The sequence below is a fragment of the Acomys minous genome (assembly GCF_964271855.1).
Source record: "Acomys minous genome assembly, chromosome: 11".
NCBI lineage: Eukaryota > Metazoa > Chordata > Mammalia > Rodentia > Muridae > Acomys > Acomys minous.
In genome coordinates this window covers 49,868,059-49,940,147 of record NC_140492.1, presented here as the reverse complement: position 1 = coordinate 49,940,147, position 72,089 = coordinate 49,868,059, and the positions used below count along the sequence as shown (strand labels likewise).

At 40.6% G+C, this 72,089-nt stretch overlaps 2 long non-coding RNA genes and 1 pseudogene across 5 annotated transcripts; 1 reads left to right on the top strand and 2 right to left on the bottom strand.

Moving 5' to 3' along the window:
* Positions 1-11,197: 11,197 nt before the first annotated feature.
* On the bottom strand, positions 11,198-13,736 carry LOC311608815 (low molecular weight phosphotyrosine protein phosphatase-like; annotated as a pseudogene). The gene is made up of 2 exons: positions 13,732-13,736; positions 11,198-11,753 (listed from the first exon to the last, which is right to left on the bottom strand). The product of its transcript is annotated as a low molecular weight phosphotyrosine protein phosphatase-like (transcript).
* Positions 13,737-41,273: 27,537 nt separating this feature from the next.
* Positions 41,274-71,624, bottom strand: LOC311608559. 3 transcript variants are annotated; one of them, XR_014783009.1, is made up of 7 exons: positions 70,505-71,624; positions 68,744-68,886; positions 68,271-68,372; positions 65,412-66,157; positions 61,753-62,631; positions 49,902-49,988; positions 41,274-41,552 (listed from the first exon to the last, which is right to left on the bottom strand). It is a non-coding gene; the product is annotated as an uncharacterized lncRNA (long non-coding RNA). The 3 variants fall into 3 exon arrangements; XR_014783011.1 differs by lacking the exon at positions 70,505-71,624 and having other exon boundaries at positions 65,412-65,467; positions 66,071-66,157; positions 68,744-70,493; XR_014783010.1 differs by lacking the exon at positions 70,505-71,624 and having other exon boundaries at positions 68,744-70,493.
* Positions 41,479-49,259, top strand: LOC311608561. Its single transcript, XR_014783014.1, has 3 exons — positions 41,479-41,543; positions 46,060-46,268; positions 49,167-49,259. It is a non-coding gene; the product is annotated as an uncharacterized lncRNA (long non-coding RNA).
* Positions 71,625-72,089: the final 465 nt, after the last annotated feature.

The window sequence follows — 72,089 nt, the reverse complement described above, 5'->3', positions numbered from 1 at the left end:
GAGAGGGGGATGGAAGGTCAGGAGCTCTAGAGAGAGACCTCCAAGGCCAGCAGGTGTGGATGGGGGGAGGGGGTGGCCTGCACAAACTGATGCACCAACCAAAGACAGTACATGCAGAGTACTTTGACCCTGTTCAGATGTAGCTGATGGACAGCTCATGTTCCGTGTGTGTAGGGAGGAGGGAGAGAGGAGACTGCCTCTGACATGAACTCTGGTGCCTGTGAGTTGATCAATTCCCTTTAGCGGGGCAGCCTTGGGAGCACACAGAGGAAGGGCATGCAAGCTACCGTGATGAGACCTGATGGACTGTGATCAAATGATGGAGGAGGAGCCCTCCCACAGTCAGAGGTCTAGGGAAGGGGAATAGGGCAGAAAAGGGTGGAAAGGTGGGAACTGGAAGATCAAGGGGATAACAATCAAGATGTAGTGTAAATAAATTATAATTTTAAAAAAGATTACAAAAACGCGAGGTAAACTGAGAGGAATGGTCAATTCTACTTGCATGTGCTATGCTTCAAATATAGGAAGAAATTTTCATACACAGCGCTTAGTTTACTTTTCTGTTGTGATAAACACCATGACCAAAAGCAACTTGTGGTAGAAAGTCTCTATTTGGCTTATAGGTTACGGTCCACCATCAGGGAAGACAGGGGAGGAAGTCAAGCAGGAATCTGAAGGCATGCACTGAAGCACAGACCGTGAAGGGATGCTTCGTACACACTCCTTACACACATGCTCCTCTGCTCATACTTCAATCAGCGTTCTCATGCAACCCAGGACCACGTCCCCATAGGTGGCACTGCCCACATCAGGCTGGGCCCTCCCACATCAATCATCAAGACAATGCCTGACAGACAGGACCACAGGTCAATATGATGTAGGCAATTCCTCAATCAAGATCCCCTTTTCCCAGGATATAATTATTTAATATTATTTATGCTGTAGTCAGTATCATAAGTGCAATAAAATTATTTTAAACATATAGACTGTATGAAAGCTTTGTAAATATTTTTATGAGGGACTTGGTCATCTGCAGATTTGGATATCTGCAGGGGCTCCCAGAGCCAATTTGCTGTGGATACTTAGTGATGACTATACAGAACATCAACTCACTCCCATCCATTTCTGTCAGTGGCTTTAACTGCTAGCATCTATTGTACTCTACCAGACTCTTGGTTTATTTTACTTTCTTCTTCTTCTTTTTTTAATGTGATATTTTAATTAATTTTTTAAGTAATGTATTCAGATTACATCTCAATTGTTATCCCCTTATTTGTATCTTCCTGTTATCCCTCCCTCTCTCCTCCAGCCTATTCCCCTCTCCTAGGTCTGTGATAGAAGGGGACCTCCTGCCCCACTATAAGATCACAACCTATCAGGTCTTTTCCTGGTAGCCTACTTACTCTTCCTCTGAGTGTCACCAGGTCTCCCCACCAAGGGGAAGTAGTCAAATAGGGGGCACCAGAGTTCATGTCTGAGTCAGTCCCTGCTCTCCACACAACTGTGGAGAATACACTGTCCATTGGCTAGATCTGGATAGGGGTTGCTATTAGCAAGAGTAATAGCAAAATGAAAAGCACGTTACATCAATCTTTTGCTTTAAATAATTCAATGCATTCAAAGTATACCTAAAATTAATTAAAAGAGCCACTCCCCGGTACTGTCTTACTACAAGATGCTTCTCCCTGAACTTTTTTCATAGTACTCTGTATTGTGTACTTGTTCAGTTACAACTGTCAGCCATGTCCCCTCATCATAACTCAAGTTTTCCCCTTCACCTGGAACATCTGTCCTATGAAAACTCTTAAGACCACTCACAAAACTCTTCACCATTCAATTGCGGCCTAAGTATTTCTTCTGAGTGTCTACCCAACCATCTCATTCAACAGCAGGTCTCCTATGTTTTTAGTTTGTCTTCTTATTTGGTTCATGCATGGCAAAAATTACAGTGTATTCACTTTTATCCATTTCTCTTTTACTATATCTGTTTTCTCTACTATATTGTCATCTTTGCACCTTCCTTATGTTTTGTTGAATTGCCAACCCTTCATGGCATGCTTAGAAAAGAGTAAATGCTCACTAGGTATTCGTTAAAGCAATGAATTATTGTAACAAGATGCAGAGATAGTTATCTGTAGTTCAACTTGTAGAAGCCTATCCCTGTTGTTTATGATACAGATAAAAGAGGAGGACTTGCTAAAAGGAAAATGAATCTACCAGTAGCTCAAGAGATAAGAGAGGACTGCCAGGGAAGAAAGGAGGAAATCAAGTGTGCCACACATGTTCTGTTGGATCCAAAATACCCAGCACAAGGCTAAGCTTCAAAGACACTTCCAACAACTGCCTTGATCTATGGGATGCATGTTAAGCAATAAGTAGACTAGGTTCAACTTAACTGAATGGTCCAAAGAAACTGAGAAAGGCGGGGATTTTATAATTAGAAACCTCAAAGCATCTCAATAGGAACATTTGCTTTCTAATATAGTATGCCTAATGTATTGATTTCTACTATTACTACCCTAAGAAAATATATATCCCATGAGCTCAGAAAATCTTTTGTGTGCATTGGCAAACCACTAAGTCCAAGAAATAGTCTCAAAAAAATCATGGAGGTAAGTATGAGGTTTTTTAAAAAAACCTCTCCTTGGGGATGAGAAGGTAGTTCAATTATTAGAGCTCTTTCCTAGATACACCAAACCCTGAAGTCACCCCCCAGCATCAGATCAAGAAAATCATGGTGGCTTGGTTATGATCCTAGCTCTATTGAGGTAGAAACAGGTGAGTCTGAAGTTCAAGGTCATTCCCTCCTACATATCAAATTCAAGGTCAGCCCAGATATGCAAGACCCTGCCTCAGTCTGCACAGATGTACACACACACACACACACACACACACACACACACACACACGTTGTTTTTTTAGAATGCTTAGTTCTTGAATGAAGCCAGACAGTAAGAGCTTGAATGCATTATCAAATCAGCACATTGGTCTCCCAATGAATTAGTTGGACCTTATGTGTTCTAAGGCAGGTGTTCAATCATTCTCCTAAATTTACTATGTGATCTAGAGATAGGTTTAAATGTCAGCAGGCAATATTTATTGTTTAATCTGCTCAATGGAAGCCAATCCCTTAAATCTTTTCATGCAACTATTGTAGCAAGGACTAGAGGGCCTGGTTTTGTCTTTATCATCATAGCCCACATCCCTTTCTGTTCACGGAAGCTCTTGTAGAGAAAATTTGCTGGATAAGGAATTCATTGAAGGTCAAAGGAGCCTGACATCATCTGCAGATCCAGGGTTCATGCCTTGAAAGAAACTCAGATACTTTTCCAAACTAACAGCGCTGTTTTTGAAGGTTCTCTAACATTCTTTATTTTTCCCCAAGCAGGCATTTTTATTAACTAAATTCAATATAGAAATATGATTATTATTTCTTTATATTTCTGATGGTTGTCTTCTTTTCTTTGGATTCTGGCATATTTTCAACTGTCTTTTTTTTATTAGCTCTAAAATCAGGCACAGGTTTGAATTATCTCTCATTTATATATTTCTTAATGTTGTAGAAATTGCTACAGTATAGTTGGACTGAGGTGGCTTGGGGTAGTGAGGTGAAGGGAGGGAGTGTGAGATGGATTGCAGGAGGCTGAGAACATCAGAGAATTAGGCCTACTCAGAGGGTGTGTGAGAAATGTACAGACTATGTTAGAGGGGGGAAAGATAGTATGTGTCTGCACATGAAAGCTGGAAATTTCAAGAGTAAGAACTCACACATCTGATTTAAACACACACACACACACACACACACACACACACACACACACACACACACACTAGACATATATCTTTTAATGGATGCTGAGAAACTATCATTACATGTGGCATCAGAGCCAAAAGAATTGTTATATCCGGACATCAATTCATCATGTCTGCAGAGAGGAGGAGGCATATGTTCCGAGTACTCTCCGTTGATTGGTCAGCTCCTGTTTCCATAGCAATCCATGTATAACTCAGTCATTTTTCCGTCTCTCTCTCCCCTCCTGTGTTACCTCCACTGCATAGAGAAGAACATAAGGTTTATAAACAGACATATTAGGAGGATGTAAAGTGGTACTGCAGCCATTACTGCTGTGACTGATGGTTTCAATTGTATCAGAGTTCCTGGCCGTGTAACACTTGGCAAGACAGCAAAGGAACCTTGTATTTTGTTCTGTCACTGGGGAAAATGTCATTTAATTAAATAGATAGGGATTTTTTTTGTACATACTATAAACGTTTAGGGAAATAGCGTGTTTCTTAACCTGGAAATAACTAATCCACTAAGATTTCTTTACGTTTCTGGTTTTGTACATACACTTGGACTTTCCTGTAGAATGAGCTTATAACCTAAGGTGTGGCTCATATCTGGCTAGTTCTTTTATTTAATTCTGTCCTGTGACTGTGAAAAACAATAATGACTATTTCCTAATAAATTTAATGAGGAAGTTTGTTTATTGCCAACCTGTTTTGCCAGATTGTTTTTTCACTGTTTCACTGAACAGTGCCACACCCTCCTGTGCCTCATCATAGTGAAGGGTGTGGCTGGGAAGTCATGGCTGTCAGCCTTCCATTCGCTGTTCTGTTAAAACAGCAGTAGGTTTATCTTTGGGGTATTTACTCCTTCCCCACTCTGCTGCTACTACGAACAATGCCTTTCTTACCTCCAGAGGTGGGAATCAGGGCCTTACATTCCCCTGGTGATTGGATCAATAGTAAGTGGCTATGACCAGCCTAGTCTCCAGAGCCAAAAGCATAGTTCTGATGGTTTCCCCTGAGTGACCATGAGTACTAGGATTTCTTGTTTGTATTTTATAAATTATATATAATAAGCACTTATTAAACTCTTTTCGGTATCTACACACTTACAGCTTTTTGCATACTTCAAAGATAGAGTGTCTTAGACGTGTACTGACAAGGGGGAATTTTGGAGGATGAGGAAAATGTCAAGCATCTCAGAAACGTTCTTAATATCATCATTTTTGTAAATTTGACTGGAAGCTGAGTCTGAAAAATCATAACTTACTCACCATAGTACAGTATTAGCAGATATTTTAAGTCCCAGGAGACACGAATGCGAATCTTATTTCAATTCTTTCATTTCTACTGCAGCACATTTTTTTTCCATTATATAGCGCAGAGTGGACACACAGATCTAAATTTGCATCTGGTTTCCATAGTAACTGCATTCCAGCTTTAACGTTAGGCACTACCTGTTGTTCTGTGGACCAACCTTCAAGCAACACCGTGGAATACAAGGAGGCAAAGGCTTCGTACACCTTTCTCAAATAGCAATACCCTGAGGGATTATTTCTCAAGTACAGTTAGCTACACACTTATGGACCTAAAATGTTCAAGACTCTACCATCTGCCACCTTACTCTATCAGCAAACATAGCAGCTGGAGTTCCCCACCCTCCCCAAAAATGCAATCCTTACTTCCACATACTCCGTCAGGAGGAAACTCACAACCAGTCATAATGGCATATTGTGAGACACACACAGAACTTGTAGAGCTATTGCATATATCTCCTCTGATACTTGATGATTGTGAAAACTACAACACAGTTAAACTCCTCTCACACAGGATTTCTGGCGCTCTACATTTTGCACAGGAACACACTCATGAAATCTCACTTCCAAATATATCAAGCTATTTTAGAAATAGTGTGAACCCTTTTTTTTTTTTTCCTCATTCAGTTTTAGCTTTTCCTACTTGCAAGCAAATTAGCTGTTAGGGAAGACTTAGGGGGTATTCCTTAATTAAAATCATTTCTCATCACTCTGATTTAAAGACTCTAATCTGTAACCGGGAGAGTATCCCTCCTGAAAGACTTCATTTGCAAAGGGCAGGGCATTTTCTGAAGCTTATGCATCCCTTGGATAGATGTGATTTTAAAAAGCTTGAGGTTAAAAAAAAAAAGGCTCAAATTCATCTGAAAAGTAAGTGTAAGTATTTGTTCAAAATGGTGTACAGCATATATCACAAAGGAGTGTGGCTCCCAATCTGAAACCATCACTAGAAAGGGGACTGTTTCAACAGGCACACAGAGCATCCTTCTCCTTGTTTTTCAAAGCTTACTTTTCTCACCAGGCTTTTAACCCAGCCTTTTGGCAACTTGGTATCTAACTCGGGAAATCCGAACAACAGAGCAGACTCTACCCATTCGCCTGAGGTGCACTGGTTTGTCCACCAGCTTCAGAGCAGACGTTCTTAAGTAATCTCGCTCCCTCAGGGCTTGTCCTTCCATCTCTTAGTCATTCTGAGGCTATGGGGAAAGAGTTTTGATGACAATGATGCCTAGTTGGAACCTCAGCTGTACACACATTAGCCAAGTGAATTTTCTGAGACCCTGGCCTCTTTGCAGAGGGAGATACACTCAGTTACATGAAAAAGTGAGACGGGGACACTGGAAAACACATATTTCTAAGGAGGACCTTGGTGAACACAGATACGTTTAAACTTATTTTTTACCCATCTCCTTTTGCACCGTTTCCAGGATCCGCAGTACAGATTAAAGAAGTTACCTGCTGATACGGCCCACATAGAGGACTCTTTTTTTTTTTTTTAACAGCCAATCAAGCACTGCCTGGCCTTCATTCTTTGCAATTAGAGTGACCTGGAGGCTTTGGGGCATTAAAACACATTTCCTGCTCATTTTATGACATCATGAAACAGAACTCTGCCTCCAGATGCCTGAAAAGAAGCAACTGAAGCTAAATTATAAGAGGTGGAAATTTCAAAGTCATAGCTTCATGCTCAGCACACAGTGACCACTCAGGGAATGAGATCCATTACCAAATAGTATTTCTGGAATAAATAGCTAAATGGGGTAGGGAAGGGGACCACTGGGTTGAACAGTATTAGATGGACTGCTAATGATGATGACCATGAACATGAAACCAATTTCTGGTTAATAAGACTGTGCGGAGATACAATTTCAGATGAAACATGAAGGGTAGCATGTCTCACCTTCCCCAAGATGGATACGGAGGTTCAATTAAGAAGGCACATAGACCGCAATGCAGACACTCCACTCTCAGCGGAAGTCACCACACAGTGACGCCCCAGACTTTCACCTTGGACTTTAGAAATTTTACTCTGGAACATAACAATCTCCCACGTGAAAAGAGTGACATCATCTGAACTTTTCCTGATAGCTGCCCAGACTCTGTCAACTCTACCCTTAAGATATGGAGGAAAATAGAACAAAAGAAAGATCTTATATTGTAGGTCTGAAAGCTATAGAAAAGAGTCACTTGTAGCACCCCAAATTGAGTCTGAATGCTAGTGATGGTTAAAATGCTTTGCTTAGAATGATAATATTTGTTAGGAACAACATAATGTCATTTAACTCTGGAACCCCTGTTGTCTTTGCTTTAGGCCATATCTCACGAGGCTGATCCTGGCCTTGAATTCCAGATTCTCCTGCACCCATTCATTCTTTCCATCCACCGACCTCCACCCTCCTGCTAGTTTTATCCCCTCCTGGGATTACATGACCAGACCATCTTGCTCGCCTTTAGTTCAAGTAACCTTAGCCTGGGGTACGTGGAATAAATTTAAGAGAATTATCTGTGAGCCTCCTGAAATTACATGCCAAAGCGTGCACGCACACATGTGTGTGTGTCTATGTCTGCATGTGTGTCTGTGTATGAATACACATGTGCACAGAGAGATATGGAAAGATGGACATGGGAATCACAGAGTTGACTTTTTTTTTTTCCTTAGCTGGGAATGCCGGCCAAGCTGATGCCATCTGACTCAAGAACAACCAAACAATTATGGGAATGGAAGCTCCACACTGTTAGCATATGTTCCTCGATACACACAGAAGTCCTGATTATGAAGCACAGCAAGAGAATGCCCCTTGTGGAGATGCCTCGGTGGGTCAAGCTCTTGCCACATGCATGTGAGGACCTGAGCTTTCCATTTCTGAAACAGTTTGTATGTTGGATACGTATCTAGACCCGCAGAGGATGTCTGCATCTGTGTGGTGAATTCTTGCTAGTCTGTAGCATTGCAACATGCACAGAATTATGGGTGGAGAACCTGTGGCTGCTGCTAGCTTCTCGTTTGAGCCAAGGTTGTTAAACAATCCAGCTAGAAGAATGAAGCAACATACAGAGAGGGAAAGTGAAGTACTAACTCATTGGGAGTTTTTTTTTTAAGATTTATTTATTTACTTATTTATTATGTATACAGTGCTCTACCTGCATGTACACCTGCAGGCCAGAAGAGGGCATCATATCTCATTATACATGGTTGTGAGCCACCATGTGGTTGCTGGGAATTGAACTCAGGACCTCGGGAGCGACAGTCAGTGCCCTTAACCCCTGAGCTATCTCTCCAGCCCCACATTGGGAGTTTTATCCCAGAACAATGGGCAGAATTCGGTCTAGGAAACGGTTCTACCCATTCCAGGTTCAACACTTTTCCTCATAAACTTTAGTAGAAGTTCAGGACTTTAGGGAGTATGAGTGGTTTTTAGATAAGCTAATGTCAACACTGAGAGGGCCAAGTCATTCCATTAATATGTGTATCTAGTTTTTCTTAACTTTGATTCTCCCAAGATCATGAGAGAAGCAGGGTAGTGTGATAACCATGGGATGGAGACAAGGTACCAATGGCCCTCAGAATCCCAGATGGATAAGTATATGGATTCAGTTGGAGACCTTACTCCATCAGTAAGTGAGTATATTTTGTTATCAGTAACATGCTTTCATAGGAACCATCGCACATAATGGAGTAGACTGTAGCATCCTCTACAACTTAGTTTTGGCTGTAGCAAGAAATGGCCTTGGCAACCAAAACCGTTCTTGCAGATTTGTGTCTCCATCTCCATAAGCTTTTTCATCTTCATCTCTAATGACATTGACCCGTGGGGCTGCTTTTAAGTCTGCCCCAGGGGAAGCCACTCATCGTAGTGACAGAACCATTGCACTAAAGCAGCAGTGGTGGCTCCTTCTGATCTCTGCTCTTCAATCTCAGCACTCGGTCTTTGTTCCCTCAGTATCTGTTATACTGGCTTTGCTAGCACCACTTTTTTTCTGCTTGGATTCATCTTCTTTGCTTCCATTGGTTACCTGTCTTACTTTATCGGTCAAGTGAGGATCTAAATAGCATGACTAAATCACAAAAGTTGGTGAAGAACTTCATTAACCCAGAAAGTAAGAGGATTTGTAGGATATAAGAGCATGAGATGTGCCATTCTCAAGTCAAACAAGTAGCCCATTTTTGTGGAGTGTTCATAACTTACAGAGTAACAGATTTTTATAGAAACAGATGGCAGTCCTCCATATAATCAAATTCTAATGAGCAAAGTATTCTGAGCACTGTCAATTTTCTCCCAGCAATGCCTTCTCATCAATAATGGTACATAATGTTTACTGAATACCTACTCTATGTCTGTGATTGAGTCATACTCTTTGCATATATTTTCTCATTGAGCTATCATAATTAAATATCATAAGCATCTCAGCCTTGCAGGGTAGAAATAACACCTCCCATTGTGACATAGCATTGACCTGAACATGCAGATGATGGAGAGATGTTTAACAGCACTGATATAAAAGGAGGAAGGCTTAGCTATAAGGCACTTTAGCACAAATTGAGTAAAACAAGTTACATATGGCAAATGATAGCAACAGAAAGAGAAGCAAATGGCTCATGGATTGAATTGTGATGATGTTTCATCTAAAGAGTAAGTAGTAACTCACCAAAAAGTAAGCCACATACATATAGCTTTAGTGTGATAGTAGAACACTAAGTATTTACTGATTAAAACACAAGGAATATGTGAGACTTGAATAATGAAGCAGAAGATCATCTGCCACACAATAAATGAAGGCATGAAGGGAGGAGAGCTGGAATGTTCCTGAGGAAGTTAGATTCTTATAAAGATGGCACATTTCCCAAGTGAATCTAGAAATGCAATGTCACATTAAACCAAATGCCAACATCGTTATTTAAACATACACTAGAAGGTTATTTCTCAAGCTTCTCAAGTCAAATATGTGATATTGTATTATTACATAATACAATCACAATAATATGGCAAAATGTAATGGTAACATTAGTCTTATAGATATATTTAAATAATAATATATGTATATACATAGATAAAACTGTTGATGCTGATAACATTTTCTTCTCTAACCAAGGGAAGAGCTAAATAGCTGAATTACTGGGTGTCAAGTCTGGGATAGTGTCTTTTCACATACACCATTTTGTGTCTCTTAAATTTTGAACCAGGTAGCTATAAATAACTCAAAAATATTTAATCTTGGAATAAAATGAGCCAGAATAAAGGGCACTCTTCATAATTGGTTTGGGGACTGAGTTGGCAATTCTTTAATAGCCCCATTAAATATTGCCCATGGAAGCAGGGCCTGGCACAGCTATCAGGTAGAGCTAAGACCTTACCCTCCATAGCAGCTCGAACATCATTTTGTTAAAGCATTTATCACATGGCATTATAGTCATTTATCAATAGTTTGGTCTCCCTAACTATGATAATGAGAGGGCCTCAATGGGGCAGAGACAAATATTCATAGATTCATTTATTCATTCATTCACTAAATGCTAGACATGGTGTTTATTCAACCATGCATCGTTTGTGCCTGGCCTTCAACTGGCACATCAAAACTCAATGTACCAATTTCAAATGGACTCATGAATGAATGAATAAGGTATGCCCAGTGATTCATCATAGGGTTCAAGATGACAGCCTCTTAAAATCAGTATTGTCAATGTTCCTGACTTCCAGAAATGCTAACTTTTCTCATGTGAATACTGAAACTGTAGTCAGGTTGAATATATATTCAAGAAAGAAAAACACCTCTTGTTCTGCCCGCAGAAAAATTAAACATATTTATTCAGACACAAAGGAGATGTTAAAATTCTTTCAAATACTATTTTGTTACTCTGCTTCCTGGTAAATTTGCATATTTAGAAATGTCATAATTGTATCCAATAGAATAGACAGACATATGCAGTTAATATTCATTGTGAAAATGTTTTGTCATTCTAGGTATCATATCACTTGGGATATAAGGGGTTTTTTCTTACTCAAATATTTTTATTCTTCTGAACATATACTTAATTTTCACCTACAGTTATTTTAAAGATATACAGTAGAGTCAGCTGAAAAGACAAGAGGGACATGGGGCTAAGGACTGTCACCACCCTTGGGCATGGCACTGGTGTTGAGCTGGACCAACTACTAAGTCTTCTCCAGGAAGGCCCTGCAGCACCTAAGGCATTGCCAGTACACCACCTCGAAGTCAGAGTCATTGCCATAATAGAGACCTTTAATAATGAGCTGTTTCTGTGGACCATAGTTCCCAAGTAGTTCAATTTTTAACCTTGCAGTTTTAAACTTGATTACTTTTTCTATTCAACTCTCTCATTGCTTTCATCCATGTGTAGTATATAATCGAATGTGGCAAAGTCTTCTTTTGTAACCTGCCGTGTACCGTGATTCATGGGGAGGCCATGTTTTCGCATGCAGCTCTGCCCTCAACAGTCAGGGGGTTTCTCACTTCACAGGTGCATGTAGCTGCACTGTCTATCCTCCAGTTATCTGAAACATCTTCATCAGCTACCAATTTTCTGAAAACTGCTTCTGCAATGGGTAACCGGCAAATTTTACCAAGACACATGACAGCATGGACTTGGACCCGATCTCTGCTATCTTACGGTGCAGCAAGACGTGAGATCTTGATAGGGAAAAATAAATAAAATCAACGTGAGGAGTGATTGTCATCCAACTTGTCAGTGGTACAACCAGATCCAAGACAAATGAGTCCTTGTTCTGAGTCCATTGTGTCATCTATTTCCTCTCTCAAATGGAAACCCATAATTTTGTTGAAGTAAAGAAGTCATAGATAAGCGTTGATCAACTCTGACCCAAAGAACTTATTAAAGTAGATTAATAGAAGTATTGAGTGGGCCCTAGATGACACCCAAAAGTGGTAATGTTTAATTTCTTCAAAAACCATGACTGTAGGAGGTTTTGCAAAAAATAGAAAACAAAAACAAACAAACAAACATAACTATCTGGGAACTATGGGAAAGATGTATTAAAACCCAGAATTTCTAAATGAGTCAAGGGATCTGAAGGCCCCATTGGCACCCAACAGCTTTACCCCTAGTATCCTTTTCCATTTTAATCAATTTACACTTCTCTACCCACTTCACTCTCTTGTGAGTGCTTCCCCAAAGGACCGATATCCCTATACGCTTGTTTTAGCCCCAAAGCATAGGCCATTGCTTGGTCCAAAATACTCAATAAGTGTGCACACCGAAGGCTGCAATGATGGCTCTTGGTGTGATACGGCATGGGGAGGTCTTTCTTATTTTCAGCCCCCAGCAGCAGGTGCAACCAACACTTGCAATAAGAAATCTTGATTTTAGGCACACTTCTGGGAAATAGGGGTGGGGAGATTAGGGCATGTTTTATTCTGAAATTCTATGATTTTTGTATAAGCATGAATACTGTTGGGAAAGAGAATTGGGAAGGTGACAGATCAAAAAGTAATAAATATAACACAGAACAATCACTGTGCATTAAATTATGGATTAAATGCTCCATAACTATGCTAAAAAGAATCTGAGGAAGTTTCAGGGAATGCCAACTCCAATAAGTGACATTTTGTGAAGTATGTGGTACACGTCTGTAATCTGGGTATGAAAGCAGAAAGCTCACAAGGTCAAGGTCAGCCTGAGCTACATAGAAAAACCCATGTCAAAAAAATAATACGAAGAAGAAATCACTTCTGAATTCAGCTGGCAGACATGAAAGAACAGCAAACACAAGAAGAGAGGAGGCCTTCTCTGGTTTTTCTTTACCAGCCTAATGGCAGATCCTTCAGTAGGAACTCACCTCCATGGGCTCCTTGCCTTGGAATCTAGTCACAGAAGAGACTGGAGGTCAGCATCAGCAGGGGTCGCCACAGCCCATCCTTCATCTTCAGTTATGTCTCAATCAAAAGTAACAGCTCCAGAAAGGCATAGGCAGAATTGTACCAAAACCCTAATATTTTCAATAGCAAGACCTATTTTGTAGGATTCCACTTGAAAAGGTTTGTGCTACGCCATCCAAATTTGGCATCTGTGAACTATTGTGAATAAGCTCTTAACAAGGCTGTTTGGAATTTTCAGTGACTCCCCATGGAAGCTCCTTGCCCCCAAGTTGCCTACATCTCCCTCACTTCCACCTTTATAAAGAAGGGGTAGATGCTTCTACATCTCACTAGATTTGCAGATATTCACTTGTACTTCATGTGATGTTCCCACCCGTAAAAAATAACCATATTTCCTCTCTTATCCTTCTATTTATAGACTCTATAATCAAACCATGAAGGCAGAGGGAAATTTTTCATTCCCCTACAGGTCTCTATATTTTTTTTAGCCTCATCTTCATAAAAATCCTTTATACAGTATAAAAAACTATTACTATTTCCGTTTCCTGAATAGACTGAAGAGGTCTACAACTTAGACAACTTCAGAGAATTTGTCTGACTAAGGAGTTTTGGGCTTTTAAATCTGTGGTAGTCTAAATAAAAATGGTACCTATAAGCTCATATATTTGAATGCTTGGTTAGCAGTAGGTGGACATGTTTGGAAAGATTAAGATGTGTGGCTTATTGGAGGAGGTACATCACTACAGATGGGATTTAAGTTTCAAAAACTTACACCATCTCTGCTTGTGGATCAGATGCAAGCTCTCAGCTCTTGTGCCAGTGCCATGCCTGCCTGCCTGCTGCCATGCTCTCTGATATGAAGGTCATAAATGTACCCTTTGAAACTGTAAGCCCCCAGTAAACTCTTTGTTTTATAAGCTCTCTTACTCATGCTATATCTTAACACAGCAATAGAAAAGTAACTAAGACACAATCATAACCTTTTTTTTTTTTTTTAACTTTTTTTTTGAGACAGGATTTCATTCTGTAGCCCTGGCTTTCTGGAACTTGCTCTGCAGACCAAACTAGCCTTGAACTTAACTTATCTGAGGTGCTGGAATCAAAGATGTGCACCACCCCACCCAACATAACCTGATTTGAACTTTATATAACCACAGTGATAGAGGAATAGCAGTGCTCAACCTCAGCCTGAAAAGTAAGAGACAGCCTGGAGATACATGTACTAAAGATAAATTAATACTCTGGTTGATATTTTTAATCGGAAAATCTAGTTTGTGTAAGGATATAATATCTTCCCCATCTCTTTTCCCAGGACTTTGAAGAGGCCTAAATAATTAGTTATTGAGTCCTTTGTGCTAGACTCACTTCATTCTGACATATGGGTGGCTCCGGGTTTTAAAGTCAGCTCCAGATTTGCAGCCAGAACAGATGAGTTCAATATTATTCTTTTCATTAATGTAAAATTTTCATTTAAAATTATCAAATATTTTAACCTAACACAGCTTTCCTGCAATTAACCTTGAATAGACTTTGAATCATCACGGCGTTTATGGATTCTTTTGTTCCATCAGTCAACGGCTACCAGGAGGTCTGTCTATATGTTATAAAGAACAAAAAGAACGTCATGGTCCCTGCCTTCCATAAGCTTACATTGTCCAGTGGCTTGGATGCAAGTCTGCAATCAATATATACACACTGAATGACCAGGGAGATCCTCTTGGCTCTCAAATATGGAGCTATGTGTAGCCAGAGCTTACACTTGAATATATTAATATGCTATCATATAATTCTTTATATAGCTTTTAAGGCTATAGCTGCTGTGGAGGAAGGCCACAGCAGGCTTCTGACTTCCATTGACTTTACTGATAGCTATAAGCTTCCCTGCTGAGATCATTTTCCCTACTATTGTAGTGCATCCAGTTTTTAGAATCTCAGAGAGAAAACAGTTTAACATTGTTACCTGCATTTTCTTTGAGTCCGAGACTCACTCTATTTTCTAGAGATCTCTTGGGCCCTGACTTGCCATAGAAATATTTTACATCCCTTCTAGCCTTATATCAATTTTAATTGCAATGAAACTGGCTTCTTTGTAGTTACTATGAAGGTTTAATTATAATAATTACTATAAAAATAAATTAGAAAAAGATTTATATTGAGAGATAAATCATGAAGGATATTAAAATGCACAACTATAAAAATGCACAAAAAGATAGGTTGGGAGGGAACAAAGGGGAAGAAAGGAAGAGAAGATTGAAAAGAGGATAGAGACACCTAGAGAAAGAGAGTTAAAAAATAAACTAAACAAGCTCTACAGTACAGAAGAACGGAATTTTATGAATGTATCAAAAGTGACAACTCCTGAAAAGCATAGGTATCATTTCACCTGAATCCTAATGTTTTCAATAGCAAATGCTATTTCATGTGATTCTACTTAAAAAGATTGGGAGTGTTCAGTTCAAAGTTTCTGTCTATAAACTAATGTGAGTAAACTTGTAAGGCAATTGCATAGAATTTCCCATGGTTCCTTTACTCTCGTGAAGAGACAATTGTGTAGCAAATTATAGCCTTTATATGTGATCCAGGCCTCAAATCCTTTTTACTCCTCCCTGCATGGATGAGTACAACATAAACACACTGTAGAAATCTACCGGCCTGCCCCAGGATGCATCATGTTCTAGCTGCTTCCAACCCATGTGCACCCACCCTGTCCCCACTGCCTGAGAATCCTTCTTTTCCTTACTTCATAGAGCACTGGCTCAGGCTAGCTGAGCCATTTCTTCTTTACGATGACTATGCTCCTTCCCCTCCATTTATTTGACATGTCTATTTATTGTGTATTTATGTCCAGCAGACAACATCTAATCATAATCTTTTCTTTCTTTTTTGGAGGGGGCATGTGTTGAGACAGGGTCTTTCTGTGTAGCCCTGGCTATCCTGGACTCACTTTGTAGACCAGTCTGGCCTTAATCTCACAGAGATTTGCCTGCCTCTGCCTCCCACTTGGCATATATAGATGTTCAGTTATTAAGTAAGGAAAGAAGATAGGCTGTCCATCTGAAATTGAGTTACCACATTAGTTAGGGACTCATTGGTTGCCAGGATGAGAAACTAACCCATCTTAGATTAAGCAAGAGCATAGGAAGGGTATTGACCTATAGAGGTAGAAACAAGTAAGAACAGAAGGGAATTAGAACCTTGGAAGGCCTGGGATAAAGAACTAAAAAGACTTGAGTTTTGTGCAGAGTGATAAATATGGATCTATTTGCATTCTCCTCTGTGTAGAGATCCAGTTAGACCAGCACTATTTGTTAAAGATGCTTTCTTTATTCTATTTTATGGTTTTGGCTTTGTTGTAAAAACTAAGTGTCCATAGGTGTGTAGGTTTATTGCTGGGTCTTCCATTAAATTTCATTAATCTACCAGTATATTTCTATGCCAGTATCATGCAGTTTTTGTTACTACTGCTCTGTAATACAGCTTGAAATCAGAGATGGAGATACTTCCAGAAGATGTTTTATTGTACAGATTGTCTTAGCTATTCGGAGTTTTTTGTGTTTCTTTTAGGGTCAGTAAAGAATTGTGTAGGTATTTTGATGGGAATTGCATTGAATCTGTAGATTGCTTTTGGTAAGATGGCCACTTTTACTATGTTAATCCTATTGACCCATAAGCATGGGGGATCTTTCCCTCTTCTGATATCTTCTTCAATTTGTTTCTTCAGAGACTTGAAGATCTTGTCACACAAGTCTTTCACTTGCTTGGTTAGAGCTACACCAAGATACTTTATAGTATTTGTGGCTATTGTGAAAGGTAGTGTTCCCCTAATTTTTCTCAGCCTATTTATTGTTTGTATACAGGAGGCTACTGATTTTTTTTTTAGTTAATTTTGTACACAGCCACTTTGCCGAAGGTGTTTACCAGCTGTAAGAATTCTCTGGTAGAACATTTGGGGTCACTTATGTATACTATCTTGTCATCCCTGAATAATGATACTTTGATTTATTCATTTCCAATATTTATCCCCTTGATTTCCTTTAGTTGTCTTATTGCTCTAGCTAGGACGTCAAGTACTACATTAGAGATACAAAGAGAGTGGGCAGCCTTATCTTAACTAACCTAGACCCATGGGGGCTCACAGAAACTGAAGCACCAACCAAAGAACGTGCATGAACTGTATCTAGGCCCCCTACACATATGTAGCTGATTGGCAGCTTGGTCTTCATGTAGGCCCCCTAGAAAGTAGAATGGGAACTGTCTCTGACACGGACTCTGTTGCCTGATTCTGGATCATGTTCCCCTGGCTGGGATGCCTTGTCTGGCCTCAGTAGAAGAGGATGTACTTAGTCCTGATGTGACTTGATATGCTGGAATGCATTGGTGTGCAGGGGTGGGGGTGAAGAGTTGGGGTGTCTTCTCTTTTCTGAGGGAAAGAAGAGATAAGGAGGAAAGGGAGAAAAAGATGGGAGGTGGTACTGGGAGGAGAGGAAATAGGAAGCTGTGATCAAGATGTAAAGCGATTAAATAAATAAATTTTAAAAAGAACTAAAAAGACATCAGGATATGGTCATTCTCTCTCATTTCTGCCCCTTTTCCAACTCACCTGCTGTGTCCTTGCTTATCACTGCAGAATAGATCCAGCCATCTCACTATCAGGTCACTGGTGGTCAGGAAAGTCCACTCTGTGTGTTGACATAGATGTGAGAATTCTCAAAAAAGAGAGAGCATTTCTAGGGTGGACTAGACACCAAAATGGGTCTCACTACAGACTCCCAGACCTGCTAATGAATGCAAGGAACAGCACTAGCTGCAGAGCTTTGCTCGATAAGCTTAGATTTTTAAGAACTCCCTTGACTGGTTATCTGAAAATAGCAACAAAAGATGCATTTTCTTTTCCATCATTTTTTTTTTAATCTACACTAGGCCTGTCCTCAGCATCTACTCTCTAGTTCTGGATATTATGAGAAGCAGTATATCTTGGAACAAAACTTTGTAATTAATCTTGTGAAAATCTTCACTTTATATCTAGTGATGCGGTCTTCATTTCCCCTTATGTCCCATATTGGAAAAGACCTAACTAAGTGGATTCTTATAGTCTATTCAAAGACCAGGCAGAAAGTGATTTTCTGGAGTACAGAGCTTGAGCTGGAGTAACAGAATATGAAAATCCTAGGGACATCTCAGAAAGCTAAGTTAAGCACCTTCAGTACAGTTTCCAAAACTGAGAAGTGTTGAAAATTGCTGATTGGGGGAAAAGAGTCTAATTGGATCTACAGTCCAAATAACTATGGCGGTTGTACAGAGACTGAACTATATTGGAAGGCGGGGAGCCAGAAGGCTATTGTGTTTGGGTAACAGATGAGTTTTATCAGCCCAGTACTATCCCGTAGCAGAGGAAATAGAAATAAGAATAATTGGAGTCTATAAACTTTGTTAATAAAGGCTCATTTAAGAATTTATGGAGATTGCTTGGCGTGCTAGCACATGCCTGTAATCTCAGCATTGGGGGAGGTAGAAGAAGGAGAATCCAGAATTTGAATCTAGCCTTGCCCATAAGACCCTATTTCATAAAACATAAACAAAAATTTACTTAAGTTATGGTCATTGTCGCAGTAGACTATTAGGCAGCAAGCAAAACTCCTACAGCTCTTTCATGACTCTAGGATAAAAAAGGACATTAAAAAAAAACATAGAAGGGAACAAATAGAGTATTGAGGTATGTTAGATACAGAAGTAGAGGAGTTTAAAGTTAACATGTAGGTTTCAAGTCTGATAACTAAAAAGAAGTTTCATCGTAAGCAAAGGCTAAAGAAACTGGAAGCCAGAAGACAAAAATCCCAGTTTTAAGCTCCTTACTTCTGATATTCTCATAGGACAGATAGTTATGTGGACATAGAACACACATCCATCTTTTTGTGAGTCTATTACATTCAAAAAATTGATATATTTTAAGTCGCTGTGCAATCACTCAATCCTACAAGAATGCATTTTCTCCATCTAATAGGTGAAACCTCTGGAACTGGGATGAAGGAAACCATGCAAGGTCTTCTTGTTGACTAAACAGCACAGAAATATTTGAATCTAGGTCAGCTAACCTGCAAACCCGTGCCCCTCCCTTTCCCCACAATGCCTCTCTGCAGGCAATCAGGAGGTCAGGCTAGAGTTTAAACTGCCATTCTCAGTGGCAGACAGTTTGGGCTTGAATTGTTCTGTAACTGTTCATATGTTTGTCTTGTCCCCACGTGGGGGTTATAAATTCTTTCAGGGTGAAGACAGCATTATAAATTTTTCTTACCTCCTACTATAGTACCTCATACAACTCTGGACACAGAAGAGCCCTCACCAAATGCTTAGATTGATCAATGACCCAGTCCCTGGCGACAGCTGCATGGCATCTTCATGTTGAGATTGTAATCCTCATGAATCATTTATTTAGAAGCCTCTCTTTGTTTGGGTAGAGTGGCAGCTACAGTACAGGGGAAGACGGAGTGCGTGGAAACAGGAGTAAAATAGTCACATTCATTTGCCTAACTTACATTTTCCAGTCTCTGCTCCTTTATCCTTTCCTAAGTTCTACAAAGTCCTTAGAAGGACCGATGAGGAACAGTGTCTGTCGTGCGCCACAAAGGCCAGAGGTATCCCCCATACTCTGTTGTCATTGCTACTACCACAGATATTCATTCTCATGAAATTCATTATGTAATCCAGCCATGATAGAGCTGCACTCGGACACTTGCCCAAGTCAGTCTGCAGATCTCATGCCTCTCCAGAAGCATCTGCTGACAACTACTACTGCCCAAGGTCAGACTTTGGAGACATGAATAGAAGAGGTCAACAGAAGCACATGAGAGTTATGGATGCCTGACAGTTTTTCAAGGACAAAGTCAAGTCAAAACTGTCACCTGGACCAGTCCCCCACCCCAGCCATTTTCTAAAGAACATGATACCAACACGAATTACAGCTCCCATTTAATGCCATTATCTACTATTTCTGAAGCTGGTTAAGTATGTTAAAAATCCAGAGTTAGTTAAAAACCAAAGGAATTTGCTCAGGAAATCAGTTCTCTGTGTCACCCTAATGTCTCTCCAATGAAGTATAGAGGCACTTGACAGAGGGAGGATCGAGGCAGTGTGTAAAGCTGAGAGACAAGACTGCTCTAAAGCTCCACATTATGCTAGTACCCCTGAGGTAATCTTTATATTCTATTGGGACTAAGACTGTATCCAAAGCCAGGATGTATGACTCAGTAGTCAAGAGCACTGATTACGCTTCTGGAAGACCCAAGTTCAAGTTCTAGCGCTCATGGAACATCCGTGGAGCATCCAGGCAGCTCACAGCCATCTGAAACTCCAGTTCCAAAGGGGATCTGATGCCTCTGCCCTTTGAGAGCACCTGCACTCACTCATGTTCACATACTCCACCCACTCACATACTCACACTTAAAATAACAAAAATAAATCTTACAAAGGCTGTCTCTGAATCATTTGCTCTTATGTTCTCCATAACTTAAACATACTGCACGATCAAAGTTCATGTAAAATGGACAATTCCAGCTCATTCTTCTTTAGAGATAGCATAAGGTATATCCAAGCTATTGATATGGGAAATAAAGAGAAATGAGTTTCATCCAAGTATAGTATACTATTCATCTTTCATATCATCTGATCCAATCATATTATAAATATCAAACTGCCTCTCTTATGAGCAAAGGCATATATGCTCTGGAGAACCATTAGGAATTTAGGGAGAGAGAGTCTGCTTCTCAGTGTCTTTTCTGTTCCATCACTTGTGGAGACATGACTAGCTGCAGAGTTGCTAATAAAAGCAGGTGATGGGCCTGCACCTCCATGACTGAGGGAACTAGAGGCAGATGATTTTCCTAGTCCTTTATGTGGTCATTAACTGAAGCAGAACCCTGAGCTGTCATAGGGGACTATAAAGGCACAGAGGATATGAGAACGTGCTGAAGTGGTAGAGCCAAGCTCAATCCCTGAGACATGTCACTGTAGAGGCATCTCAGGGCAAACAGGGTTTGGTTCAAAGGTACTTCTGAATGGAACATGTGTCACCATAGCAGAGAACAGTGAGTAAGAGGTCACCCAAGAGATACAGTTAAGGTCATTATAATTGGAATTACCAGTCTTCTTCTTACATAACAAACTAAAGAAAGTAGGAAAACAGAGATCAGCTGCAATTCTTTTCTTCCCGCAAAATGACTACTGGATGTGGAATAAGTTGGTGAGACAAGGGGAATGAAGGTCATATTTAGGAAAGTTTCTCTGTAAAACTCATTCATATTCCAATGTTTTTTAATGAGTAGAAAGGATCAGAGTCTATCCTCCCTTGAAGCAGTGATTTCTATTTCTGGACTAGGGAGTTGTTGTTGTTGTTGTTTGTTGTTTTGTGGTGGTCTTGTTCCTTGGCCTGGGCCCATAGATGACCTGAAGTTTTTAGACTCTTGGCCCTAGTGCTCAGTCTGAAGTAGGATATGCCATTTGAGGGTGCTGCTGCTGCTGTTGCTCTTTTGAGATAGGGTCTCATGAAGCCTGAATGACTTCATACACTGCATAGCTGAGGCTGATTGTGCACCCCCAATTCTCTTTCTTAGGTTCTTTTTAGAAGTAGTAGTCTATATCATCCCCCATCCATATTCTGAATCTGCCTAGAGGATGGCAGATACACAACACCGAAGACTGCTTGGCTCCACATCACTAGACGGAAAAAAGCCATTTGCTAGGAAATGATATCAAGTTTGGATTGTTAGGTGAGCAGTGAATAAACTTTGTATGGAAACCCTCTGCTGTTTGATATATTTCTTACAGAATAGTACCTGACCTCAGCACTGTGACTCAAAATATACCTTGTAGATATATGCCATAGATGACTGACTGATGTTCAATTAAAGGAGAAGTTTCCTCAGTGAAAAAGGTCCAGCCCCTCTGGCTGCATTTAACATACATCTGCCTAAGGTCATACATGCTGCAACATAGAGTAACCGCCACCAAGAGACACTTTCTAATATCACACCAAGAGGAATTGGAAGACTCACAGGCTGCTGGCAGTAAGTACAATGAGGATAATGCTAGAAGTAATACGTAAGGAGGAGGGGCAGAGATCAATTAAGAGTGAGACAGGAAATCAAATTTCTAAGTCTACTCAAGAATCAGGTCCAAGAGACTGAATGAGAGACAACCAGGGAGAATAGCAGCATAATCATGCTATAGCTGCCTGTTCTTCTTTCTGCCTCCATCTCTTTGATCATGTGGTGAGCATAGGGAAAAAAAGATGTTCCATCATAAAATCTCACTGCCAGCTGTCTACCAACTTTTGTACCCATTAGTACAAATTACGGAGGGTATCAAGTTCCTCTAAATACCTAAAATGATCCATTTCTGCCTGTAAAGCCAAAAAGGAATTTCCCTTAGGCTTTCAGAGCACAAAGTAAAAAGACTCCAGGAACTGGTTAAGTGATAACAAAATGATTATATCATCATCCAAGGGGTGTTATAAACAGTTGGAAATGAATAAATGATTTTCAGATTCTAACTAGCGCCAATAGAGTCAATGATTTGTATGAGATAATGTATTAATGGCTATTTAAATGAGCTGTGTTTTTTAATTTGATCACAAATATATATCATAAAACACAATAGTAGTGTGGTTGTTCTGGGTTGATCAGAAAACATCTAATCAGCCATTTAGATATATGAAACATACTTAGTTAATGTTAGGCCAAGTATTTGTTAAACTTAAGACTTTTGTTAAAGACTTTTCTTAGCAAAGGACATTTTGCTGCTCTAACTGGATGTCTGCATGTAGACAATTGCAAATAGATCCTTTTCTATCATCCTGTGCAAAACTCAAGTTCAACCCACTGGATCAATAATCTCAACATAAAACCAGATACACTGAAACTGATGGAAGAGAAGGTGGACATTTCACTTTAAAAAAAGTTAGGAGGCTAGAGAGATGCTTAGCAGTTAAGAACACTTCTGGCTCTGAATTTAGGGGACCAGATACCTGTCAATATAGGCTTTCTACAAAGATTGGTAGGAAAGCCAAGAAGTCTAAATAAAGTGTAGACTATAGGAAAGGAGAAGAGGTGGGAGCATTAAAATTATTCAGTCTCTCTCTCTCTCTCTCTCTCTCTCTCTCTCTCTCTCTCTCTGTGTGTGTGTGTGTGTGTATGTGTGTGTGTGTGTGTGTATGTGTGTGTGTGTGTGTGTGCGTGTATGTGTGTGTGTGTGTTCCTTCAACAAGAAACAAGTAGAACCACAAGAAGGTATACTCCCTACTGTGGAGTTCAATAAGGGCCACTCTGATGAGAACAAACAGAAATGTATTCACAATATGCTGCAAGGCAAGAGATCCAGCTGCCACCACTTGTGTTTGGCAGGGATTCTAAGGAAAGTGGAGGAAATAAAACTATTGCTTAAAAAAAGGAAGGTTTTGGGTAGTTCTGATTGGAGGCTGAGCACATGGACAGATAGATGCTTTCTAACTGGAGCTAGGACATCATTTGTGGTTGGTGTGAGGAGTCTTTATGCCTTTCCTTCATTGACCATCAGTTGAAAGAAGTGGGGATGGGCACAAGAAGAACAATTTAAAGAGAGAGACAGTCATTAATGGAGTCCTGAATGTTCTTGGCCCATTGCTGCAGAGGATGTCTTTATATCCTAAGATGGTGGCTGTGGGGATTGTAGGTCAGAATTCTACTGTCATGTGTGGTCTGACCATTCGTATGTGACATCTCATTCTCCCAGGACCCAGTTTTAGGACATCAGGTTCATTTTCCTATTCACCAATCACTATTTTCCTTTTCTCTATCATCCTACTCATTTCCACCAAGCCTTTAAGTTCAGTTCCCCAGGGATGAATCTGTCCTGTGTCTTCCTGACCATGGGAACACAACCCTAATATCAAGGGCATCTTTTATCCTATAGTGCTGCCATTACATTAGCTTGGACAAGGCTTGCTTCAAATGGCTGTTTTCTCTGAACTATCGTTTCATTTATAATTTGGGGGCACATCATTAAACACTTAATTATAAAATGTTTTAACTGATTTTCATTAATTTGTGCATGTTAAGCTTATCTTCCCAAGTTGAAGTTGAAGGCAGTATCACAGCTTATGCTCGCTCTTGAGTTTCCCAAAAGCTTGCAGTGCTGGCTCAGTCTATATAGTAAATGCTTTGTGGCTAGCTATCAATTAAATAGGTTTTGTGCATATTACTGAGGTGTTGATCTAAATATAATTCATCATTTTCCCCATCGGCATTCCAGGTGTTGACTTCAGCACTTATCTCTCTAAATTCCTTGGATAAGGCAATTTCATATGCTAAAGTTCCAGAGTCACAGAGATTTTCTCTCACCTTAGTAAAAATGTTAAAAGAGGAAAGACCTGCAGCAGTTTGTTTCTAACTCGCAGACCCTGTGTAACAATGGACCTTCTGAATAATCCATGAGAAAGATATTGGGAAAGTGTTAGGGTCCTACGGGTCAGAAGAAAACAAGAGACTAGCGGCTTCATGAACATACTGGGAGCAGTCAGCACTGTGGTGGCAAACATGGGAATTCAAGTTAGGAACTATAGATGAGGATGGACACTTCTCTACTGAGGATTCTCCATTTACTTCTAAGAAGTGGCTCATAGCTCATCTAAGAAGTGATCAATTTTCAGGAAGTTTCATAATTAGTTGTTATACCACTGGTAACAACAAATGAGCCATATTGAGAATACTTAGACCAGACAAATTAGCCAACCATACAAATCAGGGCTTCCCTGGTCTCAGCATAGTAGAGGCAGAAAAGGGGACCCACCATCTTCCTTCCTGGAACATCATCAAAGAAAAGACCTAAAGCAAAAGGATCCTGGGTCTTCCACACACAGACAAAATCTCATCAAACCATGGAGGAAGTGAGGTCCAGAAACAACCGGTGATTTGCCCAAGATCACAAAACTGCCCTGATGACAGAGAGAGGCTGAGGAAAATACCCATGCTTCTGACACTCCTGCATTGCTTCCTGGAAATGGAGTCAGCTTCTTCACAATGGCATCACCTCCTTTCTTCCCTTCACAGCAGCAAAAGCTCCTGCTGGTAAGGCCAGATCACACTTTTGTGTCAGAGCCCAGCTCATAAAATGCTATTAAGTGAATTACTGATGACCTAATTCCCAGCTGCAGGACACATTCCATTAGGGGCAGGCCAGCTGCCAAGACATGTCAGCAATGACTGGATGGCAGTGTGATTGAAGCTATCCTGCCTGGAGTGGCTGGGCCTCTAAAGTGACTTCATCATAGTCAGGAGGAGCAACTCTTTCCCCAACACCAGAGTCAGGTCTTCTTCTGGGAATCCAATTCATCATCTTCAAAGAGAACTTTCTTGAAGTTCCAAGGTACATTACAAAAGAATTAGAAGCACTGTCATTGAGTGCTAAGTGTTTAAACCATACAAACTCAGTCATCATTAACTGGCTAATCTTGCAGTCTCTCTCTCTTTCTCTCTTTCTCTCTCTCTCTCTGCTTGTCCCATTAGGCGCCACTTTCCTCCCATTTACTTTAAAATTTTCATTTTATATATTTATTTTGTGTGCCTAGGGGATGCTACACTTGTGCCCCAGTGTACATGTAGAAGTCAGATGACCATTTACAAACGTTGGTTATCTCCTTCCCCTATGGTGGCACGAGGGATTAAACTCAGGTCATCAGGTTTATCAGCAACCACCTTTACTCACTGAGCTATCTTGCTTGCTTGAGATTGTATTTAAAATAAAACCAACACAATGAGTTCATTGATGGAACAATAGAGAAGAGTAAGAACAATATAGTTTTTTCATTTTTCATTCACCACACACATGAAAATTGGTATGTATCAGGTGAGTCCCATGTGGGCCATTTTATAGTTGGTATTTATTTTTCTCAGAATTGGTACTAGGATTGGGTAAATTAAAACACTTTGTAAGCTAGAAAGAAGTGAGACAAATATAAACATACTGCTGAAGTGGAAAATGGAAAAAGTATTAATTCCAAAGGAATTTTGGATTCAATCAACCATTCAGGAAGAAGAAATGACATAGTGAAGTTATCACTTGGGCAGCAGTCAGAAGCCTTGGCTTTATCTCCAGCCAAGTTTGGTATCTTCCTGGGTCTTGCTTTGTCATCTATGAAATGAGAATGTAGACCAGATGGTCATCAGATTCCTTCTAAGTCTGAAATGTCCTATTGTGAACTCAGATGTCAATCACTGGCAGGTCATGGCTTAGCAACCAAGTGCCCAACTCTACTTCATGGGCACACACACACACACACACACACACACACACACACACACACACACATGTAAAAACATTCAAGTTCATTGAGATGCATGAATAAGTGGGGGTGTCTGTTTGAGACTGGGAAGCCAGAGGGGTTAGTCCATGATTTGGAACCCTGCCAGCATGGCCTTAAGCAAACTGGATGTCCAAAGAAGCTGCTGTCAGCATATGTGACTAAGAAGGAAAAATAAAATTAAAACAATTAAAAGGAGCTGACTAGTGGTATTCTGTGATCCTATGAGTTTTTTCATCTAAAATTGTTAATATTCAGCTACATTGCCAAAACTCTTGGGAGATGTTTTTATTATAGGTATGTCCCTTAGTGAACAGAACTGAAAACAAAACCTTAGTAACTAACATCTTAGTGACACAGAAACCATGACTAATTTGAGCACATATGTTTTTCTTCTCTTATTCTTCTAGATAGATATTTTCCACCTAAATCAAAGCCAAGAATTATCTTTTTCCTTCCATGTACTTTTTTCCCCCAAACTCCCTAATTCTGGAACAAAATTGGAAGGCTGATGACTGATTGGCATGCATTCAACTCAGACCATAAATGACGTTGTTGTTTTTGCTGTTGTTTTTACTTTGAGAAGAATTTTCAGTTGCATTGTGGGACTCACCTCTTTATTCCTACACCACCCCTCTAAAGACAGTTCTGACCAGCATGAATGTTAGTTTTTCTTTTTTTAATTTTAATGTTGCCTCAGTTCGTTCCAAGAAGTCTGCAAAGTCTTCCGTACTTACATAGTTCTTCCTCATCTTAAACAAGTGCTTTATGTGATAAGAATTTTGAAATATTCATGTGTATCTGTGTGCTACAACTACAGGCTATTACGAGCCAATCAGTATGAGTGCTGAGAACTCCAAGGCCTCTATATAAATCACCTTTCTTTTATTTGTTTATTTTTTTATTATTATTAATTTAACCTTCCTTGGGAGTTCCCACTCTACCCAGCTCATCTGGACATTTAAGAACTCTTGCCATCCCCATCAGAGTATCAGTACCTTGGAGAAAAATCCATCCCTCACTCCCTTAGCACATTCAGACTGACTTGGTTTCATTCCCTAAGACTGGCAGACACTCTGATAGTTTGTGATGGCTTTCTTTCTATCCTTTATTTCTTTTCACACGCTTTTTTTTTCTTTGCTCAAGTGTCACATGACTGCAGTTATCTAGGGCAGTAAGTAGTGTTCAAGTGATTATAGCAGAAGGCTGAGATTCCACCAGCGCCCTGGGAGTTGCAGCCGGAGATCAGCTGAGCCACATGCTTAATATTTTAAACAAGAGGCACAGCCCTTTCACAGAGGTCTCCGCCATTGATTCTCTCAGAGGATTTAGTCACTCAGCCACATTTAACATTCACTGGGTCAGACCTTTATCCGAGATGACGTCATCTGAACCTCGTGCAATTCAATTTTAGCATGCATTCCGCCCGAGTACCTCCCCCATCCGGCCCCCTTTCTCTTACTAGACAGAGGCTCTGCTAATAAATAGCGGTTAATCCCGAGCCCAAAGCCTTGAAAAGCATTTTGCCAGGGTTTGTATTTAGTTACCCTCTAGGAGGGAGGTGTGGAGAAGGAAAGAGAGGCGTAGCCCCCTCACAGCAGTGGAAGCCTTTAAGAATTGACTTATGGAGAAGTGAAAATTCTCAAGCTGCTAGGGGAGGAGCCACCCACAAGGGCAGGGACTCCCAGCGGTCTGAGTAATTCAGTACCCCTACACCGTGATATCAGAAAGGAGCCTTTGCAGGATAGTTCTCACAGGCACGATAAACAGCCCTCTGCCACCTCCCTCACCCCGAAGCTTCCGTTTTGATTTCTCCTCAAAGTGAAAGGAGAATGAATAACCCAGATGGAGGTTTCTGTTCCCCGTTTGGATCCTCGACCACAGGCTAGATCAACCTTACCGTCTGCTTTACTCCCTCTTCCTATCCCTCCTCCCTCCCCCACTCTCCATCCTTTAAACACCCTGGTTTCCCTCCCGGCCTGGAGCCGACATTGACATCAAACAGGGTCTCCATGGAAACCAGAAGCAGTCTCCTACATCCCGGAGCCAGGTTCTCTCTTATAGGTGAGGCAGGGCCTTAGGGAACTGCAAGAAGAAAGAGGTCTCCTGATTAACGTGAACCTGATGCAGAGGGGAGAAAATTTAGGCAGAGAGCTACACGATAAGATAAGGGGGGGGGGGGTGCGTTAAGGGACCAGATTCTCTCTCATTTTTTATTTCAGTTTAATTACAGTTCAGAGGAGACCTTGGAACCTTCCAGGAAATCTCAAGGATAAGGTCTCTGACCCCCAATCTGTCAGCATCCAACAGAGCTCGGTTTAACATGGAAATTGTTTAGGAATGCCTTCACAATGAACCCCCACCGCACTTCACATAAAAGCAAAACATCCTTTTTGAAAGCATTTAAAATGGATAAGAGAACCGACGCTCAGCTACAGGCTACAGGGGACATCATTTCCTCTTTGTACATGACCCCTCTGTCACAGACAGAGGTGTACATAAGAGTTTGCTGCGCTTGCCTTTTCCATAGCCCCACGCCCAACCTGAAGTCATAGAGAAAACTCTTTGTATCTCCAGAACTGTTACTCTTTCTCCTGACCGACTGACATCCTCATTCATGTCTGGCTCCCGTAAGTGCAGAACACACAGCCCCAAAGGCTTCTTGACAGCCGCTCTGGCACCCTTCTTTACTGACTCATGATCCTGTCACAGTCTACCTCTTCTGGGAGTCTTCAAGCCCTGTCCACAGGGGCTTCTGTCCTAGACTGGAGGCTCAGTAGGAGTCTCTACAAACAGACCTTGCTGGCTTTCCCTCAGTCATGACCCTTTGTTTGCCCTTCAGTCACATCTCTGTCCACTGAACTAGTTGGCTTGGGAGCTTTGGGTGTTCACTTCTGATGGCCCTGGAATATCATGCAACTCTAGTGTTAGTCATGTGGTGGGTAAGGAGAGGTCACCTTCTTCCCAGCAGTTCTGTGCCTTGGCATACTCAAAGATGGGTTTGTGGGGTTTTTTTCCTCCGAGTCCAGCACATGAACACAACTTTATTTGCTGAAAACGATACAGCTTTATTATTTTACAGTTCTGGAAGGACATCAGAGGTCTCACCTGACCAGAACCAAGGTATCTGTGCTGGTCTTAGAGTGTGCCTACGTACTTTGAATCTCAGCCTCCGTTAGTACCTCTGACCAGCAGTAGCAGCACCTCAGTCTCGGTTGTCACATCTCCTTTCTGACCCTGTCCCCGTTGCCTTCTTTTAAAGACTTTTATATCCACAGTGCACATCTAGGTAGTGCAGAGCCACATTTCCACCTCAAGCCTCAATTTAATTACACCCGCTAATTCCCTTTGGGAGCTACTCTGCCTGCCACAGACTTCACGCTGTTTCTATTCTAATGCCACTTTGCCAACCTTCTGGCTCTCTTATCACTAAATCCGTCTTTTTCCAACGATAGACAAGTTTTGCTTTGTTTTCTTTACAAGAAGTAGTCCACACTAGCTCTGTCTCCTCATCTGCCATTTACTTAGCTCATCACTACAGTTTATTCCTGTCCTCTTCACAGTACGAAACTGTCATGCTAAAGTTCAATATTACCTTCCACTTGCCAATCTCAGATGACATTCACCAGTCACTTTCTATTCTTCTAACTAGCATCCTTCAGTTCCCTGTTTAATGAAACTTTCTTCCCCTAATTCCAGGGTAATGTTTCCCCCACCCCCACCCCCGCCCCCGCCCTGCCCCCTTCACCCTCTGTGCTCCTTTGACTTCTCTGGCTACTACTCAACTACCATCTTGTCTATGTATCTTAGTTACCTTTCCATCGCTGCGATGCAGCAGCATGGCCAGGAGAGCTTAGGGAAGGCTATACACCCTAAAACAGAATGAGAAATTAGCCCCTTTCAAAAAGGCGAACTTTAAATGCCTGCGGAACATCTGGGAAAGACGAGTAACTAATGACTGCTTTTGTGAGTTTGTTTTGTTTTGTTTTGTTTTTTGTTTTCCTCTCAGAGCAGCAGCAAATGAACTAAAATGTATTTGCTGAAGACAATACAACTTTAACATCGTACAGTTCTGGAAGGACATCAGAGGTCTCACTGGGGAGAAACTGAGGCATCTGTGGTGGTCCTAGAGCATACCTACAGCAGCAAAAGCAAACTACAAGATGCTCTTCTTTAGGGCTCAGGGTTCAGGGCCATCGTAGTGGGGAGCATGGCAGCAGACAGGCAGGCAGCATGGCACTGGAGCTGTGGCAGAGGGCTTCACATTCTGATCCACAAGCACAAGGCAGGAGTAGGGGGGCAGGGGTGTGGGGAAGTGGGGCGTGGGGAGAGGGGGAGAGGGGGCAGGCAGTAACAACTAGGAATGGCCCAATCTTTTGAAACCTCAAATTCCACCCCCAGTGACACATCTCCTCCAAAAAGGCCACACCACCTCCTAATCCTTACAAAGCAGTTCCACCAACTGGGGACAAAGTATTTAAATGGTATGCAAACCACCATATTGATTGTCCCATTTTTGTAGGCACTTGTTAGGCAAGATAATTTGAAATCTTGCTTAAAATGGTGATTATAAACAGGAAATCAAAATTTATTTTTTAACAGGTTCTTCGGATGCCTTGTGTATTGCTTAGTTTTCTTGTTGCTATGACAACATGACATATGCTATAACTAACCAAGGCGCCTTATACAAAGAGAGATTTGTTTTGTCTTCCAGTCTTAGGGTATAGACTATATTTCATAGTAGAGAAGGCATGGTGGCTGGAGAGGCTCTGCCCTTGGTAGTTGGGGCCTTTTGCGTGTTTTGTTCATGTTTTTATTGTCAGAAAGCAGAAAACTTGGACAGCCAACCACAAGCTAGCATAACAGTCAAAGCCTGCTGCCAAACTCCTAGATCCAGGTACGTCACAAATACCAATGGTTTGACAACCTCCCAAAGTAGACCTGCTATGTAGCAACCAAGTGTTCAAGCACACTGGTCTGTAAGTCTATGGTGGACATTTCAAATTCAAACTGTGGCAATCTGTATATACACTCAGGCTTAAGAAACACCAATATAGAATTTTGTACCATGTAATTTATGGCCCGAAAGGCACGATCTACTTCTCCATCACTGGCCATAAGTCCCAAATGTATGGCTGTAGTCTGTGTCACTTTTTGAGGTCTGACTCACATCAGGAACTGTCAGTAGGTGGGCTACAGGATAGGTACACTGGTAGAAGAGTTGCTTAACATGCATAATCCCAGCACAGCAAAGAAAAGAAGAAAAGGAAGAGGAGAGGGGAACTGGAGAGCTATCTCTGTTAGCAAAGTAACTTCCAGAAAGGCACGAGGACCTGTGCATGCTCTCTCCCACCTAGGTAAGAAGCTGGGTGTGTTGGTATGACTGTGGTAGGATTATAGTGCTGAAGCTGAGGAGGCAGAGACATGAGGGTCTCTGTGCTCCTGGGCCACCCAAGCAAGCCCAGTCTGGGAGCCCCAGGTCCTGGTGAAATACTCTGTCTCCAAAAGCAAGATGAATTGGTCCTAAGGCATAACACCTGTGGTTGACCTTTGACCTCTGCATGCACATGCACATGTGTGCACATACCCCCTCAACATAAATGTAACTGCATATACATGAACTTGCATACACGCACACAAAGGAAGGAAAGGAAAAGTCGTCTTTAGTCAGGGTCCAGGTACATTTACAATTCACCTTATTCAGATGAGCTCATTTCTAATTCTGTTTTAGTAAATGACAACTCCACTCAAGTACCTGATCCCTTCTTTCTTCTCATATTTATAGAGTCTTCCTAGCACACAATTTTCATAAATATCCCATATTTGCAGTGTTGGGAATAGAAGCCAAGCCTTACTCATGCAAGGCATGTTCTCTACCCTGAACTACATTTCCAATCCTATCCTTAGCAGTGAACTCTGTCAGGACTGCATTACATATCACATCTCTTTTTTTAATTGAAAATAGACTCTTTTTTTTTCCTTTTTTTTTATTAATTTATTCTTGTTATATCTCAATGGTTATCCCATCTCTTGTATCCTCCCATTCCTCCCTCCTTCCCATTTTCCCCTTACTCCCCTCCCCTATGACTGTGCCTGAGGGGGACTTCCTCCCCCTTTATATGCTCATAGGGTATCGAAAATAGACTCTTTTCTCATACAATACATCCTGACAAAAGCTTTCTTTCCTTCCACTCCTCCCAGCTTCCCCCCGCCCCACATCCATCCCACTCTGTTTCCTTTTCAGAAAAGAGCAGACCTCCAAGAGATGATAACCAAACATGACAAAAACAATATGCAATAAGATAAGGCAAAAGCCTTCGTAGCAAGGCAGGACAAAGCAACCCAATAGGAGGAAAGGAGTCCCAAGAGCAGGTAAAAGAGTCAGAGATGCACCCATCCCAACATCAGGGGTCCCACAAAACCACCAAGCTAACAGTCATAACATATGTGCAGCGGCCGTGGTATGGGCCTATGTAGACCCTGCGCTTGCTGCTTCAGTCTTTGTGAGCCCATGTGTGTGCTATTTGGTTGATTTAAGGGGCCATGTTCTCCTGATGTCCTTCATCCCCTCTGACTCCTACCATCTTTCCTCCCTGTCTTCTGCAAGTGTTCCCTGATCTCCGAGGGCAGGGCCCTGATGGGGACCTCCAATGTAGACTCTCTCTCTACAAATGATGTCTGCCTGGGGGCATCTCTGCACCCACTCCCATGTGCTGCCAGAGGAAGCCTCTCTGATGTCCACCGGACAAGGCACCAATCTATGAGGACAGCAGAATGTACCTCATGTCTTAATGGGTTACCTTCTTTGCAATTATGCCACAGCCACTCCCTGGTGTTGAAAAAGTTCCTGAACACACACACACACATACACACACACACACAGTCACGCACATTTACACACAGGGATGTGCACACATGTGCGTGCAGGCATACACACACATTCCTACCAATACCCTCATTTTCATATATTCTAAATTGAACACATCACTCGTAACACACTGCCTTATAGTTTCAGCTTGTATAATTTCTGTTCCACGACAAACTCTGTAATATTTCATAACTGACAAACTCTTACTAGGTCTTTCAAAAGTGAGGTGACACATCATCTGTTTCCCTTGACTTCAGTCACTCCCTGCCTGTATAGATATGGCATCTCCTCTTCTGTAAGTAAGTACGCTTCCTCAGCAATGGCTACAACACTTATCACCCTGTTTTGAAATTGTCACTTCAGGCCTTCTCTTCTCTATCAGAAACTTGCAGATAAGGTGGCTTTTCTTTTTCTGACTATTTATCCCCATATCCTTATCATTTTGTATAGTAACTTCCACACAATAGACTATTCAATATATGAATTAATTAGCCAGATCAGACAATCATATGATCACATACCCGACTCCGGCCACAAGTTACAGTAACATGAAGGTAGAGATCCCTGAGACACTCCACTAGCAACCTCAAATGGAAGAGACCCTCTAGGCAAGGCTCTGAAGGCTAATAGACACCACTGTGCAATGCTACTTTCTCTGGTTTTATAGCCATTCTTCTAAAGTAACTGACATGGAAATCCAACTATTGTAAAATAACTCTAATTTAGCTGATCCGGTTTACATGTAAAATGTTTGGTGTGTGAATGTGCTTGGTTTGTGATTATTTTTAGAAAGCAGTGGGTTTCTTGTGCTTAAGCGTCACACTTGCTGGAAGCCTAGTCACACTCAGCAGGAATGTGCTGCTTCCTGAATAAATAAAGGGGAGCCAACTCTCCAGCTATGACCCTGGAACAAGGGTATATATTTAATCTAAAAGCCACCCACTGCCTCTGTGGAGACTCACAGAAAAAGGTGCTCGTCTTCCACCACTAAGCAAAGCAGAACTAATTTTCTCGGGGGGGGGGGGGGGCAGTGGAGGGGACTTGAAGCTACCATGGCAACTCCCAACCCCTTTCCCAGGATTTCTATGTACTCTTCTCTTTGCACTTCCTTTTTCTTCTCTTCTGGGTCTGGTATATTTTACTAAAGGATATCTATAGTTGTCCATACCTGGTTGGTCTATCTAAGACCTGCCAATAGAGACGCAAAACACTTGGCTTCTAGCTCCAGCTTTAAAACTAGGCTGTTAACATGCTCCTAGCCAGATCTCTTTTATTCTCTATAAAGCAGCAGGGCAGGGAGAAATCTAAGCTAATATGGCAAGAGCTCTATCATTTATTATTTCTTATTTTTGAGACAGAGTCTTATTATGCAGTCCTGGCTGGGCTAGAATTTACTACATAGACCAGGCTGGCCTTAAACAAACAAGAGATCCTCCTGCCTCTACCTCCTGAGTGCTGGGATTAAAGGTCTGCACCACTACACCCAGCTTTCCTTTAATACTTTTATTTTATTAGATTTTTTTAAAACTTATGTGGTAAAAGTGTTAAGGCCTAGTACTTCCTTGAAAATAGCAGAGCACATACACACACACACACACACACACACACACACACACACACTGTTCAATAGGTATGTAAGATTCAGTGTTGATGGAGCTGTACATGAGAGTATCAAAGACTACAAAATGAAATGCCTTCTCCCTAATGTCAGACAGGCAGGAATGAAATGTTTCATCTGTTCTTGTAAAGCCAGCACATTCACTTCTGGGAGGTAATGACTAGATTTAGGTTGCTGGTTTGCACACCTGAGGGTAAGGTTGACTTTCTTCTCATCTACTTAGAGTATTGGCAGTAACCAACAAGTATAAAAATATTGAACATTTTATAGCAGATAGTATATAATCCTTTTTACAATCTTAAATTCATTCAGTCATTCAACAGCTTTTTATTGGGCAAGAAATTTATAGTGATGGTGTGTATCCTGGATATATTGTTTTACAACCCTGTTTTTAAAAGATATATGGTAAACATAAACATGTGTACTTATACATATTAGTTTATTACTAATTATAGCTTACAGGAGATAAAAAATATGTTACGTGCTGTTAAAAATGCAAGAGTTTATTTTATAGATGCTGGCAGAAGCCTGAGACTCTGTCAGAGAGACAAAGAGTTATTACCCACTGAACAGCAGGTAGCACAAGATTCATGGTCATCCAGTGGCTTGTAAGATCTCTGGAATGACATAGAAAGCCATAGAGAAATCTGTAGGGTGCACACATTGGGTTTTGTCACGTTTAAGGGATACAGAACTTAGGAAACCTCAGGCTTCTGTAGTAGGCTAAAAGCAAACTTACCTAGTCTTTGCCCCAAAGGAAGACATTATGTTTATTCTAAGGGACCACAAAGATTGCCACCCTTTTCTCTCAGCTGAGATGTAGTTTCTGTTTTATAAGGCTGTTTGTTTACTACAACAAACATACTTGATACAGAAAGGAGAGAGCAAAAGGTTCTCAAGTTTTATGCTCCCCAAGTGTGCCAAAATACACAAAGGATTTTTAAAAAACTGCCTTTCAGTGGTAGAATGGCACAGGTTGCTTAATTGGGTGAAAAAGAAGGAAAAAGATTAAAAAGAGAAAACCAGATAACCTCCCAGAATAAAGCTAAGAGCTAGGATTAAAACCCTCAGTATAATTAAGCCAGAGCAGGGACTAGCATAAAGCAGGTAGAGAGGCTGACCTCTGCTTAACTCATGGAGAAAGAATAGTTCAAAGGCTCCAAGTAAGAACTAGAGAATCTAAGAAGCTTCTCAGAGCACACGGAGGTTCATGTGCAAGAGCATCATTGAGTCTCAGGAGCATTTTTTTTATTTTAATTCATTTATTCATTCACATTACATCCTGATTGCAGAGTCCCCTTTCCTCTCCTCCAAGCCCCACCCCACCCCTTCCCTCATTTTCCCTTCTTCTCTTCAAAGGAGAAAGTCCCCCATGGGTACCAACAGGCCCTGGGACATGAAGTTGTTGCAGGACTAGGTGTATCCCTTCCCCACTAAGGTCTGACAAGGCAGCTCAGTTAGGGGAACAGGATCCAAAGGCAGGCCTCGGAGTCAGAGAGGGCCACCTCCAGTTGCTGGAAGACCCACATGAAGACCCAACAGGGGCAGATTTTACAGGGACTTTGCATCTTGTAAATAATCTCTCTAAGAAGCTAATCTGCTGAGGGTACAGTTAGAACAAAGGAGGAATAAGAAGCCACGTTTACCTCTGGCTGTATGGAGTATACATGAGAACTAGCCTACCTGTGAGGCACTGAGTTGCTGTGAGTGCAGACAGTGGGTGTTCACCATTGTCACAGCTCTTTGTGACACGGCTCAAGCTAGTCCATGTCAGTCTCAACCAGGACACAAACTCCCCTTCCTGTGCATCGCCACAGTCTTGTTTCAGGAACTTGTGAGTACCCGAGGGCTTTGAAAAAGGGAAAGAATTACTATATCAGAGTAAGTACAGTGTGAAAGCCCTAGAGGTTGACCCAATAATGTTGAACTGTTCTCTATAGATCATTTTCTAGTGTTTATGACTGAGTCATTCATACTTTATCAGCTTTGCTTCTATCACAAACAAACATAGACTCTTAGGGGCAACAGACAACATGATGGAGTGCTGACTACAGACATCTTGTCTCTGCTTCATTCCACTTGGCACTGTTCCATATGTCTTTTAATTCCTGGGTAGAATAATGACAAAAATCTCTGTGCGAATGGTACCATTTTCAGAGCAAGAAAAACCAACAAAAATAATTGACAGACTCTTTTTGATGCTTCTCAATATTTCTAGAAGGTGGTAGAATGTGTTTACATTCCATTAGCTCATGTACATCATACAGTTAAGTTCAACATCAACATTATGAATAAGCAAATAAGTTAATAAGTAAATAAGTAAATAAAAGGGAAGAGTATGTGCTTGCTGGGAATGATGTAATTTAGAATGAGTAGTACTTTTCTAGTAAATTTTTATCTTAAACTGTCAGGAGGGCTGTTCCTTCATCTTGTTTGCAGAAACAACAGACCACAGTTTGCGTGAGGAATGGAAGGCAGCTTGTAGAAAGGCAAGCTTAAATCATAGACATCAGAGGAAGGAAGTGGAGGTGTCAAAGGCACGAATTAGCAATTGCCTGTGACGCCTAACATGGCCTAGATGAGGGGTCACTGAGAACAATTGGGAGAACACTCTCAGAAGTCAGAAGTTGGGGAGGCACCTGAACTTTGTATCTCTGACTCTACTAGTTCACCAATAGACTCTGACAAAGCCAAGCAGACAGACTTTCTGTCTTCCTGTCTGAGCCAGCCAGTGGCCATCTTATGGCTGACTGTTTCTGAGGCTCAGGACTCTGGATACAGCTGTACGCACAAGTTCACTTATTTCTTTCACTCATTATGCCTGAGCAGTTCTACCCTTAGGTGGAATTTTTGCTACGTTACCCACAGACAGCAGAAATGTGAGAATGTGTAGAAAGCAGATGATCGTCCTTGTTTAAGAAAGGATCCCTCTTTCGTCCTTGAGTAGAGGCAATAGAAAAGGCAGATTGAGCCGGGCGTGGTGGCGCACGCCTTTAATCCCAGCACTTGGGAGGCAGGGGCAGGCGGATCGCTGTGAGTTCGAGGCCAGCCTGGTCTACAAAGTGAGTCCAGGACAGCCAAGGCTACACAGAGAAACCCTGTCTCGAAAAACCAAAAAAAAAAAAAAAAAAAAAAAAAAAAGAAAAAGAAAAAGAAAAGGCAGCTTGATAACAAACAATAGGCAAAACATACCTGGGAGACTGTTATTCTTTTAGAGGGGTCTCCTGCCATAGACTGGGGTCCAGTGACCTAGTCTACTCCCCCAAGTGAATGTGAGGGCTGCAGAGCTAAACATTCAAATACGCAGCAGAGCTTGATGATGCAGGCCTACAATCCTGACATCAGGAGGCCGATGCAAGGCAATCACCATTCGGGGCCTGCCTGGGTTTCAGAATGAGTGACAGTCCAGCCTGAGTAAGACTTCATGGCAAACTCGAAAGGAAAAGGGGTGAGGATGTAGCTTGAGGAGAGGGCCCACTTAACATATGTAAAGCCCTAGGTTCAATTCCTACTACCACCACCAAAACAAACAGACAATAGACAACAGCCCAAATACTGAACGTCAAACAAATAGAACATGAGGACACTCTCCCCCAGAACGCCTGCTTTTCTTCTTCTCTAGTCCTTATCCAGTGTTCAGTCCCCAGGGTTACACTCTAGGTGTGCAAGAGCTGGGTCACTTGTGTTAATACCTCATTCCAACATCCCTGCTTTACACTGGGAGTTCAACACTGTTTAAATTGCCCCATTACTCTAATTAAATCCAAGTGTTTTCAAGAGCAAGATAGAAGGCTGCATGAACTTGGGCCTTGAAATTTAATTAAAAATACAGGTACGTATCATTGAGGGGGAATAAACTGTCATAATGACAAAGCACATTGTTCATTGTGCTCCTTCAATTCTTTTACCTTTTCTGAAAAACAAAACAAGAAAAAAACCCTGTGTTGATCCTTCAGCTGTTTAAATGCCGTTAGTATTCTAGCCACAAGTGCATTTGTGACTTTCTGAATGAATAGATTACTTGCATGGCCCGAATGGGAGGGGCAATGGCAGGAAGATGCTCCAAGAATGACAAAGAACATTCGAGAACATGGTAAATGGGATCGTCTGAGTCATATTTGTGAAAGGGATGGAAGCAGCAGCTACATCTCTGCTATAACAGGTAAACCCCAAAAGCCCAGTGGCTTTATAGAATGACATAAACGCAACTGGCTGCAAGGAGAGCAGAAGGAGACCACACGAATAGTGCATGTGAGGCCCCTTTCTGCTATGGGATTCCATCCCTCTCCGCTCAGTCTGTGCACAACAAAAGAAAACCACTGAGTCCTGAAGACCGTATTAGCCCCTTACGTTCATTATCACACTGGTTGCGGATTATCGTAGCCTCTACCCAGGCACAGGTGCAACTGTAACTCTCACCAGATGCCGAGAAAGAACAGGACAGGAATTTAACGAACAAATTACTTCTTAATAACTGGCTAGCCTTCAAATTAAAATTGTAATTTTTAGGGGCTGAGGTGATGGCTCAGAGAGTCAGGGTGCTTGCTCTACAAGCAGGCGGACCTGAGTTTGAGCCTCCAGCACTCATACTAAAAGTGGGGGATGAGTGAGTGTGACTGCAGCACTGGTGGATGGAGACCAGCAGATAGATCTTCAGAGGTCCCTGACCTGCCAGCCTAGCTCTATTTGAGGAGTTCCCATGGCAGTGTGAGTGAGACCTCTTATGAAAGCAGTAAGATGGATGCAACACATACAACACCCTACAACACACACACACACACACACACACACACACACACACACACACACACAGAGCCTACCATACCACACCACACCATGCACACACAATACAATGTAGGGCATCGTGCTTTGGCATTTCAGTGCTCACAAATTGTTACCTACCACCTTCTTTTTCTCACCTTTCCTAGGCAAAGCTGCTGCCCAAGAAGATCCTGCAGCACTCAGAGGTTCTGATGTCAGGCTTCCTTCCCACTTCCCTGCCCTGCCCTGCCAACTAAGTAAGAGGACTAACTGTTGACAGCCAAGTGCTGCTTGGGTTGGTGGGAAGCGAGGAACTTGCCGTAAGGTTGAGTTACAGAACTCAGGTTTACACTGTCTGCCTTTCCAGTTTCTCTACATTTGTAGAATTCAGACCTAACATTTTCCTGCTTTCTTAATCAACAGTATAATCTTATTTTAAACACCAGTGCTCACGCTCAGGGTTTTCTGACATATCCGATGAGGAAGACTGCTTGCTAACTTGAGGATATGAAATAGGTTTAAAAATAGGATTACTGCCTCACCCATACATTTCAAAAGAATAGGTACAGGGATATTCTTGCGTGAGATAAAATTGGTGCCTATCCCCTGGCCTGCAGCTTCCTCTCAGTTTTAATTACTTCCTTCCTCCCACTGTTTTTCAGACTATCAGAATTCTATCAGTCTCAAGCATATGGAGAAGTGGGCACCACCGGATGGCTATTGTCAGTCAGGAAATAGCTACCATTCAAACACTATTTGCTAATGATCATATTTGATGTGATAAAATGGATGCGAATATTAAGTTTGAACCATCTCGGCACCATCTCATATTTTAAACACAGGCATGGAAACTGACAGCTTTGCATAAACCTCATTTTTTTCTATTTTCTGTGATTCTGACATATTCACATTCCACTAAATAAGAGTGAACACCATCCTCCACCCACTCACCAGGCGTTCACTTTATATATAGCTATAGCTATTTGATGCAAAACAAAGAAAAAAAAGTGTTCATCTGAGGTGGAATTTGTGGCAGGCTGTTGAGGAGACAAGGGCCAAACATTCTATATTTAGTTATCAGCCTTGGTCTCAGCTCCAGATAATACTCTTGGTAAAGAAATTATATTTGTTGTGTTTCAGGTTCCTACTTGTTTATTCATTCATTTATACATTCCATATTTATTGGGTGCTTAATAGATGCTTTAGACCAGACGTGGCAGGTGCCTAGGAGAATGCCATGGTTCTTGTACAAATAGAGGTGTGAAAGGAAACTGCTCTGTCTGAGGATGGAGGGCTGAATTTTTTCCCTGTTTTTCAGAAAGTGTGATTCAGATAGTAGACCATGCCTTGCAAATCTTTGTATGTTGTGCTTTCCATGGCCAATGCACCATTTGGGGAACTATAAACTTGTTGAAAGCTGAGACCACAGAGATTCCCAAGGCTTCAGTTTTAGGGGACCTCCTATGCAATGGATTTTTTTTTTCTGGTCTTCAGCTCTGAAGACTGTGGGCTGAGAATCACAGCATCACTTCTCAGAACTGCTTTCCTGCTCAGTCCTGTGTAAAGAACACTAAAAGGATCACACCCATTATTCAGAGATATGCCAACACTTGGAAACTTCTCCCTCAGATCCTTCCAGATCCAAACGAGTCATCAAATAAATCACTGTGTTCTCATCCTGACCACAGTGTACATTCTACGTTTCAGTAAAAGTCAGAAAATATCACTCTTTGTTTAAAATTCCATTCTCTAGTTCTTATTTTACTTCACTTCATTAAAAAAAAGTTACATGTTTGAAGTTTTAATTGGATTTTTACTTTCTTATGAGGGGCATGTACCATGGCATATGTGTAGAGGGCAGAAGACTTCCTGTGGCTGTTGGCTCTCTCTTTCCATCATGTGGGTTCTGAGGATCGAGTTAGGTTGTCAAGCTTCATGGCAAGTGCTTTGCCTGCTGAGCCACCTCATCAGCTCTCGTTTCATTGTCTTACTCGATTACTAATAGCCAAGGTAAAGACCCTGAAAAAGAAAGAGAACATCAAAAGTGTGTCTTGAATTTCCTGTAGTTATCAAAGGACCGATCATGGAGAAGGGAACGATAGTCCGCCTGCATGCTCTCCCCAGAGTGGGCCCGTCATTTTAAGCAAGTCACATTTGTTTCCAGTTCACAGCGGGATGCCATGATTGCTTTCCATTTGGGCTATAACCAACTCAGTGATTTTCAAAATGGCCACTAGCCATTTTCATTTCAAGCAATTCCAGTCCAGCCAGGCTTGCTGGATAAGGTCTGTGACTCAAACTACTTGAGAGATGGAGGCTTGTGAAGCTCATGCTTAAGGCTAGCCTTTTCTGTAGAGTGAGAGAAGGGCTAGCCTAGGCAATTTAGAGAAATCCTTTGTTCAGATAAAAATAAAAGGGGGACTACGGAGATAGAATATTTGTCTATATGGCAGAGCATTTGTCTAGCATGTACAAAGCATTGCGCTCAGTCTCTAATACCATATACTACACTCACACATACACATATGCATGCACATGTACACACACACACACACACACACACACACACACACACACACACACACACACGAATCACAGAAGACAATCTGGCCCAAGATATATCTATTTCTGGTCTAGGGCATTTTACCTCCAGGATACATATCATCCGTAAACAATGTTAAACAATTATCTCTGGTAGTCCAATACCCAATAATAAAATGCACTTCCTGCTACCAGCCCTGTTATTTCCACTGAGAGGCCTCAATAATCCTGGGAAAATTTTAAACTTGAAAGATCCCCAACTGAAGTTGTCCAGGAAAGACGTATGGGACACTGGACCTTTCTTCCCACTGTCTCACTGTGACTGTTCTTGACTACGACCGTGAGAATAAGCTGGGCACGATCTGTCTTTTGTGGAATCCTGGGCTCCTCTGACGACAGCAGCTGTCTAATAACCTGTACCGGAGCACATAAGCAGTTGGTTTCCGGAAACCCCATAAATCTGTCTTTGAAGTTTTCTGCTATTGTGATAATTTTCATTCACACCAGTTCCCATGGCAGAGTGCGTAGGGAAATTTTGTTTTTCAGGAAATAGCTAATGTTTCCTCAGCCCCAGTTCCTACTCCCCCACCTTGCCCTCAATGCCTTCCTACCCTGCTGGCTAGCATTCATTAGGTTCAAACAGAGTGTTCCAGTTTTAGCAGAGTTGAAGATGGAAAATTTACTGAGATATCCAGCCCACATTGACAACCATGTGGCCTTCAGTAACCATTTCTGCATAAGGAGCCCCAGGCTGGTGTTCTCTGTATTGGCTCTCCAGCACCGGGAGATATGCAGCTCCCTTCCCAGTTACCTCCCAGACACAGAGGCAGCTCACCTGCTCATACCTCCAGTTTCCTTTTTGTGCAACAAATTGTAGTCATTGATACCAAAGCCTGAACTGCTAACCAGTATGGGGATTCCAACACTGCAGCTGGACATGTGAGGGCTCCGTGATGTGTCATTTGCTTCCAGGACCTCTCAGGTTCATGAGACCAGTGTTCTGTATGGCTGCAATGGCATTAGAAAGACGGCTCCCCTGCAAACCTCGACTCCCACAGTCATATCCCTTAGACACACAAGTGAAAAGTTGCTCTAAAAGCAACTGTAAGAGGTTATTTTGAATCTAAAACAGAAGCTGTCTTACCAATTGTATTTACTTTGTGGCCCAGGGCTTAGGCCTAACCCTTTAGAATAAGGTCATAATACTTTTGTGAGAAAGCCAGGTAAAGGGACTAGGTTATGTTACATGGTCTTCTTAGGGAAACCAGCTAGGTAGGGTCAGGTGACTGGGGAACATTATAAAAGATCATGTCAGCATTGTCACTCTGATGTTATATTCTAATCCAGATGATGTGATATAAGCCATCTACCATGCTGTTCCAAGAGCGAGGAGATGGCTTCTTTCCATTCTTCTAAACTACACAATTGGCCACAGAGCCAGAAAATACTTGATGCGTGCTCACTCAATACATGCCATTATGGGACATGGCAAAAGAGACAGCCAGATCCACATACGTCCCTTATCACCTTATGTTGCTTATATTTAATTAAAATATTCATCATTTTCTGGTCCTGCTTAGACTCCTCATGGCCCTATCCAAAACAAATTCCTTGCAAATTCTCTAGTTGGTCTCCAGGGACTGATTTTGGACTTGTGAGTGCTTTGAAAGACTACGGAATGAAAAGTGCTGGAGGCAGATAGAAAGGGAAGCCATTCCTCAGTACCACTGTATGGGAGATAGGAATCCAGGCCAGAAGTTCTGCAACTTTCACCTGCTGAGAACTATTCAGGGTGCTTCATCCAACACATCACCAGCATCTGTCTGTCAGATCCCTGATTCCGTACATCTGCATATGTGGGGAAGGCCCAAGAGTCTGTGCACCTGCTGAGTTCCAAGTGATAATCTTGGAATTTATCTTAAAAGCCACAATTTGATTTGCTAGAAATAAGAGCTACATGTGTGGATTTGTAATCTCTTGAAATTTCAGTCTTTTATTTTTCCTTCACTGAAGCAACTGCCGTGCCTTCAAATTGGAGTTAAACAGCCTTCCACTATGAGGAAATGTAGTTTGCTTTTCCTCATGTCCAGGGTGGGCTTCAGAACACTCATTGTAACTGGTCTTACGCTTACCTTACATCAGGCCACATCTTTCTCCATAATGATTTACAGGAGATCAGAAAATAAGTGTTCTACCATTAATTGTAGAATAGCTCAAGGTCTACTTCCTTTAACATGAGCCTTGAGAAGAATTGTGATAAAGGAAGGATTGGAAGACACGAGGAAATGTAGAAAAATCAGTCAAAGACAGGAGCACCCAAATGCTGAGCTTATAGAGCTCATATAGAGCTTATATTGAGATAGGTGCCAGGGCAGGGAGCAGGTGAGAATGGCTACAGGGATTCGCCTAGTGTGTGGAGTAAGTGAGGATGAGGTAGAGTGATTCCAGACTTTAGTATTACAAGTGACTCACTAAGGTAGTCATATGCTAATTACTACAATAATTCAATAATACTTGAAGGAAGACAAAGTTGGTATGGGGAAAAAAGAACACCCCTCAATTTTAGCAATTGCTAGGAACTTCCAGATGGAAAAAATATCATGTTAGGCAATTGTATCTAAAGAAATAAGGGATCAGGACAAGTTTGAGGCTGTAGACAAAACTTATTACTGAAAACAATGCACTAGAGGAGAAATACAGAGTTGGGAAGCCAAGGTTGTATGATGTGGCCCAGCAATAGTAAATACGGCACAAGTGAATAAACCCAGGGGGAAGTCTGAAAAGGAACATTAAAGACAAGAAAGCATAGGAGAACAATGTTTTAGAAGACAGAAAAAGCACCATTTGACAGGAAAATATACGTTGTACCCATTGCCAAACTTTATTGGCTCATTGACAGGGTCATTTAATTTCATGGGAACAAAGAGAGAGGAACTGAGGTAAGGAAGGAGCTAAGTGTCCACCATTCCTCCAAGAGTTTAGCTGTGAAGGGGGGGGGGGACATAGAGATTGTGGTGTTTAGAAAAGTTAGATTTCTCCATGAGAGGCTTAGACATGCTTATGACTAAGATGAAAAGTAATCTAGGTAAAGGAACGTGAAAGCACAGAGAGAGGAGAGAGAGGAAGAGGAAGTGAGGGAGAATAAACTCTTCCTGGGCAGAAGGTATGCTTGCTCCGGGTCTAGGAGGAGAAAGACTGAACGCACAAACGGATCCATTTGTAGAAAGAGAGTCAATCGTTGGTGTCTTTGCTAGAGAAACAGAAGACAGAGCTTTTTGCTAAGATGGAGAGTAGCCCTCCCAAGTAGTCTGTAGGAAGAGAAGAGGCTGAAGGAACCCTCGTGGCAAGGAAGAATCCAGCAAAGGCAGATGAAAAAAGTGTCGCAGTAACACTGCTCCCGTGTGGAGCACTGGGTATGAGACACTAAATTTGTAATGATGCCATTTTTCTCCTCAACAATATTCAATAGTGTGAGGAATAGAGAAGTAGTGATGAGTTAATGGGCGGCTGTATCTTCCGCAAAACAATGGAGTTAAGAACTTGAGGATGCTGCTAAGAGTACGGACTACAGAGTCCAGCATACTTATGAAAACGATGAAGCTGGAAATGGACTGAGAAAACAAAGTGTTCAGACTGTTGAAGAGTAAGGGACTAAGATTTTAAGAGATAAGAATGAAGTTCAGTAAGCAATGTATTTATTTTACACTTACACAATAGTATGACCTACGTATTGTTTAATATCAATGTACTAGATCTATATAATGATCTCACGGGCCATTACTACAGTTACAGCCCGATTTGTAGTTTCCTCCAATTGCAAGTAAACTGGCCTTACTGCAGGGATTTAAATCTGATACACAGAGAAATGCAGTTGCCTAAAGTCACACAGTATTAAGTGGAAAAAACTGGGAAATAAACTCAGGCTATTTGGCTACAGTTTCGATCGATACTATATCCTGCTTCCTGTTGATGTTTTCAATTTCAGAGCTGCTCTAGGCTGATAGCTTTCAAACTTTGCTACAATTTAGATTTAACCAGCCCTGCCCAGAAGAAAAACCAACTCTCTGGGAGTGAGCTACAGAGGTCAGTGGTTTTTGAAGCCCTCACGATGACTGCAATGTGCAGACAAGTTTGACAACTACTGATCTAAGCTAACTGAAGAAGGAGTATAGGTCAGTCTGATCATATCGATGGGTAAGTCAAAGTGGACAGCATGAATCAAAACACTAAAGGAAATGCTGTCACTGTGGTGTGGAGATCTGGCTGAATTCAAAACATCTGATGCCAATTAACTGGTGTAGACTTAAGAATGGGAAGTGAATTAATGTTGATGTGACATATCTAATGGATGGAAAGAAGGAAGGAGGGAAGGAAGGAAGAGGAAGGAAGGGAGGAAGGAAGGAAGGAAAGGAGGGGGAGGGAGGAATGGAGGGGGAGGGAGGAATGGAAGGAGGGCTTATTTGGCTCATGGTGGGAAGACAGTAGCCCTAACCACCACAGCAGTGTGAAGCAGCCAGTCACTTCACATAAACAGTCAGGAAGGACAGAGAGATTAATCTTGGCATTCACTTTTTCCTTTTTATTCACTCAGAGACCTCAGCCCATGGGATGGTGCTTTATTATAACAAAAATGATATCTATAATTGAGCATATTATTTCATGGGGCATTTGAAAAGAATATACTTCAATTAAGGTGTGAAATACTATTAATTCAAGGATGTATCTTGATCCTAGAATTTCTAAAAATCTTGGTGTCCAGATGAGTGGATATATTAGAATTATGAGATTTAGATTTTGAGAGAGAGAAAAAACACATCTATATTAAAGTAGGAGAAGTACTAAATCACTGATCGTAATAAGCAATGATTCAAAATTTGAAAATATTTTATTTAGTGTGTTTAGAGAGATTCACAGAGTTATTAATTACAAAAAGTAAATAAAGAGTTTTGAGGAGTTTAAAGTATAATTGCCTTCTTTAAAATGTAAGTGAAGGGCTCAGATGTGACATGTCTTGCAAAGACTGACATGTTTGGATGTGTGGTCTCCAGTGTGCTGGGTATTTTAAGAGACAGGGCTCAGGCTGGAGAGATGGATCACTCAGAGGTTAAGTTAAGAGCACTGACTGCTCTTCCAGAGGTCCTGATTTAAATTCCCAGCAACCACATGGTGGCTCACAACCATCCACAGTGTGATGTAGTGTCCTCTTCTGGTGTGCAGGTGTACATGCAGGCAGAGCACTGTATATTAATAAATAATAAAATATTTTTTAAAAAAGAGAGAGACAGGGCTTATTGAAAGGTGTGTTGGGGAGATACAATGGTCACAGGTGAATTCATGGTTTTCTCAAGAGACTGTGTTAGGCCTTACCAGCTAGACCTAAATTAATTATGAAAGAATAAGCTGTTATAAAAAATCTCTCCATTTCTCACAAACATTCTATCTTTATGTGTACTCTCACTCATTATGTGAAACATATGTCCTAAGGCCCTCACAGAAACCAAGCAGGTGACAGCATCATGGTCTTAGACATAAAGACCTACAAGCTAATAAGCTTCATTTGGGCATAAATTATCCAGACCTAGTCACTTTCTTATTGCAGCAGAAAATAGATTAAGAAGTAGGCTACAGTAGAATTGAATTTTTTCCTTAGCATTTTAAAACAATATATAGAATGGTAGAAAGATGTTGTATAGAAGGACTGTGGAAGAGAAGAGCAAATTTTAAATTAATGTGACACATCATCATTTAGAAGTAAAGGGGATTTAAGTCTTCACATTCAGCTCTGGCTCAATGTGGAGTAAGGGGAACAAATAATTCAAATTTCAAAGATGGGAGAAATGCATTTTAAACTTTTGAGAACAAAACACAATAACCAAATTGTCATCATCCCTTAATCCATCACCGAAGACACCAAATAATAGTACAGGAAATGCTCTAAAACATGTTCACATGGGTGCCTATGTATATACTCATACATATACTCAACATAAACACATGATTCTATACCCAGCCCAAATGTCAACACGATACAGGAGCAAAGGCACTACATTTTCAGGCATATGAAAATTTCTAATCTTTTGTCCAATATAGCTGAAAAAAATATTAGATAATATTTCTGGGGAAAGCAGTAAAAGTTGAAAGAAAATTCAGGAAAGATCAGTGTAAGGGTTTCTAGAGCTGTGAAGCTAAACTCCGCATGAAAATGCTATGAAGAAATAAATCCAGAAAATGGTTAAGCCACATCAAAGCAGGTAGTCAGAGAACATGGGAAACCAATGTTACCAAGAAGAGAATGAACTCCTGCTACAGATCATAAATAATTTTGGAATTAAGTGGAATTTCATTATTCTTTTAATAATATAAAACCCACAAAATGCTGAAACTCTTAATATCCATTATATATGAAGGCACTAATGATTCTTTATATATTTACAAAACAAATTAAAATACAGCATGAACTGTTCCTAAGAGGGTTCTGTTTTTGATGCAAGGAAAACTTTAGCTCCTGCATAGGTCCATCCATACTGCATTATGTTAGATGAATATACAATTTATTTAATTTTGACTTTTTAAGATAAAATCCATAAGCAATGTACAGACAGACAAAAAATATTCATATTTACCTTACAGGGTAGAAAGTAAAAAATGACCTATGGTAGATATATGCAAAGGGGTTATAGATGGCTACTATATATATGAAATATATATTAAATCTATTTTCATAAGCACTTAGAGTACTTTTTTAGAATTGTAAAAGTAGCCGATGAAAAGGTAAAATATTAAAACAAGCACAAACAGAGGAGGAACAGGGTAGTTTAAGTGGCGTGAGTTCTTTGGTTTCTCTTTGAGAAATAAGAACATTATTGGTATCAGTAGAGATTATTAACCAGAAATTTAAAACTAGGAACATCCCAAGCCAAATTATTTCTTGGGAGCAGAACATAGGAGAGGGAAAGTTCTGCTCTTATTCCATACCTGCATATCGTATCATGCTTGAGCTCTTATTACTGCTGCTTTTATGATTAAAGAAAAATGAACACTCAGGGTGATAGCAAAACACATTTATAATGCCTGATTTTTTTTCCTTCGTAGACATCTCCCAGCTCCCCACAGCGGAAAGGTGAGCCTTGATCACCCAGGCACAGATAATCCATAAACCTCATTACAGCCAGGAACCTTCAGGCCCTCTCCATCATCACAATAGCTTATTTTATTACCCACAACCAACAAAATAGAATTGATTTTTACTCATTTTGCCATGGCCACCTGCTGGGCTCTAGCGAGAGGCAAAATGACCAAAAGACACACTGCCACAGGAAGAAAAGAACAGTCTAAAGACACCACTGGTTTCTGACTTGAAAATAGTCCCCAAATAATGGGAACTGCTCCAGGAAGCATGCCTGCCACAATTCAGGACACTACACAAAAGGAAGCAAGGATTTCTTTACAAACCCGGTAGGAATTTACCTCAGTCTATAGCATAATGAGGCTAATTTTCATATCAATGTTAGGGAAGATCTATTGTAAAATTTCACACTGTCTAGTAAGTGTCCAGCAGCTAGATTTGGGGACAAAACACAAGATATGAGCTGTGGAGGCAATCTATCAGTATTTTTGTGGCTGAGGTTTTAGGGAGATTGGTAAATGAATTCGCAAATGATGCTTTCAGCTGAGTCTTGGAGACTCTCTAATGCAGATCTTTGTATTGAACTAATACCAAGTGCCTCTCTCACTGTATCTAAATGTTCCGTGATCAGCTGAATGGAGTGTTATAGGAAATAACAAGAAATCTACTGCCTAATGTAAGAATCAGACAGAGGAACTTACCTTCCCATCTGCTAACTCTGGCAAGCATTAATCACATTGGCATTCAGGAAATGGCAGCCAGGTGCCCAGGATGGAGGAAAATGGAGGCTGTAAGAAAGAAAAGGAAAGGAAGGTTGAGGGTGTTTGCTGTTTGTTTGTTTGTTTTTATTCCCCCCCCCCCCCCCGTGATGCGTGTTATGTAAAGTGGATGAGGGAGAAATGCCCAAGCTTGGTGACTACTATTTTTATGTACCAAGTTTCAACTTTTATTCCCAGACCAGAGGAAGCAATAGCTTGAAAAATGTTAGAAAACATTTTTTATCCCTTTCTTAGTGATTAATGGTTCATATTTTGGGAGTCTATACTCAAAGCAACCCACTATGATTGAGAAAATCTGTTTTTAACAAATAATGCCTAGTTACATCTGGCTTTGGTTTCTTTTACTTGATAAAAATCCCAACTACCAGACTGTCCGCATTAATGCCACATGCCTGAATATCTTGTTCCAGTATAGTAGGTGGGAACTCTTCTTTAGTAACTACTGAAACGTGTACATGTTAACACTGTGTGACAAGGAAATTGCTGGTATGTCGATGACAAGAGGGACAGTATGGGCTGGCACTGTGATCATCCTGTTAGTGTCTGAGATTTCTTATCTCATTTTACATTTACAGAAAGGAACCTGCTATTCTTTACATTCAAAATACCACACATCGGTATGTACACTTTGAAAGATAATTTTCCTTTTCACCTTGTGTGTACGTGCATGTGGTATACATGACTGTGTGTCTTTGTTTCCATGTGTGTGCACACACCTGAGTAGAGGCCAGTGGTCTCTTGGTTTTTCAGATGTTGTCATCCACCACTTCCCAGTTTAGTTAGTGAGGTAAGGTTTCTTCCTGAACCCAGAGCTCACTGATTCAGCTAATCCATCTAGAGATTGCCCGGGAAACTTCCTACCTCTACCTCATGAGAGCTGCAATTGTAAGTAGGCAGCCATGCCTGCTCAGCTTTTATGGGGGTCCTGGGGATTTGAACTCAGGTCATCATACTTGCACAGAAAGTATTTTATTCATTGAGCCATCTCCCTTGCTTGAAAGGTAATTTCTTAAATCTCTTAATAGAAAGTACAGAGATGTTGGAAATACTATTTAAATTAGATATAAAATGATCTCTTAGTGAGGGAAGACAGAAGGGATAGGGCTCTGACTGGAGCTTTGGCCTGCAAATCTCAAAGGAGATACTTGGTAGACAAATGTGTAACTGTAATTTATTTAATCCAATTACATGTCCAGCCTCCATTTTCCTTGGCACTAAAGTGAAATAATCACTCCCATTAGAACAGAATACGGCACAATACATGAAACAACACTAGATAAGGATGATTAAAAAAAAAAAAAAGATAGTCAAGTACAAAGGAAAGAGTACAACTTAGCTCAAGATTGTAGCTCAGTTGGTAGAGCATTTACCCTGCATGCACAAACCAGTTAGGTCCACAACATATTGGAAACTGGCCTTAATGAGAAATGTTTTTGATCCCAGCACTCAGACAGTAGAAAAAGCATCAGAACTCCCAGGTTATCCTCAGCTACACATGATGTTCAAGGTCAACTTTGGGTACCTGAAACCCTGTCTCTTGCCTCCTTTTGTTGTGATGAATAATGGAAAAGGGAGAAAACAAGAAAAAAGAAGATGCTGTTTGATTTTAATTCAATAGTCAGGAAAAGGGAGCAAACAGGGCAGAACATGTTGACTAAATCCTTGGCTAAAGGAGTCAGCCTCATCACATCTACCATGGTTACACCACCACCAACTCACAGCCTTGTTACCAACCCTTTCTTTTTAAAAAGACTTCCAATTTGTATTTATTTTGTAAATCATTTCTTTCATTTTTGAGCTTATAATTACACCATCCCCCCTTCTCTTTTCTCCCTCCAGCCCTTCTTATATGACCCTCCTTGCACTCTTTCAAACTCATCGCCTATTTTTTTAATTGTTGCATGTACATATGTATATCCATAAATATTCTTACTTATAACTTGAACAGTCCATATAATGTTGCTTGTGTGCATGCTTTCAGGACTAACCACTGGTTTGGATAACCAATTGTTGTACTCTTCAATGAGTAAGACTATCTCTCCTACTCTCAGCATTGCTTAGTTGCCTGTACTCCTTTCTGTCCAGTTGAAGTCTATTGAGATTTCCCCATCCACTATGGCCTGAAGGTTTTGTTATTTTCACTTCGTTCATGTTTAGGCAGTCATGTTGGTGAGGCTTTATGGGTGTAGCATCTGTCTTTATGAAAAAAGGCAGTCACAGCAAACTTCTTGCACCTTTGTCTCTTTCCAACCCCACTTCTGCTATGTTTCCTAGGCCTTAGGTAGAGAAGTTGGTTTTTAGATGTATTCCTTGAAACTGAACTTCATAACTTATAGTTTTTATTGGCTTTGGTATTCTGTAATGTTCCCTGTCTGCTGCAAACAGATATTTTCTTGATGACAGTGAGGACTACATATACCTGTGGGCATAAGGATAAGAATTTAGAATGTTGTTGTGATGGTGTTGGTTTAGTAAAGTGATGGTTGAATGTTCTTCTCCAGTATCTGTGACATCACGAGCCAAGGGTAGTAAGCTAGGATTCCAGTAACAGGCATGGTCTCCCTCTTGTTGAGTGAGCCATAAGTCGAGTTAGAGAGATATTAGTTAGGTATGCATGCCACTACTACACCCTTAGGATAACTGTGATATGCTGGTCACTGGTTTAAGGGTATAACAGCTTGGTAGGACTGCTGGTTGCTTCCTTCTTTTGAAAGCCTGCGTGGCACTTCTAGTACCATGAAAGCTAGTCTTCAGGGAGGAGCCATGCAGGTCAGTTTCAGCTAAGAGCCTTCTGTGTCTGAAGTGCACTGTGTCTTCAGCAATAAGAATGTACTTTCATCTTTGGGGGTTGCGACCAGCTCCTTACAATAGCATCCTTCAAATCCTCAGGTCTATCCTGATAACCTGCAACCCATGAAATCAGAAAAGCTTTAGCGAGTCCACTTCATCCCCACTCTGCCAAATGATTTCTCCTCATATAGTAAGCACATTTTCCTGGTTCCCTTTCTGTAATATCCAGAAAAGTCTTGCATTTCAGTGTAGAATCTTCTTAATAACACATACATTCATATTTAATGTTTCCAAATGTATATTTCATCACTTCGATTGCCCTACACCAACATGCCACCGAATATCTAAATGAGGAGAACCAAGATTAGTTATCAAAAAGTTGAGTGATGCAGGTTTTAAAGCAATGGAACTCACCTCATTATCTATGTGAAAGACTAAGTAGTTTCCTCTGCAAAGCATATTTAGATTGTTTGATCGTTTCAATAATTGTTAAAATACCTCTTAGACTACCAACTGTGGTTTTCTTTTCAAATAGGACTTGGATTTTGCTGTTAAGCCTCATACCTAGCGTCGTCCTCTTAAGCTCACAAGGAGCAATGGCCCTTTCTTGCAGTGCACAGGAGTCCTGTATAAGCGACGTGATCAGTCACTAGGTGTACATTTGGTGACCCACACATTTTCTAACATCTCATCACTCAGACTGACTTGTTCCTTTATAATGATGTCTGAATAGAATATTGAATTTGTAGAACTCTTTATTATTTTTATTTATTTTATTTTTTTAAAGTTATTCACTTTGCATCCGGATTGTAGCCCCCTCCCTCATCTCCTCCCCACCCGACCCTCCTTCCCTCATTTCCCTCTCCCGCATAGTCCTCAGAAAGGGAGAGTCCTCCTGCCTTATCATCTGACCCCAGCCTAGCAAGTCTCATCTGGACTGCCTGCGTCCTCTCCCCAGCCAGGGAGAAGTGATCAAGGAGTGGGCATGAGAGTCCATGTCAGAGGTAGTCCCCACTCCCCAGCAGGCTTTCCTCTTTTAAGTGGTTTTCTCAGACATTTTGATACCAAGATGACTAATCGAACTTATAAAATCTAACTTAGAAATTTTGTTAATGAAAAAAACTTTTTTTATATAAACAGAAGGCTTTTAAGTCAGCAAGTCTACTATCTTAGTCTCACAGATGTATTCCATATTTTATTTTGGGTACATGGTGGTAGAAAACTTTGAAGGACAAGGTTAAGCAGTAACAGGCAATGACTGCTCTCCTGGGCCCACCCCACCCCTACACCAGTTACTTTTCTTTACCAACATACCCATCTAGAGACTTGAAAAGGGAACAGAACAGAAAATCTTTTATCCAGGAGGAAAAAGCCTGAAGTGGTCAAAACAGTAAGACTATTGTACTGGCAGGTTTTTGTTGGTTACTTGACCAGTCTTAGAATCTCTATGGAAACAGTAAAGGAGACAGGGAGCTGAGAGTCACCTTGCCTCACTCTCTACTTCACGACTGCAGATGTGATGTGACCAACTGCCTCACACTCCTGCCACTGTGCCTGTATAGACTGTGCCCTCAACACTGAGCCAAAATAAGCCCTCCTTTTCTGGAGTTGCTTTGGTTAGGTGTTTTATCACTGAAATAAGAAAAGTAAGTAACACAGTTATCATAATAAAATGATTTGAATCATTATTTGCTTTTTAAAAATCCTACTAAGGCAACACTTGACAAGTTAGCTAAAAAAAAAATGTGGCACTAATTCAGGCTGAGTCTACAAATGCCTATCAGTGAACAGGAACTAGCCAAACATAATCAAACTGAGTGTTTCAACTCAGTAATGGTTGGATTATAAAACCGTATTTGAGGCAAAAGAATAACTTATGTGTTTAGAACACAGGGTATTTGCCACTGAGGAGGAGGTGGTAGTCTTGTGCCACTACAAGATAAACATCACAGTGAATGCTACAAGAACAACCCAGGAGCATGCCTCATCTGACCCTTTGCAAACTTTTTTTTTTTTTTTTTTTTTTTGCATCATCTTCTCCTTTGGATTCTGCTGAGAATATAAACATAGGTATCCATGTAAATGTTTTCCTATTCACAGACCAAGATTTTTTAGCAAATATAACTCTTGTTAAAAATATATAAGATAAAAGTGAGGGGATAAAAATTGAGATGTGATCTGACTAAATTAATAGGAAAAATGGAAAAATTGCTGTGGTCATGGTGTCTCTTCACAGCAATAGAAACCCTAACTAACAGAGGAAGGATAGCAGGCTACCAAGAAGAGACTTGATACCCTATGGGCATATACAGGGGGAGGAAGTCAGTCACAGTCATAGGAGAGGGGAGTAAGGGGAAAATGGGAGGGAAGGAGGAATGGGAAGAAAGAAAGAATGGGATAATAATTAAGATGTAATATGAATAAATTAATAAAATATATTTTTAAAAAAGAAACCTTAACTTAAAAAATCTACTACATGCTATTTCTGCAATGATTAAGCAAATAAAGAGACATTGAAAGTTCTGACTTTGCCAAGATTATCGATCAGCAGAAATGTCGCATTTAAATCACATCTATTATATTCCTATTCCTAAATACTTAAGATTTTTCTGTTTTAAAAATAAACCAGATATTTATGATGGGACTGGGGGGAAGAATGGTTGTTCCTTTCATCTTCTAATTCATTGTCCTGATTTTCTTGTATTAAATTACAGGTTTTCTAAAACATCTGTGCTTTACAAAATCCATTTATTTCTCCTCATACTTTATGTCTAATGATCTGAAAAGCCATTATATGGCCAGGCATAGTAGCAACACTGGTAATTCTAGAACTTGAGAGGCTGGGCCAGCAGAATTAGTCTTGAGTTCATGAAACCCCAACCTCAAAATAAGTAAATAAAATCAAATATTATCTATGGATCCTCTGGGAGGAATGTGTGTGTGTGTGTGTTTGTGTATGTGTGTTGTGTTTGTGTGTGTGTATGTGCATATGCTGTGTGCATATGTGTGTGCATGTTTGCATACATGTGTGTATATGTGTGTGGACATGTGTATGTGTGTGCATGCATGAGTGTGTGCGTGTGTGGCTGTGTGTGTGATTGTGTAGAAAGGTGTAAGTTTATCAGCATTCTTATCATCTGCCCTTGGTTTTGCCGAGCTGTGGCAGTGCCAACTCCATTTGTGAGATACATTCTGGACTGACCCCACCTGAAGTTACTTTGACAGCACAAACATATCCTTCCAAGTCGGTCCTTTTTCTTTTGTTAGCTCACCAGACAGTTACCACAAGTAGCATATAAGGCAGCCATGAGCAGGTTCTTGTAGAGAACCTTTAGGGCCATGAGAAACAGCCCTGTATGGTTGACCTACCACACTGACCTGCTTACTTATACCAGAAGCAAGCAGCTATGGGCACAGCCTTTTGCTCCAGTATTCACCAAACCTAAGTTCACTCTTTCACACTACATGCAAATTATGTAAATTCTGACTGGTCCCAGTGGAGTCCTCCCACCTGTAAAGTGTGCCTTATGCTCCATGTCCCATTTGGGGCATGGTGAGGAGTCTAGATTTGTATGATTTGAATATTTCTCTAGAAAATGGCTTCTCAAATGTCCCACTTCCTTTCCCTGGGCCTCTCTGTCTCCTTTCATATGACTCGCTATCAGTCATAAGACTATTCATCACGGCTCCTTTGTGAATCTCTTCTCTTTGGAATATAAATTGGGAAAATGCGTGTTTTGGTTTTGGTCTGAACTTTAGAGACTCTGGCTAAACAATGAGTTTAAAAAGATTTATTTTAACATCTTGCTATACATTAATATCCTTTTTTCGTAATGGGTGTCAGATAGCACATACCGGCTTCCATATTCATTTCCTACGCACAAGTGACTGCTAAGCCAAGATTGAAACATGCACCAACTATGATCCTGAGTCTGGCCTACCCTGTAAAGGGGCTCTGTTAGAAATATATTGCAGAGACATAGGGATTTGTCTTCTAAAAACATATAAAATTTGATTTTATTAATCCATTATGTGTCAGTCAAAGCTGAAATAAAAACAGAGCACTGGCAAGAAAGACTTTTTCTGAAGGTACCTAATATTCTGCTCACTCCACAGTATAAGTGTATGATGCTCACCTCATAAGTGTATATCTCATAGTCAGGTGTGTTTGGTTCACTGTAAGTTTATGGTTTTAACAATTAAAATACATTTAATGAATGAAAGTATAACATGACAGTTGTGAGGCAAGATATAGAAGTAAAAAGATAACGTTCCTGGCTATTTAAATGTTAAGCTCAATAAGTTTTCTTTTCTTCTTTTTCTTTTCACCTTTGCTTTTTTTTTTTTTTTCCTTGCATTTTTCTGTGAGCATAAAGGCTATCTACTAAGCAGGGGCTGGTAGAATCCCTGACATCTCTAAAAGTGGAGGTGTGTAAGTGTGAGTAAATTGTCAGCCTGTAGAAAAGAGGCCATGCTGCACATTTCCATTTCTGACTTAGGTACTTGATAATACGCCCTCCCCCTCTCCATCACTGAGCACTGTAGAATATAGAATTTTACAAGAGTTCAAAATGGTGCCTCAAGGAAGGGAAGCGAAGCTCAATCAGCTGGTGATTTGTGGTAGGAAGAGAAGTGGGGATAGGAGAGGTCAGAACTTTGTGAAAAGTCTTCTCTCCGATATCTGCAGAGCATTCAGACTTCTAAACAGTGTTTCAGTTAGATTAAAAATTACAAACGACAACAGTTGACATTTCTAACATGGATGAGGGAAATCTCATATGCCTACATCAGCAGCTACAAGCAACTAACACCTTCTGAGAGAGGAAGAATCAGCCTTTCCTGGGGATGAGCCCCCTAACTCGTCATCCAGTAGCCAGCGGTCAGCCTTGAAACTGCGTACATGGGAGCAACACCAAACAGACTCAGCAAGTTACGGGTATACATGTATTTACACATATTTATCTAACAGTAGTGATTGAAGAAAAGAGGCCATGGATTTGAAAAGGGGAGATATGAGAAGAGTTACAGAGAGGAGCAGAAGAGAGAGAATGTTGTAAATCTGTTCAAACTAAATTTTGAAACCAGAAAGACTGCAAATAATCCCAGAACCTGGCTTATTCCAGTTTTACTAATACAGTGTACATTGGTGTAAATGTGCAAGTGGAGAGTAAAGCCTCTGAGACTTTTCTTTATAATTAGCTCTGGAAAGAAGAAGTCACTAGCAGTGTTCACATATTGGTAGGTTGTGGTAGGCTACCCTGGTAGGATGTCTCTGTAAGGGCGTCTCCTAAAGAGGTGGTAAGTATATGAGGATTTTAGAAACACGGAGGAAGATCAGGAGGAAAACGAGTTAGAAATACAAGAAGTTTCAACTCAAAATAAAGAAGCTTCTGGAAGTTCTTGTGGGCCCTAGGCTCCCAGTGCTCAATTTTAAAAAACAATCCCCAGATACTGGGGCTGCGGTAGACGATGTGGGCTTCTGTCACAGCTCCACACTTTTGACAGTCTGGTCCTCGTCCCTCTGATCGTGACAGTATGTGTAGTAGCAAAGATCAAACAATGGAAGGTGTCAGTGTGTGCTAGTGCAGCTGGAGTGGAAAGCTGTCATTCCCTTTTCTCCCTGAAATGTTCCACCTCATATTTTGGGTGATTGTTGTTGCATTTTCGGGTTTGAATATTTATTGTTTTTTTTTTTTATGAAAACCTTCATGCCAATGGATGAAAGGACACCACTTAACCATTCCTTGAGATAATCCCGCCATTCCCCACTTGACTCAGGTCACTTTCAAGCTGCTGGCTCTTAGGAAAGGGCGAAGTAGGAGAGAAAGCATCCTCGAGGTCTGTGATCATCAAGAGAATGGAAATGTAATGGGTTTCCTGTTGGGTGCTAGCGTGAGGCAGGGCACCTCTAGCCTTCCTGTCCCCTCTAATACATACACAGAAATCACAACTTTTTCTCAAGCTTCCATCTTCAGTCAAATAAATAGCCTTGGAAATGAATTAACATGCTGAATAGCAAGGGTATAAAATATATTACAATCTTTGTTACATCTACAAGAAGGAAGGTAAAACCATTTATGTTATAGTGATGATGGAAGGTGCTGTGTGTACTCTTGCCACTTTTTTATTTAACATAAATATTAAGGGAGTAGGGACTGACAAATGGCATAAAAATGCAAAGAGACTGAGCAGATTTGTTGGTTTAATGGCTTTATAAACTGTATAAAAGCTCATATGATGTGTGTGTGTGTGTGTGTGTGTGTGTGTGTGTGTGTGTGATGTTGTGCTATCAACCTCACAGCCCTTGCATTTGTGGGATAAACCTATCAAGAAAGGCTCAGTTCGTATTTCCACCTCAAAGGAATGGAAATGGCAAGACTGTCATTTGTATTTCATCTCATGCTTGCTTATTGCTGAAGAGCTTAAGCAAAGCAGAAAGACAGTGAGTTAGTCATGGCGGGGGAGGGGAGGCTTGATTTGTCTTGAATGCCTTCTGCGTACCAGTTATTGTGTTGGTATTTTGTATGGCTGTTGTCCTTTGTCTTGAATGGCTAAGCTGGCAAATGGCATGAATGATTCCACAAAGGATGTTCTAGCAATAACAATCTAGACATGACATTGGTATTGAAAGCCTTTTTGAGGCTGGCATTTAACAACTAGGGCAGTTCTTCTGTGCCTAATGAATGGCTGAGATCATTTTGACACTGTGTGAGCAAGTGCCCTCTCATCCTGCAGCTCATAGGATTGTCCTAGGTCATATATGCTCCCTCACACAATGCATTAAGTCTTTGCCAGAGTCAGTCCCTGCTCTGCACACAACTGTGGAGAATGTGCTGTCCATTGGCTAGATCTGGATAGGGCTTCTAGGTTTACTGCGTGCATTGTCCTTGGTTGGTACTCAGAGGAATGGTAAGCAGGCTACAAGGATGAGACCTGATAGGCTGTGATCATACTGTGGAGGAGGAGGTCCCTTCTGTCACAGACCTAGGGGAGGAGAATAGGGTGGAAGAGAGAGGGAGGGGGAACGAGAAGATACAAGTGAGAGGATAACAAGTGAGATGTAATCTGAATAAATTACTTGAATAAAAAATATAATGCAAAAAAAATGTTTGCAAGGGCACATCATTTCCACTCTTGAAACTTACACATTTATCTCAGGTCAGTACAAAAAGAATGCGTCTCTCAAAGGTAGCCAATCTCAAATACCTCAGTCTTAATCTACATTTTATACTGTCTGGGAAGAATTTTCACTGTCTCCTTGGTATTCTATATTAGATATCCAGAATGAAAATAACTGTCTAGAACAGAGTTTCCATTAAGACAGTGAGCATAGCAGAAAATTTCCAAAGGGAAGAAAAATAGATGACTTCTGTAAACTAAAAAGGGACGGAGGTGATGGAGAAATATGTTCAGTCTAATCCTAGAAAAGCCTTTTAATCCTACAAATAAAAATTTTCAACATGGTTGCAGAGTTACTTAAGAAACTTAATTTCAACTTGATGCGATGGTAGATAAGAAAAGAAAGCTGAGCCGAATGTGGTGTGATCCCAGCACTCAGAGAGGTAGAGGCAGGTGAATCACTGTGAGTTTGAGGCCAGTCTGGTCTACAGAATGAGTCTAGAACAGCCAAAGCTACACAGAGAAACCCTGTCTCAAAGAACAAAACAAAATAAAAAGGCTGAGAAATTAGGAGAATGATGTAATATCCTCTTCAGTTTCTTGCCAATGTGGTCCTTTTTTTTTTTTTTTTTTTTTCATGCCAACTGGTCTTACACGTTTTTAAAGTAGGAAATAAAAATGAGACTTAGAAACACATTTAGGACCCATCATTGCACCGAACAATAGAAGCACTAATATCTAAGATTCCAAAGTGCAACGTGTATGAAGGACTGACTGTGTAAGAGGATCTCTCAGAGGTCATGCCAGAGAGGTTTATCGTTATTTTATTTTCAGTCCTTTTGCTCAGTTTTTGGAAATGAAAAAGAAAATGAGAAAAATATCCTCTCTGAATGATGGACTCCTAAAGCTGAGGGGACCTGGGAAGATGGTCCTCTCCTATGACACTGCAGGACCAGCTTCCTTTCTCCAGTAGCCATGACAAATGGCCAGCTCCTACCTGGACAGTTCCAGGGACTGTCTCGTGGTTATAGTTATTAGAAAGGCCTCCACAAGCTGTTACAATTTTTCTTACTCTTACTTCTCACTATTAATCTTCATTCTGCCCTGTGGAGCTCCGCAGAATAATCACATCTTTCGTTTTGAGGGTGACAACCCAAACAACCTTGGAGAGAGAAGTCAGGGTATAACAGAGAAGTGATGGGCCTGTCAGTTATAAGGAGGGACTGTGAAGTAATTCCTTATGTGCATCTAACTTTGAAAAGGGGAGCTGAAACAGATGCTTGATGGGAAAAGAGGAAGCGAAAAGTGGAATCCATTTCTAGATGAAGACTCACAGGAAAATGCATGAATAAAAAAGTAATATGGTAGTTACTGTTATTCCTTCTCAAGTCTCTGATGGGGTTGAAGACCAGATAGTTTAGTTTTACAATTAAGCTTAGTCGTTTAGAGGTTAAGATGTCTTTAGGTCTAGATAGATGTTTTAAGTTGATAGAGATGAAATATTATAGATATTGATTTACATTCAGAATTTTAGATTCACCAAGAGAGAAAAGATGTTTTCTTCAAGGCTGCCAAATACAAATAGCAAAACACTATGTGTGTAACATATATATATATATATATATATATATATATATATATATATATATATATATATAATGCCTGATTGTTTCATGGTTCTTCTTGCTGTAAGTAGTTTATTGTATATATGTGTAATAATATACATGTATATGTAAGATATTAAATTAAAAAATTAAAAATAATTAAATTACCATAATAACCGAAAAAGAGTGATATCCTCAAAATGTGAGTTGGAAATATGGAAAATGTTGATAACATAAAAGAAGAAGGAAAAAGTACTTACTGTTTTAAAAAACCATGTGGATGAAAATTCATTGAATTTTAAAGAATTAGTGAGTTGTGAGCTAACATATTTCCTAAAGTTTGCCTTTAGTTATACAGGTCTTTGATTTCTGATTTTCATGCTCAGCCTCTCTCTCTCTCCAGTCTTCCTGCCTGGGTAATTTTGTGGACTTGGGGCTGGTTCTGTTGATGCTATTATACCAGTATGATACTTATGTTCACTATAACAGGCAATAGCTGTGGCACTCCAGTCAATAAGGGAAAGCGATTTTCACAAAGGAAAACAGTCCAGTATCTAGTTATTGTGTTTTTCTCTTTTCTTCATCTTCTCCCTCCTCGCCTTCCTCTTCTTCCTCTCTTCCTCCTCCTCTTCTCTTCTCCTCTTCCCCTTCCTCCTCCTCCTCCTCCTCCATTGTTGCTGTTCACTTACTGTACTCCCCTTCCATTGATCTTTCAACACATTCTTCTTACACCTTCCTGTTCTCTGTTTTTTTTCTTTCCATTTTACACACTGAATCCAATTAGTGCTACCCTGCATGAACATGGGTAAACTGCCACTGGCCGCATGTCCAGGAAAAGTGTCTCTCCTCCACAGCGGCCATTACTTGCCAACGGGTGGTCATCTGGAATCAAGCCTTATGAGTCCCTCCCGCTTCAGGGCAGGAAGGCTGAATTGTTTGATCTTGTACAGTCTAGCAGGCAACCATAACTGCTATGTATTCACTAGCATATGTGATAGAACTTCAGAGGACTCTTCCCTGTCCTCTGTTCCATGTTGTTACCTAAGCCCTGAGGAGGAGGATGAAGATGCCCCACATCTGGCTAAGAACTCAGCAGTTTTGTCTTTGACCAGTGTTGTCTCTTCATTGCCTCCTACACACTGTAAAAACAGAACCAAGCAAAACAAAGGAACGTCTGTGACAAAGATTGAGAGCACCACTTTTCTATGGGTATAAATATAAAGATATAGAGATGCATGTTTATTGCCTTTTTCTTGTTAGAATTCGAAACTCAGGTGTTGGGAACATTTCTACTCTTTTCACCAAGTTTCAAAAGACTAGGAGAGAGCTGAGAAACGAAGATGAGAAACAAAGGGCTTATCACCTCCAGCCTTCATGGAAACTTAAGCACAGAGAAGACCATTCTGTTTTTAATTTTTAAGAAACCGTCAAACTGGTCTTCACAACGGCTTCAACAGTTTACATGGTTACAAGAAACACGTGCACAATTCCCCGACCTCTTTGACAGTATCACTCCATGTTATTTGACAGACCCATGCTAATGCATATGAGATCGCATCTCATTTTGCTTTTGATGGCCTTTTCCAAATGATTGGTGATGTCAGCACCTTTTCTGTGCTTATTGGCTATCTGTTTATCTTCTCTAGAGGAATTTCTGCTTTAGTTCTTTGCCCACTTTTAAATTATGCTACTTTTCCACTGGTGACTTTTCCAAGTTCATTTGTACATTATTCCTTTTTTGAAGAATTTGTGTGTCATAATTGAGGAATCTTTTGAACGAAGGCCATTAAGTGGATGTACTATATTGTGTTTCGGTGTGACTACTCCCTCATGACATGTCAGCAGAATCAGGAGTTATCTTCTGAAGATATAAACCAGATAACCCACAGCCCTCCTGCCTGGCAGTTTCCGAAGGCTCTATACCTCCTGGCCTAAGCATACCCTCATCTGTTGTTTCTCTTGCCTTTGACCACAAGGTTCCAAAGATGCTAGGTTTCTTTCGGGGCCTTGACACATCTCAGGACTTCTACACAGGCATTTCTTTTTGCCTGTACTGCTTGACCATGCCCACCTTTCCCAGGACTAAATTTTTAGGACTCTTTTTCTCAAAAAGGTCTTATGAAACTGATCCACCCAAAGTGACAACCTAGCACCCCTTCATTATTATTATTATTACAAATTACTATAATTTGCAATTATTTTATTCCCTTATTAATTCTCTTCTCACTAGACCTCATACCCTGTTGGACAGCATCTTTCTTAAGTCTGCATCCCAAGAGCTTAGCACATAAAAGATAACAATAATTACTTATGAAATCAATATTTTGTGATGTCTATGTTATCTCAATTTACCCACAGAATTCTCTCAATATCATAGCCAGTTTTACACCTAAATCAAATAGTGTATAATTTTTAGACATTTTTACTTACAAACACAGACAAAACAAACTCTCCTGGAGACTGTCTGCTAACAGCTGACCCATTAGTGTTTCATAAGGTGTTTACTTTCCATCTTTTTATTCTTGAATGTAAATATTAGTATATAGAGAGTTGAAACCTTATTTATTCCAATAATCAAGGCAGTGCCTTGCCGGCTATTGGACTTACAGACATGGATAAAAAGACAGCAAGTCACCTATTCCACTGTGTTGTTCAGAGTAGGCAAGGAATAATTACATCTTTGACAACCAAAATCAACTTGAAATGGATGGATTAAAGTGTCTATTAACATCCAAGACAATCTAAAACTCAAGTCTAGTAAAACACTGGGTTTACTCAGTGACAACTGGCACCACTAGTTTTGTGCCATCTTTTGGGTCACCATAGTTAATATGTCATATTAGCTACTTGTAAGAAAAATGCTGCATCTTAAGGACACTCATCCAGGACAGTGGCATATGTCTTAGAGAATCTTTTCACACATTTTTAAAATCTTGTTCTTTGTTTGGTTTTTTTCTGTTCTTTGTCTACATTGGAGTCTATTTTGAATTAAGTCTGAAATGGAAAGAAATACATTGGATAAGTGAAAACTCAGTAAGGCACATAGTAAAATGGACAAAAATGAGAAATAGAGGTAATGACTGACTCGATGAAGGGACTGTACTCTTAACACATCATAGGTTCCCCCCTACCCCCATGATTCAGGCACTGTGCTTTCTTTCCCTATCAACTTATTCTTCATGAATTATTTACATACCAACTAAGAGATACTAATTCATAGACTGTTGCTTTGCTGACACCCTCAGGGGCTCCAACCTGTCATAGAAATACTTGCATGGCAATGTTTATACAATACTATAGACAGTATGTTCTAGAACAAACCTAGGTATTCATCCACAGAAGAAACTGAGGCAATTTATAGATATTTTCAAAGGAAATCCTCTTTTTAATCCTAAAATTAATATATTAAAAAGTATCTTAGGAGTAAACTGTGTATTGTGTGTGTGCATGTGTGTGTACATGCACGTTTGTGTGTGTGTGAGAGATGCTCCTAAACTTAAGATGAGTTAACATCTCAATATCATAAGTCAATACACTTACTACACCAGTTAAATACTATAGTTTATCAACACAGTGTACTACAGAGTTGGTTTTCCTTGCGATTGCTTGGCTGATGTGAGCTATGGCTCTCTGTCATTGTCCAGCACATGGCTACTCTGAGGAAAAATTGCAACTCAAGACACAAAGGTCAATTTCTACCTAATTATGAATTAAGGCTGAAAAATTTCTGGCCTATGGAGGTATAGACTCCAGCAGAAACAGATGCAGCTTTCCTTGGTGTCTCAGTTACATTTATAATCCATAAGACACTTGATTTCTCAGTTCTCCAGGGTGGACAAATGAGCCCCCGCAGTTAAGAGTTAATCGTTTCAGTTTCATTAGCTCAGCCTCTTCATGAAGCAGAAAGACAAGATCCTACCTGCATTCCACTTGGCTGGGAGTTGGTCTTCCCGACATCTGAGATCCTTCATAACACTGAGTTGTTTTAAGTAAGGTACAGCGAAACGTGAATTTCTTCTAGTACTCGGAATCTGGGTTAACCTACTTTCCCGTGGTTTCTTTAGTAAGACATTCATTTAACACTGATTTGTATACTGAGGACTGGCACACTATTAGAATGAAAGGACAGATGGTAAACCCTATATGCTTCATGGACCAAGTAGCCTTTGCCACAGTCTCTGCCTTCATTGCTATAAAAGCAAGGCGCTCCCTCCAATGGCATAAGATGCTTTGTGCTCTAAGGAAACTTCTTCTATATAAAAGTGAAATGCTGCACCCACTTTGCCAGCAGTCCACCCTTCATCTGTAGCTACGCTAGATGCATGCCCTGTGTAAAAGGCAAGCACTGGTGAGCTCAGAGCACTTTGTCAGCAGGAGACAAAGTAGAAGGGTCCATCGCAGTGACTTAGTCCGGGCCTTCCCAGTGTTTCTTCCAGCTCCCTAGAACATGAAACAGTCAGCCAAGCCTGTGGAACTCCAATGAGTTTATGACACGTTTCATAAGGTTAAAGTTCTAACAACTCCCATTGCTTATTCATTATTGCCTTATTCATTGTTCCTGATGATATCTTAGGATACTAGAACTGTTTCAGCCTGTGTTACAATTCAGTGCAACAGCACAGGTAGGGCAGAGGCTCTGTGTCTAGGAAGAACCTAAGCTGTATCCTAGAAGATAAAAAAAATGACAAGAAGAAAGATTCGGGTTGAGAAAATACCATTTTTTAAAAACCAGCTTGTGGACATGATAGAAGAGGCCTCATGTGTTAATAGCATTTGTAGAACTATGTACTATGTACCTTTAGCCAAGTACAATGGACCTTAGCCAAGAACACCAAATGCAAGACTATTATTGTGCTATCTCTGTGGCCAGGAGAGAGTTCAGCTTTCTTATGAAAGCATAGATGTATTTATAGCTATGGAAATTGTGCTGAGTAGACAGTTATATGTGCATCCGATTGTTTCTCAGAAGTCGTCTGAGAGATACACTGTGTTAGACTGGCCCTATGCAAGGATAAAAAGAACATGTGTGTTGTGCCTTACGGAAGTCATCTAAGAAAGAGCAGGGTCTTTCTGGTCATGGAAATTGCAATGTAGATGTTTTTAGCATGGCAAAAATAATTACATGCATGTGGCATATGGATAATTAATTATTCCAAAGTTTGTGGTCAGCACATAACCATTTTAGGAAGAACCAGGTGTTGTGTAGTCTAAGGTGCACACATTTTTAGTGAGAAGGCTAGAGTTGAGATAATTTGCACCATGCTAATGGGTTTAGTTTGTTTGTGAGGAGGTGGTTCAAGGTTGGTGGAGTAAGCCTTACAAGGGGAGGATGGGGGATGGATGCTTGGATGCAGTTAGGTATCATTCCCACTTAGACATACAGAACATACAACGATGAACATACAGATGACAAAGGAAAGCAACAGAGTGAACCAATTGCAGCCAGCTTCTACAGTGTTATTCTGAGTCACTAGAATTCTGGGGTCACCCTCTAAAGTGTGGCCATGTTCCTTCACATGTAAGAAGAAACATCAAAGACCACCCCCCCCCCCCAGAACATTTCATTTCAAACATTAGCTGTGAACTTGGAAAATGACACACAACAGACGTCAAGTGCTGACAGACTGTTCTAAACTGGTTGTTCTCCTTTTAAAGGGTCACTATATGGATCCAGGTCCCTTAACCAAACCAAGAACAGTGTGTAAAAGAATGGAAGATCTCCAAACAGCTCACTCCTCTCAGCCAGGTGCTCCTGCCGAGTACTCAGCTCATCTGCTCTTTGTAATGCTGCCAGGGATACAGGCACTGGGCATGTGTTCTGCGTGAGGACTGGTAGCCCCTCCCATAGTCACTTTTCATTTTTCTCCCCTAATTTTTCTAATTTTCCCCTTACACTCTGACTTTAGGTTATGACAACTGCTTCATTCTTCTTATTCCTATTTTCCATCTCTCCTTAACTTTCTTGATATATTTTTCTTTTTCTAATTTCAAGGTTATACAGTTGAAATAAATATATTTCCAATTTTACAGTTACAGAATTTATTTTTGAAATTGGTTGCTATTTTAAAGTTAATAATGACATGTTCTACACATATGTACATATATAGATATATATGTACACACATGAATATATGCATATATAATGTGGATATATGTGTATATATATATATATAAAATACTATGCTGCTTTTTACTTTAAAATCTTACAAAATACTGTTGATTGTACTCATGGAATATTCCTTTGTTTTTATTTTATTATATTTTCCCCATGGATCATCTCTTCGCATTGCATTGTAACTGTTCAGAAGTAGCACCTTGACCTATGAATCTGCACCTGACCTTTCCAAAGATCAATACATCTCTACATTGGCCTTTTCTTTCATGCTTTGAAATGAATGGGAAAGGATGCCAGATTTTCCTTCTGCAAGCCTAAGCATTTTGGAAGGTGAGGGGAAAGGAGTTACCCGGTCTCATTCTTTACACAATTAAACAACGTGCTGCCTTGGCATAGCATCCTGGGGAAATATATCATACCACTGAACAGCTCCTTTCTAATGCCACTATATACTCTGCCTACCTAGTGTCCAAATTAGCCCTCCATCAGGGAGTTCCTTTACATGGGGCACAATGCTAGCACAGGGCTCCATTTTTTTTTATCTCTTAACCTATTTCTGGCCTCATTTATATGCATGCAAATGTGGGTTTCTGCCCCCTGGAGAGCTGGCAGGCACCCTGTGGTCTGAATCCTCTTGTCCCTGAACATTAGACACTCTGTTACCCATGAGAAGCCAGCAGAGAATTGATGTAGATAGGCAGCCTTACAAATCCCACTTTTATATCAGTCAATTAGTCTGGTTTTTTCTCTCTCTCTCTCTTCTTCCTGTCAGCAGAGAAACATGACATCTTAAGGAAAATGTAAAGTTAATACTGATAGAAAGGCAACTTAGAGATTTGTACATTTCAGTTTGCAGTAGGAAAAAAAGACACATTTCTACCATCACTTTACCATCCACAAAAAAACGAAAAAGTTCTAGAAAATACTGCTGGGAAGTGAAATTCTCTCAAATGAATCTCACACCCCCATTGTTTTTAAATATAAATAACAACCATGTGTTTCTAAAACACTTGAGTTTCTCTCCATTTCATGATCATACCCTTAAGGTATGGACCCATGTAGTTAACTCCACATGCTGGTTGATCAGTCCCTAAAGCCCACCCTGCCCCTTTTATGATGAACAAATTCTTTCTCACCTGACCCCAGTAACCTCAGTTCATCAGGTCTTTCCTGTGCTCAGTTTTCTTTCTCTGTCTGGTGTCAGCACCATTCAGTGTCAGCTCCTTCATTCCCAGGCTTCTCTTGGCTCCATTCCACTCTTCTCTTTTGTTCTCTAACTCTGGTGAAGGAATAATTCTTTGTATTTTTTGCTGATTCTTCTCAAACTGTGGCTTCCCATAAAAGCTGAACTCTTAGGCTTCGCCTCTTCTTGATCATGTAATATTCCACCCTCTCCTCCATGTTGTTCATTCAAACTCTACTATCAAAATCAAACATGTGTGTACTCAAAATTTAATTACTTCCCCTTCTCCTTCTCTCCTCTCTCTTGCTACATTACAATGACTATTGCTCTGTGTGTGTGTGTGTGTGTGTGTGTGTGTGTGTGTGTGTGTGCATGTGTGTTACTACAGTTTATCATATAGCTGGTAAAGCACTTTTGTGATTAGTGTTTTAATTGGTAGACTGAATAAATAAGACCACATTCACCAAGGTAGGTGAATATCATTCAATCTGCCAATCTGTTAAGGTTCTAAATACACCAAAATATGGAGGAAGGTGGATTTTCTTTCTCCTGTAACTGGAGTATTCATCTTCTCCTGTCATTAGACACAAGAACTCTGTGTCTTTGGCCCTAGAACTTAGGATTGATTGCCCTGATTCTTAGAACTTTGAAATGAAACTGAATTCATTCCCTATGATTTGAAGTTTCTCCTTTGTAGACAGCAAGTCGGCATTTCTCAACAATCATAATCACATATGACAGTACCCTGAAATCTGTCTTGTCTGTCTGTCTATCTAGCATTTATCAATCTCTATCTATCATCTATCTTGCCAGATATCTATATCTATCTTTTATCTTTATGCCTACCTATGTCCTATTGAATCCGTTTCTCCATAACATGCTGACTTATGCATGCCTTCCACATCTCCACTAACAACTATCATCCAAGACCAGCCTACTCAACTATTCACACAACCCAAACTCATCCTATAAGCCACTGCTAGAGTTGAATAACTTTGACATTTTGGCATATGCTACGCTGAGGATATTCAAGGTTTTCTGCACGTGCCATTAGCCTAATTTGGGTTTTTATGATTCTTCAATGTGAGTCATCATTGTTGATCAAAAAGACTGTCCATTGTGAACATAGTACTTCTCCAATCCTTGCTGCAACTGTGCATCCCTGGTTTGTGGCCTTCACCTCTAGGTAGAAAGGTCTAGTCAATGTATGTACTGACAATCATCTACCACGGGCAATAATCAGTGATTTTATAGGGGTTTCTGCACCCCATTGATCAAGAACTCAGCCTTGAGCAAGGGTTATTAGCGCTGTTCTTATATCCACTTTGAGCTGATTTAGGGAGGGTGGCTTAGCCATTCTAGCCTCTTATTTCTTCATATGAAAAATAAATGAACTATCCATGAAGGGTTGGATGAACACATGGAGCAACACATGCAAATGACTTACCATAGAACCAATCCCATAATGAGTGCTCAGTAATATTAGCTGTTATCATTTTCAGCATAGCTTCCTTCAGTGTGCTGAACCCAATTTCATAGTGTGTTTATTTGGTGGGTCATTCCTTGTGGGAATGAATGTAACAACCATACACTGGAAACTGAACACAATCTGTTGCTGGATGGAATGACTTGCTGGGCACAGGCCAGTCATATAGATAAATGGTACCAGGCTGACTGATGGTATCAGAAGGACAGGCTCTCTCCCTCTATTTACCTGCAGCTGTATCCAGGTAGTGTACCAGGAGCATTAGTCATGCTTCAAATATATGTGTTAAATGAACTCCACAGAATTCTCGAATTAGAAACTTGAACTTAAGACTCAATAAATTCTTCAAGGCTTCTCAATAGTAAGTTCTTAAGTCAAGAGAATTTCTGCTGTAGGGTTCTTTCTCATTTTGAGTCCCAAGAGCACTTGCCAGTAGAGACTGAACAGGAAAGGAGAAGCACTGAATGTGGCTTTTCACTCTTTGGCCTCTATCTTCTACTGCACATGGACAAGACATTCTCCTGAAAACACAGTGCAGCAGTGATGTGATGTTTCTACCACATGTCATGTTGTTTTCAGCCCAACCATCTATGTGTTTTTATCCAGGGAGAATCTTTAAATGTTTTTTTAGATGATTTACATGTATTATTATACAAGATCATTAAAATTATATTAGTAAGATAGCTCTGTCCCTCAGAAATATGTTATCCTTTTATTGTTTTCAAGGATGGAGATTGGCAAACACTTTTGGAAAAAGTAAGGTTATAAATATTTCAGGCTTTCTTGGCCAAAAGAAAATATCAAGGGTACTGTGTAGGTGTACAGATAAAAGAGAGAACAAACTTCCACATATGTTTTATTCATGAAATTAAAAGCATATTATAAACACTAAAATTTGAACTTCCTAATTCCTAATTAATTTTAATCTGTAGACAGAGCTTACAAAAACAGATTGAAAAATGTAGTTGGTGATATGGGTGTGAATGGTGGATCTGGTTGTGGTTTGTCAATAAAATCTGTTAGAGTTAGAAAGTAGACAGACCAAACATGAACTGCCATTCCTATCCTCCAAGAGAAATAAAGTGTATCCTCAAATGTCTCTGAACCGGGTTCCCGTGATCTAGTAGGTTCATTACATAATAAACACAGTCTATGTTGACAAAGTCGAGGCCTTTGCCAAGTGGTACATATCACAAAGCTCAAGTAAAGCAGCACATGCGAGGTACACAGGGAGGGAGGGGGATCGTCATAGTAACTGCAAGCAAAGGAGAGTTGGTGGAGCTGATGGCTTCAAGGGAAATCTGAAGCAGAGTCAGGAGGTTTTGTGTGTGTGTGTGTGTGTGTGTGTGTGTGTGTGTGTGTGTGTGTGTGTGTGTGTAAATCTGTCTTCTGCTGACTTTTCCCTGTGTGTAGACACCATCCTCAGCCATCATGGAAAGCTCTTCTGCACAGGGTAAAGTTATAGCTCCACCCAGCTTGAAGCTCGCCCACCACCTGCTTGTTCATCACAAGAAAGGGTGTTCTCTATTTTTGGTTGAGGATATACAATCCCAGGGTAGATGATGGTAACAGATGCTGTCAGCCCTTCACCTACATGCCCTCAGGCCAAGGTCCATCTTCTAGGCTCAACTATCACCAAGAGCTGTCACTCATTACAATCAGCACTTACATCTCTTTGTCGGAGGACTTGCCCTCAGGCCGCTGGAACCTGCTTCGTAACACTTACAGACTTCTAAAAGTGCCTGGAAATCTGTTCCTGGCAGGTGCCCTTTAAACAATGACAGACAGGTGTGGAAATTGACTCTTAGCTGCC